At 43.0% G+C, this 71,593-nt stretch overlaps 3 protein-coding genes across 4 annotated transcripts; 1 reads left to right on the top strand and 2 right to left on the bottom strand.

The window, feature by feature from the left end:
* The first annotated feature begins 14,884 nt into the window (after window positions 1-14,884).
* Window positions 14,885-22,344, top strand: SERPINB3 (serpin family B member 3). Its single transcript, XM_024580551.3, has 8 exons — window positions 14,885-14,996; window positions 15,613-15,803; window positions 16,353-16,409; window positions 17,652-17,780; window positions 18,070-18,187; window positions 19,249-19,391; window positions 19,684-19,839; window positions 21,483-22,344. The coding sequence occupies exons 2-8, from the start codon at window positions 15,639-15,641 to the stop codon at window positions 21,885-21,887; spliced, it is 1,173 nt and encodes a 390-aa protein (XP_024436319.2). The 5' UTR covers window positions 14,885-14,996; window positions 15,613-15,638; the 3' UTR covers window positions 21,888-22,344.
* Window positions 22,345-29,402: 7,058 nt separating this feature from the next.
* On the bottom strand, window positions 29,403-44,473 carry LOC112322986 (serpin B13). 2 transcript variants are annotated; one of them, XM_024580692.3, is made up of 8 exons: window positions 44,432-44,473; window positions 42,714-42,946; window positions 42,126-42,182; window positions 34,200-34,328; window positions 33,692-33,809; window positions 32,206-32,348; window positions 31,845-32,000; window positions 29,403-30,181 (listed from the first exon to the last, which is right to left on the bottom strand). In XM_024580692.3, exons 2-8 carry the CDS (start codon window positions 42,876-42,878, stop codon window positions 29,777-29,779), a joined length of 1,173 nt encoding a protein of 390 aa, XP_024436460.2. In that variant the 5' UTR covers window positions 42,879-42,946; window positions 44,432-44,473; the 3' UTR covers window positions 29,403-29,776. The 2 variants fall into 2 exon arrangements, with proteins under 2 accessions (XP_024436460.2, XP_045043864.2); XM_045187929.2 differs by lacking the exon at window positions 44,432-44,473 and adding an exon at window positions 44,275-44,344.
* A 7,419-nt stretch (window positions 44,474-51,892) lies between these two features.
* SERPINB12 (serpin family B member 12) lies at window positions 51,893-70,382 on the bottom strand. The gene is made up of 10 exons (XM_045187886.2): window positions 70,278-70,382; window positions 70,074-70,181; window positions 68,811-68,853; window positions 62,406-62,591; window positions 61,297-61,419; window positions 60,449-60,589; window positions 59,056-59,173; window positions 55,780-55,922; window positions 54,646-54,813; window positions 51,893-53,658 (listed from the first exon to the last, which is right to left on the bottom strand). The coding sequence occupies exons 4-10, from the start codon at window positions 62,574-62,576 to the stop codon at window positions 53,254-53,256; spliced, it is 1,269 nt and encodes a 422-aa protein (XP_045043821.2). The 5' UTR covers window positions 62,577-62,591; window positions 68,811-68,853; window positions 70,074-70,181; window positions 70,278-70,382; the 3' UTR covers window positions 51,893-53,253.
* Window positions 70,383-71,593: the final 1,211 nt, after the last annotated feature.

The following is a 71,593-nucleotide window of genomic DNA, read 5'->3' as shown; positions in this document are numbered from 1 at the left end:
ATAACAAGCAGTTCTAAGGACTAGATAGATGGATGCTTCAAGCCTTGACAGGCCTCAATACTTTAGTCTGCACACTTAAAATACCTCCTCAACCAAGTCAAGAGGAATCCATTACCTGAGACATAAACCAAGAGAGAACTGGTCTTTTTAAAAATCCTGTAAGTCTCATCAAAAGCCACTATTAAGAAACTAGGCAAGCCAGCGTTTGGGGAAAATATTCACAATGCATATACCTGACAAAGTGTGTGTATGTGTAGTACACAAAGAACTACAACCCAAAGCTAGGGTTAAATAAATGGGCAAAATATTTGTACAGGCACCTCACTGAAGATGATTTATAAATGGCCAAGGAACACATAACAAAATGCTCAACATCATTAGTCATCAGAGAAATATAAATCAAAACGCAGACACACCACTTCACACCCACTGGGATGAGTAAATAAGACAGACTGACTACACCAAATGTTGACCAAGACGAGGAGCCACCAGGACCCTCCTACGCGGCTGGTGGGAATGCCAAATGCTACAACCGCTTTGGGGAAAGTGCCAGACTCATAAAAAGTTAAACATGTAGCTACCGGGTAACCTAACAAGTCCTCTCCGAAGTGTTTATCCAAGAGCAATGAAAACATGCCCACAAGAAGCCTTGTACACGAGTGCTGATAGTGGTGTTGAACACAGGAGCTAACCACTGGATGTCCGTCAGGAGGAGAAAGTGGAAACAAACTATGGCGCATCCACACATCGGAACATTACACAGCACCGAAAAGGAGCAAGCCACTGATGCACCTGGCAACACGGGGTCAACCGGAAAAGCACTACACTGAGTCAATGAAGCCAGGCCCTGCCCCCCCGTCCCCCAAAAAAGACCAATAACTGCACAGGCTAGTACATGCAGTAATAAAAATCAAAACAGTGGCTATTCCTCTTGGGGGGAAAAAACTTTCTGGACCACTAGAAATGTTTCACTTCTTAGTAGGGTTATGAGTTACATTGGCCAAAATGGATTAAAGTGACTGATTTGAGCATTTCGCTCTATGTAAAGTATGCATCAACAATAGTGTTTTATTTTAAAATAAACTTTGTATGTGGAGATAATCACAGGTTCATTCACGTGCAGTTATAAGAGGTAAAGCAGAGAGACCCCATGTATCCGTTACCTAGTTCCTCACCATGACAATGCCCTGCAAAGCCATCCTACAATATACAGTATAGAACTACAGTCTCTCTTTCAGCCGCCTTTCTGCCCATGTCTCAGCAAGAGCCCTGGGAGATTGGGTCCAAAATAACATGGAACGTCCATGCAGCCAAACCTTGGTGTCTGTGGAGCCCCATTAAACCCCTCCTCTGATAGCCACAACCCCCAATTTTAGAACAGGTTGATCTGCTCTCTGGGTTTCTCAATCTCTCAAAAATATCCCCAGGCCTCCACCCTAGGCTGGCACCACCCTCTGCATTTCCAGGCTACTTGGAGACCGCATTCCACAGTGTTTGTGTTGGTGGGGTGGGGAGGCAAATGTCAGCTTCCCAAAGGAAGGCTGACTCAGAGAACGCACAGATTGACAGTTAGGAGTTACTGTGCGGCTGCCTTGTTATTGGTAGGTATTCAACCTGTGTACCTAGTAATGCTGAGAGCAGGAAATAGTAAACATAATGTGCTACTATTATCTGAGGTGTGAGTATATCGCTGAGTCTTATTTGGAGAGTTGAAAGAAAAAGTTTTCTAGGGCTAGGATCCCAAAGGGAGCTTCTGGAGTAGGGAGGGAAAGAGGTTCTTTGGGGGGGAGGGGTATTCAAATCACACAGTAAATACAGGGTCACTAAGCAGTTTAATTAATGTACTGCTTGTTAGAGTTACATATAAAATATTGGACCTATCCACTTGGAAAATAAAATAAGATTCAAAACAGAGTACTTGATTGAATAAGTATAAGGATACTAAAAGTTCTATAGCATACCAGACAAGAAAAGAGTATAAGGAGCTCAGTTCAGTGTGGGGGGGATCTAAGTGGAGGAATGAAGGGGTGGGGGTGGAGAAGGAAGCAGCTCTGAGAACTAGAGACAAGGAAAGCAACAGGTGCCCACAAGCTCCAGGAGGATCCTGGGAGGGAGGGACCATGTCCCTAAGGTCCCACTGATTGACATCAAATTACTAGTCCCGTTGTTACTGAAAGGATGGGGGTGGGGGCAGATGAGATACTATTACTGAATGGACCCCCACCTTCTCCCAGCCTCCCCCTGTACTAAGTTTGCCTTGCCTGCCACCAGGGAATTACAGTTCTCAATGAGAGAGATTGGTGAAAAGGAAAGGAATTATTTATTCAAAAGTTATACAGACATAAGAGTAATGACTTAATGTCTTCATTAAAATCCCAAAGTCCCTTAGAATACCCACAAATGCACACAGTCCTTCCTTCCCTTCTTTGCCTAGTCCAGGGTACCATATCTCAGGAAAAGAAATAGAAGTCCGTGGCTCAGGTAGCCCCCGGTTCTTTCCAGTAGTCCATGCTCAGCTGGCAGGCCTCCCTTGGTTCCCAGAACCATCAGCTGTGTTGCCAGGATCTCCAGTTCTTCTCATGGCCCACCAGCAAGAGTCCTTTTACCCCTTTCCTTCCCGCAGCATCTCTCCTGCATTCTTCCAAACTGTTAAGAGAGAACTCTGCATCACTGCTGTATCTTGCTTTCCGGCTTCCTAATCGGCATGGCAAAGGGAGTCCCAAAGTCTCAAGGTTCTCCCTTTCTCACCAAAGCCGTATGATCCCCTCCTAGAATAGCTGCTGCGCCTGGGTTTAAATCGCAGCACCAATGTTCCTCTGCAGCCCCATTTACAACTCCTCCCACAATTGGCTACACCTGCCAGCATTCCCGTATTTTTTTCCAGCTATTTCTGAGCTGCCACACTAAGTCCCAGAAGGCGTGGCCCCGTGGTGTGGAGCCAATCATCTCCAAGCTCTTCTGCAGGTGCTGTAACCAGGGGGAGTTGCCTCCTAGTTACTTCAAGGGTTGAAGTCATTCCCACCACCCTGGCTCAAAGCATGGCCACAGCTATTTGACATATCCATGAAACCAGTTAAAAGTTATAGATATGTTAAAAGACCATGCCAGAGGTTAGCTGCACAGCTGTTGCTATGCAAAACAGCTCTGAATGGCCCTGTTCCATGTGTCCCACCCACCAGTTCAGACTTGTAGGGGTGAGGACATCCTATATAATTTTTAAAAATATTTCCTGGGCACCCTAAGTTCTGGACCCCATTACAAATCCCTATTGGGGCACCCCCTGGCTGCGCCCTGTTACACTCTTTCCTTGGCAATCTTGAGAAAACCCGCTGGGCCTCATTTTTTGCACTTGTACATCAGGCAAGTGGAGCAAGTGATTTTCTGAAGTCCCTTCCCCATCCTGGTATCTCCCCCCACCTCTGAGGCCTGATGCTGCCCCGCCCCACCCAACAGTGGCTGTGGCTCCAATGACCTACCCAGGAGCTCATGCTGCTGTTTGTTTTGCTAAATGCTTAATCTGCTTGTGCATTTTTCCACCCTTTCAGTATAGTTTGTAATTTCATGTATGCTTGCTGGTGATTTTGCTTCTAAGGTCCTTTTTAGTTCCAAGTCAATTTTGCTGTAGCCAAAGGCTCAAGGTTACAGGACTAGCCCACTGCCTCGAAGTAGGAAGACCCTGTGCTCTTTGCCAGGGAAGAGAGCCCATCGAGTATCAAATCCTGAGATGCCATAGCCATCCCCCATACCAAGGTCAGGACTGTCTGCCTGGTTGCCTCACAGGGACAAGGGAACCTACAAGGGATTGTGTCTTTCCAATCACACAGCACAGTAAATAGAGACAAGCTAACAGTCCCTTCAGGTCATGTTTCCTCCACTTACTAAAGATCAAGAGCTTGCAGGCGGTGCACAGAGCTAAGGCTTTGAGGCGCCTTGTGTTTAAAGAGTGGTCCCAGATTGCCTAAGCAGCTGCCCCGAGACTTCACGTTGCTCTCTTGCCAGGTGAGTTTCATCACGTTCTAGGTCTTGGCCTCTCAGGTTATTTACTTACTCTATTTAATGTGTGTTATTGTCAGATATTGCTAATGGGTGGCTGAGCAACATGAAGGTAGAATCTGTCTTGTGTCACTTTTTATCTTTCATAGAACCTGGGGCAAATTGGCACCCAAGAAAGCATACAAAACACTCTTGATTGATTGGTGTCACCTGTAGGAAAACAGCCTAGTTCTCATTGGAAACCACGGAGAAGCACAGGTGATAACCAGGACTTACGATCAATTGGCATCCCAGCCTTAACCTGAGGTCAGCATGAGCTCTCTCTCTACCTGCAACCTTGCTGTGCGCCCCTCGGGCATGCTGGTTAGACCCCAGGGTGTCTGAGTACGAAATCTCATTTCTGAGGGCTCGCTGGTACATTTTTCTGAAGTGCACCATTCAATCATAATAAGAACTACAAGAGTGCGTCTAACCACAACCTTGACCCCTGTACAGAAACACACGTGGGCAAGAAAAAGTCAGTTTCTTTAGGATCTGGAATCCTGTACTACTTTTGGTCATGGTTGAAAATAATTTAATTTAGTAATCTGTAGTTACTGATACATTATTCTTCATTACTTAATTTCTTAGCACACTGGTTGATTTTCAATATGTTCATCTACCCTTGCATTCCTGCAATAACTCTTAATAGGTCATGTACAATCCTCTTAGAACGCTGCAAAACTCAGTTTGCTAGTGTTTTATGAGGACTTTTGTGTCAATTTTATAAGAGGTATTGGTCTGTAGTTTTCTTTTTGTAGTGTCTACCTGGCTTTGATAGCGCGATAATGCTGCCCCCATAGAACGAATTAGGAAATGCTTCTCCTCTTCGATTTCTGCGAAGAGTTTCAGAAGGATGGATGTCAAGCTTTTTACTCTCTGGCAGAATTCACCAGTGAGGCCACGTGGCCCAGGGCTTCTGTGTGTTGGGAGAAAGACCTCACTCCTGTTCGTCATCAGAGGAAGGGGACCCATCTAGGTCCTGTCCGTAGGATGTCAGACTCTCTGCCTGGATCCACCCTCTCTCAATAGCTTTCAGAAGCCAGGCTGTTTGCCCAGTAGGGGTATGACGAGAGGTGGTCAGCCTTGCCCTGTTTTAAAGAGGAAAAGCCAAAAATTTATTCTGTCTCTAGGAAATGTACTATGGAGTCACTGTGTCAGCCATTGCCACACAGGGTCACTAGCGGTGTGGCCTGGAATGTGCTGAACTTGGCGGTGCACAGCACCTGCGAGGCCAGTCTGCGCCCTGCTCAAGAACAGCTCACAACTTCTTAGCAAAGCCTCGCACAGTCTTTGGCTGACTTCTAAAATTTTAGCAGTAATATAAATAGTTAAAAGGATGCAATTTATGAATAATGCAACTTTAAAATAAAACTGTCACATCACTCTTTTAAATGCATCAGTGGAATCTAACCATATGATACCCACTATCATACATGTTAAATTTTTTTCCAGTTTTATTGAAAAATAATTGACACACATCACTGTTTACATTTAAAGCATCCAGGATGACGGTTTGCTTTATAGAGATTGTGAAATGATATCATCCATTTTTAAAGTGCATGGACAATCCCTTTATTTTACATCATTCCTTTTTACATGGAAATTATATTTCCATTCCACTTCCTCCAAAGAATTTTATTCTAGTTAAATATTTTTATATTTAAAATCTCTCACTGATAACTGTTTCATCCTTTTCACCAATGAAAATACGTATATAATTTTAAAATATGAAATGTTTGTATTTCTCATGACCATATTGCTTTAAATATTTAAAAGGTCTCTTTTAGATTGAGTTATTACTACACCTATTGTCAGTATAAATTTGAAAAATATAGTAAATACATTAAAATGTTACCATTATTAAATGGAGACAACTGTACTTGAACAACAATAAAAAATGTAAAAAATAATAATAAAATAAAAGCAAACAAAATTTTACCATTATTACACAAAAGCTAATGTTTTTAGTGGAGCAATATCTCTTAAGCTGAATCATTAAAAATTTTTTCTGTGCTTAAGATAAAAATATGTATTTCTAAATATTCATGGGTTCTTCATCTAACATGAATCTTGGACTTTGTTGATAAAAGATTGAAACAGTAATCATTTTTAGGGATGAATAAAATGAAGAGTAACTTTCATAGGAGTAAATATTCATGATGAAATTTGATGAGATTGATGATTAAATATTCATGATGAAATTTTATGTACTAATTAAAAAATGCATACTAAATCTGAAAGAAATTTCATAGGTTTTATCCAATATATCTTGAAAATATATAACCTGGTAAAATATTCCAATTAGTTTGGTATTCTCTTATATCCACAATAAATATCAGGAATAGCAGAAAAAAATGATCACATGCAAATTCATGGGTAGAAAAATCATAGTTAGTGTTCGGTAGCTCTTGTTGATGTCTTTCTGCACTGGTCTCCAGCAGAACACAATTTCAACAGTAGTCTAAGCTTCCAAGAAGCTGTGCTGTTATTGAAAAGTTGTCTTTACTCCAACCACCACTGCCTTAATCTTTATGTATTCTTATTCAGAACAACACATGCTCAGCTAAAATACTTTCCTTCTGACATTCCATTCTTCAGCTCCAGACTCACTATAAAACAGAAGGAAGCAGGGACCCCTACGACCTAGAATATCTTAAATAACCATTCATTGAGACATTGTCTCTGTTACTCTGGAGCAGGTCACTGTAGTAAGGTTCTAAGTAGGTAAGGTTTGCTTTTCTTTTGTGAAATGTGGGAGAATTGGGAAACCCACTAAAGAGTGGTTAACACAAGACATTTTCAGGCAGATAAAGTTTGCAGAAGAGAACACACGCATTTGAGAATTAGAAACTTCCATCCGCCTTTAGGATTACTCTAATCTGAAGACCACTCTTTAGAAGGGTTAGGGTTAGGGCGAGCCTCTCTGCCCCACATACAGTCAGCTGTGACGATTCCATGACCCACCATCCACTTCAGGGATGTCATTCTCTTTCTCTGTCTCCCTTTCTCTCTCTGTCCTCCTCTCTTCTTCCCTTCTTATTTCCCTCTGTCTTTCCTTTCCCTCCAGCCTCCCTCCTCTCTCCTTCCTCATTGTTTTCTCCCTCACTGCCCTCCCCCTCTCTTTCTCCTTAATCACACACACACACCATCTGACCAAGGAGGCTGGCTCAGAAGTGGCCCATCGCAATCACATCTTGCCTTTGAAACTAGCCCTCCTTCAAGGCCTTGGGATGGGCTACTCTTGTGACATGCCAATTTCCTGTGTTGTCCCTTTTATCTTTGCCCTTGAAACTAGGACCTCTATGAGGCCTCTATGATCTCTTGATTACTGCCACCAGAAGTGATCCTCCCCCCACAAAAAAAAATGGAGAAACCAGAGTGCAGCTCACCCTGAGCTCATTTCATGAGGTCTAGGGTGGATACACACCACAGGAGAAGTGACCTCAGTCACCCTATCCCATTTTGGCTGGCCTTTCAAGGCCACTGAATGTCCCACCTACTGCAAGCTCCATGGCCTGCCCATTTGCTGCCCCAGGATGATTAACAGTCCTAATATCAACCATCTTGCCCCATCACCCTCAATACATAATCATGAAGAAGTACAGTCTGGTGTCCTTGGATTTCCCAGCATCTGGGCTGTTCAGGCTTATTCATGATCACATGGATACAAATATATGGCTTATAGCTGTGGAAAAATAGCTGAATGGTTTCTCCTCAACCAGTTCAAAGTGGTGAGTGTGGCTAATGGGATTGCGAATTACAATGGGTTGAATAGTACCCCTCAAAAGTTCAGAATCTCAGAGTGTGACCCTATTGGAAAACACGGCACAGACATAATCAGGTAAGATAAGGTGACACTGGGTTTGGGTGGGTCCTAGTGCAATGACTGCTGCCCTTCTAAGAAGAGACCCCCAGAAAGGTCATGTAAAAACACTGACAGAGCTTGAACGCACAAGCCAAGGAACACCAGGAACCCCCAGAAGCTGGAAGACGCAAGGAGGGACCCTCTCCTAGAGGCTTCAGAGACAGTGTGGGCCTGAGGATACCTTGATTTTAGATGTCTAGCTTCCAGAAGTGCAAAGGAACAAATTTCATTCCTAGTAAGCTCCAGCTTGGGTACCTTACAATAACCGTACTGTTTTCGAGTGGAGGCTGAGTCCCTTCTTACACTTTCCTGTCTACATTTCTGAATTATGACTACAGAAGGAATCTAGTTCTTCAGCAACTTAGAAAGAATAGTTTTTCAAAAGTAAAGATGAGCATCATAAGAATAATATTGTAAATCAAAATGAATATTGACCAAATATTCAGTTTAATGCCCTGGATTTCAAAAACAGTTCTTTTGTTTAAAGTACAATTAATTCATATGGTTTCTTAACTGATCCTCACAGGGTAGATGAAACATCACTGAGGCAGTTTCAGAATAGGAGTTCGTCGTGCAATAACGGATAATGACTGATACGTGCGGGGGTGGCTTTTATTAGGCTTGGGTCACCGGAAGACTCAGGGAAGTGATGACAACTTCTCCTGAAAGTCTGGGCAATGCAAATTAAGGGCAGGATTATTTCCAGGAACACAGAGGCTGGTTTCAGAGGTAATCTGATGGGAAGTGTGTGGTGATTGAATGGGCTCAGCAGCCTGGCTCAGAGAACCAAGCTTAGCGAATCATCTCTCCCCAGAAGTAAAGGAACCTGGCAAACCTCCCTTGTCAATCAGTCCCTGCTCTGGCACTGTGCCAGAGACCACTCGCTGAGCCCACTACTAAGTCATGGAAAATAACCCAGAGCCCATTGCACAGAGAATGGATTACCGAAGAAGCCTTAACAATATGATGAGCAAACATGAAACCATCTCATAATTCAAAACGAACCTTCAAGAAGCATTCATGAAGTGTGGGCAGCTAACAGTCAGTTATTCTTGGTTACTGCTAGATTTGGTGCATAGAGAAAAATATATCTCCTTCTGTTCCAAAGACACACATACGGAACATTTACAGAGCTCCTTAACAGAGGAGATGCCTCTTGGGGCCCATAGGAGGTCGAGAAGAGTGAAGGATAGAACTGAGAAGCAAAATAAATCCCCAGCACACCCACACCCCTTGTCCTCAGACTTCCTTATCTCTCGGGAACTTTGCGTCTCTGTTGGTATTCCACAGTCAGGGATCAACAATAATTATATTGCCTTTCAGTAAAGAAGCATATTCAAAGAGATAAGGAAATATCAGGGATCCAAAAAACTAAAGGGCAAAAGATGACTTTTTTCACAAAGGTAGAGATTTAACTAGAATACAAATATAAAATAAAGCAAGAATGGATTTCATTTTTTGCCCCCCTCCCCCAAAATGAAACTTTTGAAGTCCCCTAGAATGCCGGAAGCAGGCAGGATAAAGAGGAAAACCATAGAAGGGTAAGGAAGCAATGGAAACCTCAGTGAATATTAGGAGTCACTAGAGGATGTTAGGTAGGTGGGCCCATGGTGGTCCACCATGTGTCAGGAAACAAAATAGTGCACTGAGACAGGGAGAGAAACGCGCTAGACAAAGCAGTGGGGGCACAAGGGAGAGAAGACTGCATCCTGGCTTCCCGGTATGAAATGAGGGAGAGGGAGGCTGCCCTTGAGAAAAAATCAAAGGACATGTCATCCTGGGGAAAACCCACATGCCAGACAGAGCAAGGTGGAAGGACAGTCCTTAGAAATGGGAGAGCCTCCACTGGCATTTCTAGACAACAGAACAGGAATACCGAGATGATTCAGGGAGGGAGTTATAAAAGATCACCAGAGGCAGGTTTGGATTCGGTTGAAAGTATGAAATAGGGTGACTGTCCTCGGTGGTGGTGGAGGGGTGGGGGTGGGGGAGGGGTGGAGGAAGTACGAATCTGTCTCCATCTTCCGTAATATACCTACGTAGGAGACCAATTCCCTATCATCTTTTTACATCTTACTGGAGTCGGTTCTCCTCTGTGAAAATTAAAGTAAAGTTAATTAACCCTGTCCTCACGTTATTCAATATCTACAGCTCTCTCTGTATCTGTAGAGATTCTAGGGAACACAGGAACTGGCAGACATTCTATTATTTGATGCTTGAAGAATCTTCTCCACTCATGGGTAGTCCTGCAGACCAGCACAACCACATTCTTAGTAAAAAGGAAAAAATAAAATGTCCCCTATAATTTACAGCTTAACAATGCTGTCAAATCTTCACGCCCTTCACAACTTTGGGAAATATTTCTTAACCAACCAATAAATATACTAGAAATAGCAGGTTGGTACCTGAAACTGTAATTTCCTCTAGGGTGTTATTAGGTTCCTGGATTCCTGTCTGTGTATATTTCAAAAATACCCAAAGACATAAGTCGGCAAGTATTCACATGCAAAAACTTCCAAGAATTGCTGAGTCTTCTGTGACACTAAGGTCAGGATGTCATAATCTGTCTCTTGCAGGCAGTGGGGTGCAGAAATGGAGCAGTTTTACAAAGGTCCTTTTCTCCCCCTGCCTCCTACCCTCATCCTCTCTGCTTCTGGGACCCTGTTGTTGTAGGTTCATCTTCCCAGGAATTCCTCTCTCTCTCTCTCTCTCTCATTTTTACATTTCTTACTTTATATTTTTTTCAATTACAGCTTACATTCGATATTATTTTGTCTCAGTTTCAGGTGTACAGCATGGCAGTTAGACAGTCAAACACTTTACAAAGTGTTTCCCCTGATCCTTCCAGGACCCGCCCGGCCCCACACATAGTTATTACAATAGGACTGACTATGTTCCCTGCACTGCACTTCACATCCCCATCACTATTCTGTAACTACCAGTCTGTGCTTCTCAGGTCTTCACTTTCTTTACCCAGTTCCCTCAACCTCCTCCCCTCTGGCAGCCATCAGTCTGTCCTCTGTAGCTCTATGAGTCTGTTTCTTTTTTGTTTGTTCGTTTATATTGTTCCTTCGATTCCACATATAAGTGAGATCATATGGTACTTGTCTTTCTCTGAGTGCCTTTTTTCACTTAACGCCCTCAAGGTCCAGCCACACTGTCCCGATGATGACATTCCTGATGTGCTGGGACTAGAGACCCTGCTCTTGGCTGATGCCTGAGGACCCCATGGCAGTAACGAATGTCGGAGGGAGGAAGAGAAATCAGGACCCTCATACACATTCCCATCACGCTCTGGTGGGACTGGAAGGCAGTCTTGTTCTATGATCACACAGATGGCATCTGATAATAATTTTGTAAGTAATTAAAAATGTAAAACCCCAAACTCAGAGTTAATGGAGAACAAATTGGAAGTTGCCAGAGGTGGGGCATAGGAGTGGGCAAAGTGGTAAAGGTAGCCAAAGTATACACTTCCAGTTATAAGAAAAATAAAACTTTGTCGGAATCAGTGTTTCCTAAATGGGTCCCAGAGACGGCTAGCCCAATAAATTAAATTTGTTAAAAAGTGTGAAACGTTTGGAAAGTTCCGCATGCCTTGTCTCCTTCTTGGAAAGGTACAACGAACTTCAGGATGGGAGGGCTCTGAGAAGTCCCATAACAAAAGAGTTTGTTTAACTCTGTATAGCTCAGTGGTTTGACCTCAGAATTATCCCCAACTCTTTTCTCTCTGCCATCTCTTGACATTTCATTAAACAGTTGTGCTGTCTCAAAAAAAAAAAAAAAAAAAAAAAAGAATGAATGAAAGAGAAAGAAGACCTGAGATGTAATGGACAGAATGATGAGTTTAGTCAATAATAATACTACATGATATATTTGAAGGTTGCTAAGAGAGTACACCTTAAAAGTTCTCATTATAAGAAAAATTTATAACACTGTGGTAATGGATGCTAACTAAATTTATTGTGGCAATTGAGGCAGGGGAGTAGGAAGCTGGGAAAATTCCTTGGCAAGGGGAATGGGGAAACTGAGACAGACAGCTAAACAAACTGGTCAGGCAATTCACAGCCAGCTGCAGGTCACCAGGGTGGAAGGTCCAGGAGCTTAGCAAGGGGCAAAACTGGTGTCCGACCTCACCCCCAGGGTAGCCTTTCCTCCCCTAGCATATTGCTGGTCACGTGGTGTAGACCCCCTGACCTTTCATATCAGGGGTCATGTGTTCTGACTCTCCCTTGACCTTTCCTACCTGGAGATAACATCTAGGCCTCAGCTGTTACTTCAGCTGCAGGAGCAGAAAAGCAGCAAAACCAGGCTTGCAATGCTAGGACCAGCGGGGATGACTAGTAACCGCGGGCCCCCCCCCCCCCCCCCCCCCCCCCGCGGCTGACCAATCAGCAGAGACCCTGAAAGGACGCACCTGGGAGAGCTGATGCATATTCTGTTGCGATCTCCCCTGAGACCTGCCCTAAAATCCCCACCTTTGGAAAGCAGATAAAACCCCTTAAGACAAAGAAGCCAGCATTTCACCCTCCTTGGGGCACACCCACTCCAATCTCTCATTAGGGTGAATTTTCCTTCTCTTACTCTAGAGATATACAAAACGGGAGCAGCGGGCAGCTGCAGCTCATCCCGGGCTAATCCCCCTGAACCTGTCTAAGTCCCCCCTTTCTCTGACTTCCCAGGGAAGTAACAGCAGCTCTGCCTTGGCTCAACTCTTTCGTGTAACATTTCTAGAGAGCCAAAACAGCCCCGCCTAGGCTCTCTCCTATTATTTCTTCTATGCTAAGCCCTTCCTTCTCTCACTGTCCCCAGCTTTAAAGAACGTACTCTCAAAATCACCTGGACTTGTGTTGTGAAATCCTTCCTGCACTAAGTCGAGAACCCACACACCACAGCCGGCCCTGCCCATCGGTGACAGCAATCATTTTGCAAAGTACACATAGAGCAAATCTTTGTGTGTGATTACCTAAAACTAATGCAACGTTATATATCAGTTATATCTCAATTTTTAAAAAGAACATAAACAAAGAAATTTGTACACGAGAGCTCCTATCAGCAGTACTCACAATGTCCAAAATGTGGACACAACGAAAATGTCCATTGATTCGTGAGTGGTTAAAAACACTGTGTTATAAACTATATTATGTAGCCATAAAAAGAAAAGAAGCACTAATACATGCTACAATGTGGGTGGACCTTGAAAATATACTAAATGAATGCAGCCCGATCGAAAGGGCCACATATTATGCAATTTATAGAAAATGTCCAGAATAGATGAATTCATAAATTTGGGAGGAAGGGACAGCTGTGTGCGGGGTTTCTGTGACGCGTGATAAAATCATCCTGGAATTAGCTTATGGTGATGCTTGCACAACCTTGTGAAGATACTAAAACACAGTGACTTGTACATTTTCTAAAGGTGAGCCTTATGCCATATGAATGATATTTCGAAAAGTCAGTCCACAGGACAGACATCACTACCCCCATGGTATGTGGACTGGAGGTCAGGAATGGCAGCCTCTGGCCCCGGCCAGGCCTTGGGCACAGTGTGCTCTGGGGAAAAACAATTTCCTTCTTAGTTCCCTTCCCTCTCAAAGTCATTCATTCCTACTAAACTCCAGCTGGACAGAGCTGTGTGGGGAACGGGAGGGTTAGGCACAATTTGATTCTTTCTCTGAGCTCGGAGGGGGTCACCCCACTCCATTCACCACACATTGCCCATGGTTGCCTCTAGATTGAACCCTAAAAGGGGGACTGAAAGCTAGGCCACCTCTCCTGGTAACTATGGGGCCTAAGGGAGAAGTGGGGACTTAGTATTTGACACATGCCTGCGCCCTTCGGATTCTGTGTGAAGACATTTTCTCTATCGTGAGTGCTGAGAAGAGTTTTCTTTATGGAAACACGAGGGAATGCCTCGTTTGAAGCCCCAAGTCTGCCCAACATAGTGCGGGTAGTGGACATGCCATTCCTGAGCCAGGTTACCTGCCTGGATATCTCTCCTGGGCAGTTCACCACCCATAGAAACCTGGGCTTCTGTTCAACGGCTCTGCACCTCAGTTCTATCACCCGTGAAGTGGGTATTACAAAGAGACCTGCTCCATGGGTTATGAAAGGCCTAAGTGGGCAAATACATAACCCAGCTCATACGCATCAACGGTTTTTAATATGATTCTGCCTCTGGGAACACCATGCCCACAAAGAGAATAAGGCTCCAGTGACAACAAAATTAACCACGCCATCCAATGAACAGCTTTTTCTCAGTTTTTTTTGACAGGCAGGTGACTCCATGCTCCAGCCCATGGATCTGAAGCCGGTGTGCTAAAGGGCAGGGTGCCAGAGACGTGTGATGATCCCAGCAGCTGAAACAACTTGTTTTTCTTTCGTGGCTGTGTCAGAAATAGCACACAAAATGGTCCACTTGTATCAATGGTCGTTGTCATTGCGAGCACGCTAACCCTGCGAGGTCACTGAGTCTCCCACTAACCTGGGAGAAGAGGGGAAACCTGGGATGGGATGCGGGGGTCACAGGAAGCTACAGCCTTCAGGGGAAGGCAGAGGATTGCTGCCCTCCACATATTGCTCAACACCTTGTCAGAATTCAAGCTGTTTCCCCGGTTATGCAGAATAACCACCAAGGAAAGAGCTGGCTTGCCCAAGCCCTTTCACAACTTCAACTTGCAAATGTAAGTTTTTGGTTGTTTGGTATTTGAAATGGGCCTGGAAGAATTCACCACCAACAGGAGAAAGGTGTTTTTTTAAGGGTTAGTTCTAGGTGGGTGTAGCTAGGGGAAGGTAAGGAAGATGGGACTTGAACTTTATTCTCATTGGTATCAGCAAGGCACCTGTATGCAAGTCCTATGGTCCAGAGGTGGCCGTGACTGCAGGCCCACGAAAAGGAAGTAGGATAGAACAGTGATCGTGTCTTTACTCATCAAGATTTCGTGCTCATGGGTAAGAGCTGGTCTGGTTGAGAAACCAAGTGTTGGATTATTTGCAATAGCAACTATTCAAAGGCGGGGCAGGAGAGGTGTATATATTCAGGATCTCACCCTTCACCACACACAGACTCCCTGCCCACCTCCTTCCTCCAGGAACACAGGTAAGTGCTCCAGCTGCTCCAGCTGCCCCAGCTTAGCAACATGAATTGTTTGGAAATAATAGCAATTGTGTGTTTTCCATTATGCATGTATTGAAATATTTCATTCTGAATGAGGGGATTTTACTTACTCTGCCAGGGCAAAATGCCAACACCTTCTTCATCTGGATTTGTCCTTGAACAAATTTATTTCCCAGTAAAACAAACTCGCTCTTAGGAGCATTTGTGGAGAGTGGCAACCCCATAGCCTTGAAGGAAAAGGCAGAGAGGTGCCTTGGGACAACTGGCTGGGTGTTGTCCACATGGACTGTGACTTTGTCCACATGGACCGTGACCTCGGCACCTGTTATGAAGCCTTTTCTACACAGACACAGTGCAGCCAATTACAAAGGAAAGATAAAGATGTTCTCTTACTTTCTCATAAAACGCTCAAAGTAATCATTGTGCTAGTCTTCTAATTATGAAATTATTATAGAAGGTGTGAGAAGTAAAAAGAGCAACTTAGGTTGCCAGAATCCTAAAACCCAAATATAAGTAATTTCTTTAAGAAAAATTCATCACACACAGTAACCCTCTGTTTGGTGAAGTCACTCTGTAACAAATCTGCTGCTTTATCCAGGAGCACCGGTTCACACCAACAGCATCATGAAATCCCTCAGTGAAGCAAATACCCGCTTCGCATATGATCTGTTCCAACAGCTGAGAAAATCAGAGAAGAAAAATATCTTCTATTCTCCACTCAGTGTCTCAGCAGCCATATCCATGACTTACTTAGGGGCCCAAGAAAACACTGCATCACAAATTCAGAAGGTATGTGTCAGTTTTCTTTATGCTGACCAGCTGGGGCTGGTCCCTCTGTTGGCTTGTGCACAGAGATGGCCACAGGCCTGGCTGTCCCCATGGGTAGCACAGGAGGAGCAAGTATTCCCATGACTGGCCCAACTGCTTCCTTGTGCCTAGACTTCCTCTGGGAGCTGGGCTAACCCTCTACCATTGCCCAACAACCAGAGGGGAGGCTTAAGTGAAGAATTATGGGTAGAAGGGATGCATTGACTGAAATCCATGGGAAACATCATCACATGTGTCCTCAGCAATGAATGAATATGAATTGGATTCTTTGAAGTGGTTGGTTCTAACCCAGCTTGGTTATGTTTTCTCAAGGAGCAAACGTGTACACTAAAGTTTTCTTTATTCGTTTTTCTTTGTTTAGGTTTGGTTTGGGGGTTTCCTTTTCTTTTTTAGTTCAGAGTTTAGTTTTTGTTTTCTTCCATTCTTTGGGGTTTTTTTCCTATTAATTTCCTCTGATGTAGACAGATCTTTTGAATAAGGTTTTCTTGTCCCACTTCCTGTCTGTTCCAGGCTCTTCACTTGAATGAAGTCACGGAGAACACAAAAGGAGGAGCCGCAACGGTTGATGTGAGTCACCCAGCACTTGGGTCTAGAAGGAGCAAACGCTATCCGAGAGAGTCATTGTTGTTTAAACTGGGAATTTCGCATAAACTGTCAAAAGTCCATTTCTTAGGGGAAATCTTGGGCAAGATAGACTGGACGAGCAGCATTGCTTTGTATTCCATGTGACATATTTATTTATTTCATATTTTTGTTTTCCCGAGGGGAGGTCAGCATTGTGATTAAGAGCATAGGCTCTGCAACCAAAATGCCAGCTTCACATTTCTGCTCTGCTGTTCACACCTGGTGGCTGTTGGCAACGTACAACTGCGCTGAGCCATGAATTTAGGGGCCATAAAAGATCTGCCTCTATTCATGGAAATATATTCAAAACATTGCAATCGTGCCTGAATTACAGGAAACCTTGGTAGAAATGTGTTATTACTATTATAGAATAACAATAATTCTATAATCATAATAACAGTGCTAAAAATAACAATTCCAATTAACTCAAAAATGGGGTTAAGAAAATAAAGGTACATCCGAGTATTTGGGGGAAATGATTCTGTGAGATATATGGCTCATAGCTTTAATAGTTCAAAACTCTAAACTAGCAAGTGGAAGGTTCTGGATTCAGATAAGCCTCGTTTCAAAAATTGGCTCTGTGACATTATATCTCCTTGGAGAAGTGATTTAACTCTCTGTGCTTCTTGTTTTCGGCTGAATTAGACTAAAGACCCAGAGACAGGGACGTTAAAGCCCTTACTAATGCACCAGGCACACACCGTTCCTACTCTTGGGCTATAACCACTATGAATCAAGAGCATAGGCCACATAGGGTCTTAGGCGCTAATACTGCCGAGCAGTGTACTAGGGCTTCATGTCAGAGCATATTAAAATATACAAGGTCAGCATTCTCATACCACTGAGGGCTGTTAGAACTGACATATGGTCCAGTCCTTAAGGAGCTTAAGTTTAGCTGGAAAGCTAAGCTGAACCACTGAACCCATCAAAACACAACCCAATAGTGACATGGTGCTGCCTCTGTAGTTCACGGGAGAAAAGAGCAGTAAGAAAAACTTTCCGAATGATTCAGTGGAGGGATTAGGAAGGATATTTGAGGTACAATACACTGCAAGTCGGAGGATAACACCACCAGTCACCCCTGGGGCTGTCAAACGTTAGCTGCGGCTCAACAGAGGTTAAGTACATGGCTGTAGCACTTCCGTTGGCAGAGAATTCAGCAAGCTCACTTTTTGATGTTTGAAGGTTAAAAAGTCGGGGATCGTGCACCAGCAATTTCAAGAGCTTCTGACTGAACTAAGTAAGTCCTCCAATGCCTATGAGCTACACCTTGCCAACAGGCTCTACGCAGAAAAGAAGTTTACGTTTCTTCAGGTAAGTTTCACGGGTCTGCCACACCTCCCATCTGCATCCTGGATCCTCGGTCCCCAGTGACCAAACTGGGGGCAGTGAGTCCCTTGAGCTTGGCTGACCCACCTGGGACTGTTTACTCAGGATGTGTCTAGACCCCCACCACAGCCCTGTCCCCCACAATGTCCCCGAGCCCGAGTGGGTTTAGGGGTGATTTTACGTACTGTATTTGGTCATGATTGCACATAATTTAATTCAGGGATACACAGTTCCTGATAAATTAATCGCCCCTTTCTTCCTTCCCACATCAAAGGAATACATGGACAGTGTTAACAAATTTTACCTAGCCAGTGCGGAAACTGTTGATTTTGTAAATGCTGCAGAAGAAAGCCGAAAGATGATTAATTCCTGGGTGGAAAGCCAAACGAAAGGTATAGTATGAGAGGGTCACCCATGAAAAGCCACCACTCAGGGTGCATGCACTGCGTGCCTGGCACTATGTGGGGTACCAGGATGGGGGGTTCAGTGAGTTCACAGAGAGGCTGCAGGAGGGCACCGCAGATGGTGGGATGGTCCAAGTTCATATGGAGAGAAACAAGGGGACCCAAGAGAGCACATAGGAGCAGCTACATGGAAACACAGCTAGAGACTGATGGCATCTTTGTGGACCCCAAGTCTCTGCTCAGATCCCATCTTGGGTTCGTATCTATTACTTTAAATCAGAGGCTTAACTTCTGGATTACGATCCTTAAGGGAAAATACTAGAAATGGGGCCCTTGTCCTTTGTTAACTAGAAAACAAACGGCTTTCCTATAAATTCCCTTTTGCCACCTGTCTAGCCCACTTGGCCACCCCCACAGTTTCTTTCCCAACCACAGCAGAAAGCTTGACGAGGTCTCCATCCTACGAACCCTGTCCTCCCTGCCACCTGCAGTCTAGGTTAAACCTGCAGCAATTCAACGTGGGGAAGGAAGAGGACCCCCAGGGGATGGTGGCTGCCTGCCCTGAGCATGTGTTTGAGATCACCAAGCTCATGTCCTTCGTCCTAAAGAACATTCAGGCCCCATTTCTTCTCAGTAGTGAGCCTAAATTTGAAAAAATAGAAAGGCAGGACGGAAGAAAAGAAGAAGAAAATGGGAAGGTGGAAGAAAGAACAGAGAAAGAGAAGGAATAGGGAAGGGAGGGAGGAAATGCCTGTGTTGGAAGTGTAGCTCAAACTAGCTCACCAGTATTCCGTGTGAGAAGACTGAAGGCACCCACGGAGACCCTGAGCACCTTCCAAACCATCAGGTGGGGTGCTGTCTCTTCCATGGGGAAGACTCCACCAGGCTGGGGCCGTGAAGAGAGCTGTACCTCGTGTGGTCTTTGTCCACAGAATCTCTAACGTGGTGACTTGTGTGAATAACTAATGATCACTTGAGCTTTCAAAGCATCTTCCAGATAAACCACATGTACCTTTCATGACAGACCTTTGTTTTTCTTTCTTTTGTAGAAAAAATCCAGGACCTCTTTCCCGAAGACTCTTTTAACAGCACCACCGTTCTGGTTCTAGTGAACGCCATCTATTTCAAAGGGCAGTGGAATGAAAAATTTGACCCAAAATTAACAGAGCAGGGTGAATTTTGGCTGAACAAGGTATTGCCTATTATTTATTTCTAGAATGAAACATAGCTACACATGGAATGTTCCATTTCAACACATAATTGATGAATGTACAACTGCAGGTAGAAAATAGAATTCGACACGGCTGTCTTTTCTTTTTATTTTATTTAGTGAGGAGCACTTAAAGAAACTCATCTCTCCAATTCACAAATGTCCCAGGTTATCTCTTAGAAAAAAGGATAAGTTTGGTATCTCAATAATATGATCTTTTCTTCTTTAACTGACGTCTCCCTTGGCATTTGTTCACTGCACCAACTTCCTGCAGGACACAAGCAAGCCTGTGCAGATGATGAAACAAGAGGGTCACTTTAGCTTCACCGAGCTGGAGGACGTGCCAGCTAAGATCCTGGAGATACCCTACAAAGGCAAAGACCTGAGCATGGTGTTGCTGCTGCCCAATGAAATAGATGGTCTTCAGCAGGTAAACGCCTGTGCCTTTGATTCTTCCTTCTATCGCCTGCTGTCCTAGTAGGACAGCACTTGTGAGGGCTGTGCGTGGAGGCTGCGCTCCCAGCTCGTGGGTGGTGTCCAATGGGGCTCAAGAACTATTACATTGTTTCTTCTCAGCACACAGCCCAAGGAGAACCTGGCATTCTGTCATGTTCCAACATAAAAAAATAAGTGAATAAATATCTTAAGTATCACACTGTGATATGGAGGAAGATAATAGAAAACTTTAACATCACAGATCCTGTTCATATTCGGATGAAACCATGAGTGTTAGTTCAGAAAAATACGGATATACGTACCTTAGCACACACATGGGAGATTTCATAACCATAAGAACCTCTGTTGTATTGCAGCTTATTCATTTGAAGACACAAAAACTTTGTGTATTAAGACTTTGATGTAGGTGACATGTGGAAAATATATGCAAGTTCCCATAAATCAAAGCAAGCAAAGCAAAACACCAGCGGATAGCATTTTGCATCCTGAATCACAGTGGGTTCGTGGACAGTAGTAGACAAGGAGATTTATCTTGATGTTCACTTTTCAATTTAGAAGTAGTCTACCCCTAGGAGGAGCTCAAAGTCATTTGGAGTCTCATTCTTGTGAGGAAAAAAAAAGGGGGGTGGGATTTTTCTCTTAGCCTTGTTATAATGCTTAAAGAGAATGTGTAAAAATATCAAGAACATCTGTCATATTGAGGACATTCCAAAACTGGCCATCTGCAATTACTACAATAGCCAGTGATGCTGCTGAAGTTGCAGTGAACTTGTCACACTCAAAATGTACTATATAGTGTGGGGACACTGGCCACGAGAAGCCCTCAGGGACCGTCATGTGGGGGGGATATATAAACAGCCATAACAATCTTGGGCCTCCCACTCAGCAATCTTCCTCGCCAGTGACATCAGGAACCTCAGTCCTGGGACCCACCCTACACTGACAAGTCCAAACAAGGCAAAAGCTTTGGAATCAAAGTAGCTCAAAATAATGAAAAGTTCAAAACAAGAAACAATGGTGCAGCTTTGCATTGCCAATAGTGTAGCTAAGGACTGGCACATAGTGATGGCTTAAAAAATATTAATTACCTAAAAATATATGTTGACTATCAATCTAATGGTATTATTGTACAACAATTTAAACCTGATTAGAGAAATATATAGCTATATGGAAAATGTTTACAAATAATTCAAGCAACAAAAAAAGAATGAAAGTAAGTTATATGTTATAAATTGTAAAAAAAAAAAAAATGTACAAAAGGACATTAACCAGAAAAGACTATTTAAAATTGAAACATGCAGTGGATAGGCAGTTAAGAAATGGAAATGTATAGTTCATCTTTTACAAAATAATCTTATTTAATGGTCCTGTTGTTTTTTTATATATTTATACATGTATACATATACACATGTATACATATACATATACCTACATACATATATAAAATACAGAAGATTCAGTTTATTAGACACAATATATAGATATCTTACTATGTATTACATAATATGTAACTGAATCTCCTGTACTTCTATTTGCTGTAACATTTCAATCCAATGTTAAACGGTGTTCAGTGTCCACTGAGAATTGAGTCACCTGTTAGGTTTTTCATCGTTACAGCTGGAAGACAAACTCACCGCTGACAAATTAATAGAGTGGATGAGCTCACAGAATAAGAGCATGAGAAATGTGAATTTGCACCTCCCTCGCTTCAAAGTGGAAGAGAGCTACAACCTGGAGGGCGTGATGAGCGCCCTGGGCATGGTGGACGCCTTCAGTCCACTGGATGCCGACTTCTCCGGCATGACAGAAGGCCGGCGGCTCGTGATGTCCAAAATCCGGCACAAGTCCTTTGTGGAGGTGACAGAGGAGGGCACAGAGGCCGCAGCTGCTTCTGGCATCGTAATAAAAAAATTATCAGCACCACTTTATGAAAGTTTCCGTTGCGACCACCCATTCCTGTTCTTCATCAAGCACAACAAGAGTAATAGCATCCTCTTCTTTGGCAGAGTCTCTTCCCCTTAGACCCATTGGCTGCCGCTGTGGCCTCGTGGGCACATGCACAGAGCAAATCCAGCCCCCAAGTTGCAGGGAATGGGAGCTCTTTGGTTTTCCACTCCCACCTTCCCAGCATCATTGGGAATGGGGTGCTTGAAACATAATCTCTCTCTCCCTCTCTCTCTCTCTCTCTCTCTCTCTCTCTCTCTCTCTCTCTTTCTCCCTCTCTCTCCAAATGGCATGTAAATGTACTTTATTTCCCTACAATAATTCTATCTTTGGGACAAAAAGGATATTTCAAGACACTAGCTTCTAAATTTAAAGTAGTATGTCTGTTGTCACAAAAATTGTATCTGCTATTCAAATGTATTAACCTTACACCTACATTTGTTCAAATGCAGGTGATACCTGGGACCCTTGCATGTCTAACCTTCTTTGATTTTATGAAATGCATTATCAATAAAATGATGACCTATTCATGTTATTTGTTGCTTTTTCTTCATCAAAGATGAAAGTCAAGTCTCACAAACTGTCTCATTGTATAAATCAGGGTCCCCAACCCCCGGGCCGCAGACCATTACGGGTTCCTGGCCTGTTAGGAACCTGCCCACAAGCAGATCTTGCCTAAGCTCCTCCTCCTGTCTCCCCTGCTCCCCCACCTCCATCCACAAGCAAAACTTGACAGAGCCCCACCTCTGCCCCACCACCATTCCACAGTGGGGTTAACGAAACTCGCCTGAGCTCTGGCTCCTGTTCCCCATCTCCCATCTTCCAGGAAACTGGTCCACATGTGGTGCAAAAAGGTTGGGGACCACTGGTATAAATGAAAGGACATACATGAAGCGACACTACCCTCTTCTGGGAAAAACCCACATATAATCTTGTCACTCCATCAGAACAGGGCTCCGTCAGAATTACGTGTGCCTTTTACCTACAGCACACACCTGTGATGAATGAATGAATGCCAAGTCATTCCCTTTAAGTCACCCAGGAGCCTCTCATTCCATCTACAGGGATTCATTCTATTTCTATTACAAAAAACATAAAAATCCAAGAATGTATCATCTGCCTCACTCTGTGCCAGTGCAGTATAGGCCATTTAACAATTATTCTGCACCTACTATGTACCATGCTGGATTAGGCAGTGGGTTCTTGATATAGAGTGGAGGGAAGGAAGGAAGGCTGGCTCCCAAAGGCCAGACTAGGGGAACCAAATTCAGCACACAGGCAGGCCAGAATTCAGAAAAAAATGCCATAATGTTGAGGATCAAGACAGAGTTCAAGTTCTGGAACTGTAGCAGCAGTGTGAACGTAACATACACATGTAAGCACCCAACATCAGTCAGGAAATAGCTAGTGGGCAGGCAGAAAGCTAGAACTCCACAAAACTTAAGGATCGCATAAACCAGGCCTGTCACACTCATTTACACCGGGGGCCACATCAGCCTCACGGTTGCCTTCAAAGGGCCAAATGCAAGTTCAACTCCTTAACTGTTAAGGAGTAGTTACATTGCTACAGTCCTAAAATTACGTTCGGCCCTTTGAAGGCAACTGTGAGGCTGATGTGGCCCCCAGTGAAAACAAGTTTGACACCCCTGCCATAAACCATTGCGGGGAGGAGGGGGGTATGAGAGGACTAAATGGTAATGGGGGAAAAATACAATAAATATTAATTCAGAAATAAATAAATAAATGGGGAAAAACCAAAAACATAACATTTTTATTTTATACAGGAAAAAAACCTCAGAAATTCGGGGAAGACATTTTGCAATAGACCCAGAGACCAGGACTCAGTAAAGGTTTTGCCCTTCCAAGTGGCTTCCCAGAGGGCGGGGCCGTCCCAGGGCATAGAAACCCAGGCACAGGCCCTTGTCTTCTAGAGTCTCAACATCCAAGACTGTATCGTCTCTGTCCCTGCTAATTATCACCCTAACGGGTGGAAACCAGGAACACTCATATTCCAAAATAGCACCTAAGATGATTCACATTGCATTTGAGATGAAGAATGCACTTGCTTCCTTCCTAAGAAGGAAGTTTACACTGATATTTCATGCCTAACAATAACTTTAAGGAAAGAAAAGCTTGCATTTTTTTTTTGAGTACTCTGTAAGTTCAATAGTGATCCGACTGAAGTTCACCTTGTGCTAACTTGCACGTGAAAAATGGAGGGTTGTCTGCAGGTTCACCGCCCTGCAGCAGTGTTTATTCCAGGGGCTGCACATCGATGACCTTGAAGGCAATGCCAAGGCAGCTGCTGCAGAGGATGCTGGACTCTGCATGCCAGGACTGATGAAGCCCATCACAGCACTGGGCTCGTTCTTCAGAGCATGCCCCGGATTGCACAAATGGTGGCACTGGGAAGGTCATCCTCGCCATCCCCAAACCGCACCCTCCAAATGTACGTCTGCACAAATAAGGCAGTTAGACCAGTGCTCAGAGGTCCTGGGATCTTCTGCCGATCCCTGGAGGAAGGCGTGGAATGGATGTTCACTTTAGAACCAATTACTCTGCCCACACCTCTTGCAGTGAAAGCTTCTGGGTGTGGCGATGAGATAAAATTTGCCTGGAGAAGCAGAAGGCATAACAAATATAGGATCAAAAGTAAATATTTTCAAAACCCAGGGATTATTCAGAGTGAGTTTAGTGAGTCAGAGCTTTTGAGCACCCTTGCTGGGCTCAATAGACGCACTGTGCGCACTCACCTCCGAACACGGATGTAGAAATCAGTGTAAACCAAACAGTGAGGAAGGACAATGCCTCTCTCACCAGGAATCCCCTAACAGTTTAGAACTGATGAAGTAACAGCTCAGAGCCTAACATGGTGGCTAAGGACAGGGTGGCCACGATTTGGTTTGCGTTAGAGGATGCTACTGTTGCTGTTGGTGACGACGACAGTGATAATGACCGTGGCAACAATATGATGGAGATGGCAAAGAAAATGGCAGCCAACATCCATCAGATGCATACCGTGCTCCAGTTTCTTTAATAAATGTGCATACTATGTACCCTCGCAATAGCTCAATAAAAGAGGAACTCTTGTAAAACCAACGTTGAACACAAAGAAACTGAAGCTCAAGAAGTTGAAACAAACCAAGGCCATACATCTATTTCCAAAGCCCAGATTTATATTCAGTTTGTCCATCCCTAAGTTGGCACACAAGAGGAAGATTTAGAAATGGACAGGAATGAAATTTTGTTGTTGTTGCTAAAGTGGTTGACCATAATTCCCTCTGTATGTCTGGATTAATTATTTTCCATTATAATTAGACAGTGGACCATTTCAAGGAGTAGTCACCAATATAATGTCAGAAGTGATATTAGAGGCCATTTATATAATTTTCTTCATGTAAGCAATAAAAAAACAAAATTCCAAAGGAATTAACTGCCATTCTTGAGATCACAGGTAGGTCAGGGTGGAGCTGGGATAGACGTGCGAGCTTCCTGACTGCACACCTGTCATTCTTTACTTTGCTTCCTTCCCCGCCCAGGCAGATACTTCACATTACTTGTTACCCCTCAGACACTGATCTGTTATCCTCCAAGAGCTCTGACTGCACAGGCCTGGGGGTACCCGTTCCCAGATGCATTTGCCCTTGGCCATCAGCAACAAGCCCAGTACTGATTGCACTGGAGTTCATGCCTCACTGATTATGGGCATTAGACACTTCCACTTTTATATTCTCCATCGATAACTTCATTACATGCTGGTTCCATGTCCCCTCAATAAGCTGGTGGTTAGAACGTTGTCTGTAAGATGCGCAGAAACCTTAAACTACTCAGGTTTTGGAACACTTGCATTTTCAGACATTGATCTAGACACTGAGGATGCAAAGATAACCACAGTGAGCAGTGCAGACAGAAAACACAGATACAACAGGGTTAGAAGTACGAAGGAGCCTCACCAAGCTCTCTGGGAGGACAGTGTTTGGCATGAGAATGGTTCTGTGTATCAGTATCTTTCCTCTTCTCTTTCACAAATACTAATAAGCAAGAAGAAGACAAGATGGTGGAGGAGGAGGAGAGGAGCAAGAGAGGAAGGAGAAAGAGAAGAAGGAGAAAAATATCTCTGTAAGTTCCTTTTTCAATAAATTTAGAAGGTAGGTATAATTCATGGTCTCATAATTCATATAAAGGCTGTGTGGGGTTCAGAGCTAGTCACCCAAATATGTGCTTCTGTGGTGTGCGGATTGTTATGAGCTAAAGGCAGCTATAATTGTGGGCTCAGGAGAAACTTCTGCCCTCTGTTGGCTGCCTAGGAGAATTTGAATTGGGGGCCTTGCCTGCCATGAGATATCATCAGAAACAACTTCTTTTCACCTGTCTGTAGGACAGGACAATTTTCTACTTACTAAGCATCTGTTCTTCTTATCCTGAGATGACCCTTTGAAGCTCCCAACTCCTCGAATCTCGTCCCTAGCTCAGGATGTCTTAGAGCCCCATGTTCCCTTCCTGTCCTGAACCTGTGGGGGGGGGGGGGGGGCGGTCCCTGACCCTCTCGTGTATGCGTGTATGTATTAAATTTGGTTAGTCACTACTCTGTCTCAGGTGTACTTACTTGATGATGAGCCCCGCTGTGAGAACCCTGAGGGCAGAGGAAAGCTTGTCCCTCTCCCACAGCTGAGGCTGCACAGGAAGCCCTGGAGCGAGTGAGAAGAAAAACAAGGGGGTTGACCAGAGAGCTCTGCAGCCGCAGATTTCGGAGGGTCTCATCAAAAACACACTTCTCATAGGAAAGAACCTCCCCCTGAATACCGAAAATAGCACAATTTCTCTGGAAATAACTGGCCTGGGGCTTGGGCACTCGGGACCAGCAGCAGGGAAGCTTGGGCGCACAGAGAACATGAGTCACCCGGGAACCACAGAGACTTCCAGATTCTGCTGTGAGGGAGAAAGCTGGAAGGAGTGTTAATTCTACCACTACAGGAAAAAAAAGAAAGAAAAATCTGGATAACACACAAATTCTTAAGCCCATTATTAAGCTGTGGGTGCAAGACCACCACACAGCCTAAAATCTAAGGAAAGACAGTTGTCTCCAAGAAGAGACAGGACTCCAACACTCACTTGCCTGGAGCAGAACATGGGAGGAAGACAGGGCCCCAGACAACTGCTGATGGCCAAGTGTGGGTAGCAGCGGGGTATACAACCCCTAGAAGCCTTAGACTCAGAGGAATTTAGACCCATAGAGGTCCATGGGTGTTCACAAGAGCCACATTGGGCTGGCTGGTAAGGAAGCCCTTGAGCTCCCTCCCTTGGCATCTGCAGGGAAGTGCCAACAAGTCTTGACCAGACACAAGAACGCCCCTCAGCCAAGCCCAAACCCTAACCACAATAAAAGCCTCCTGGAGCTCTGAGGCCAGGCGCCCTGCCATGCTCTCCCCAGAAAGCCTCATCATGCAACTAATCAATCTCTTCATCCCTCCTTGGTTCATCTATGGTGCCATCAGTCTATCCATTCTATCTCCATGGGATGACCACAACATCCCATTATAGGATGTCGATTTTAATGCAATAAACAGATGATGTATCATAGAAGGTATCCTTGAAATCTATGTAATCATATTAACCAATGTCACCCCAATAAATTTAATTAAAAAATAAAAACTCACTGTAAGTATAAGGACACACTTAGGTTAGAATGAAAGGATAGAAAAAGACATACCATGCCAACACTAGTCACATAAAAGCCTGAGCAGTTATATTGTTAGACAAGTCAAATCTCAGCAAGGACCATAACCAGGGATGGGAAGACATTGACACAGAGATCAGTAGAGGAACAGGGGATTCAGAAACAGACCCACACATACATCTGCCACAAAGTCCCCAGGGTGATTAACTCATCGAGGGAAGACTAGTCCTTTTCAACAAATGATGCTGGAACAACTGAATGACCACAGGAGTCACAATGAGCCCCAAGCCTTGCTTAACAATAATTTATTAAAAATAAGTCATAGGTCTAAATGTAAACATTAATGCCATAAATGTTCTAGAAGAAAGCATAGAAGAAAGGCTTAGCAAACTTGAGATATGCAAAACATTTTCAAATAAGACAGAGAAAACACAGAAACCATAAAAGACAAAATTAATGAATTGGACTCTGTTAAAATTTAAAACTGCTTAATGACACCAAAATTAAATTCATAAAGCTGACACAGAACTTTTATTCAGAATATAACAAAAACAATTACAAGTCAATAATAAGAAAACAATTTAATAAAAGTTGGTGAAAACATTGAATAAACACTTTCCAAAGGAAGATGTGCATACGGACAGCACACACATGAAGACCCTCACCACCGTCAGTCATAAGGGAAATGCACAAATTAAAGCCACAATGAGAGGTTTTACACCACTTCACAACTTCACACCACTCGGGTGGGTGTAACGAAGGCCACCAGCCACACCAGCCCCTGGTGAGGGTGCCGAGCAACTGGAATGCTCCTGGGTTGCTCCAAGAGTGGAACCTGGCACAACAGTGTTGGAGAGCATTTTGGCAGTTCTGTATAAATTTCACCATATCATAGGACCCAGCAACTTCACTCCTAGATGCCTACCCAAGAGAAATGAAAACACGTGTCCACACAAAGATGTAGGCACACAAATATGCATCATAGCATTAGGCATAGTAGCCAAACACTGGAAGCCACACAAATGCCCATCGATGGGTAAATAGATAAACAAAATGTGGCTCAAGTATACAATGGAATACTGTCTGTCAATAGGAAGTGATGAACTACTGATATCCCAACAACATTGACTGGGATATCAGTGTTCAGCCAAAGAAGCTCGACACAAAAGGGAACATAGGATATGAATGCATTTGAATGCAACCCTGGAAATGACAGATCTACCCTGTAGTGACTGAAGGCAGGTCAGCAGTCACATAAGCTGGGGCTGCATGGGGTGGCTGACAGGGAAACAGAACAAGGGAACCTTGGGGGATGATGAAAATGTTCTGTATGTTGGGTATGGTGGCGTTTGCACAGGTGTATACATCTGTCAAAACTCGTCAAGTTCACCCTGGTCTGTGTGGCTCAGCTGGTTGGGCATCGTCCTGCAAACCAAAATGTCAAAGATTCCATTCCCGGTAAGGGCACTGCCTGGGTTGTGGTTTGGTCCCCAGTCAGGGCGTGTGCAGAAGGAAACTGATTCTCAGATGGATGTTTTCCCCCCTCCCTTCCTCCCTGCCTTCTCCTCTCTCTGGAACAATTTTTAAAAAGAAAAAAATTTTAAACTCATCAAGTTCCAGGATTAAAGTGAGTGCATCTTATTTTATGATCACACTGATTTCACGTTATCAAATGCTTATGCAGTTGACAATGAATAACATGCTCTGAGACTAGCGGGTAAAGACATGGGCATCCTCTCTGCCTGGTACATGGCTGCACTTTATTCTGGCTTTTGAGTTTTAATTTATATTTCACCAGTGTGTTTCTAAATTCTCTTTCCTATGTGCAGTTTGCTACACTATTTGCTGAGAAAGAAAAAAAATAACACGAATTGAGTAAATTATTCTTTTATTTTACTTATGTATTAAATGGGCCAAAATATTAGAACTGGAAAGACTCCCAAAATCACTATTCCATAGCCTTTACTGACAAGGCTATTTCTTTCATTAGCGCATAAAACCACAAGTCATTAATTTACTTTCAGAAGAAATCAACAGCATATTACAACGAGCCTTGATTTAACTCACTTTATACATAACACAAACAAAAGGACATTTCACTTTGAAAGAAAATTATAAATACACACACACACACACACACACATACACACAGTGCAATCCCTAAGTCATCAGTTTTGATGGTAATATTGGAATGCAAGCAAGAAAAGCAAAAATTTTGTTTAAAGAATGGGCCGTTTCCATAGTCATATTAGTACTCCCGCACTGGTTTCCTGCCAAGCCAATGACCGGCCTAAGGAGAGGAAAATCTGCCAAAGAAGAGGGCGCTGTTGGACTCGTTGTGCCTGATGAGGAACAGGAACGGGTGGTTGCAGTGGACAGTTTCATAGCTGGGCCCTGAGGAGACCCCATAGCTCACCCCGGTGGCTGCTGTGGCCTCCGTCCCTTCCTCCGTCAGCACCAGAGAGGACCTGTGCAAGAACTTCTGGGCACTCAGCCCTGAGCGTGAGGACATGCCTGAGTAGTCTGCCTGGAGCTCGCTGAAAGCCTCCCCCATCCCCAAGGCAGCCAGCGGCGCCTCCAGGTCATAACTGTCTTCCAGTTCAAACCGGGGCAGGCGCAGATCCACAGGCCTCCGCTCCATCCGCCCCGGCCTCGTCCACTCTTCTAACTCCTCGGGGCTTACTTCATTTATAATCTGTTCAGAAAAAGGTGGGGAGAATGGCACGATTATCAATACAAGTTTGAAAGAGTGAACACGGATTTGCATCAGTCAGAAATCATGAATTTTAGTGACAAAAGGAGAAAGTTCATGTCACGAGACTTGTCCTTCTATAGCAGGCACTTGACGTGAACTTCTCTGTTTAAATTATCTGGGCATATGTGAAAAGTCAATAGCACTTAGAGCATTTTTAAAGGTGAAAAATGGAACTTCTACTACACATTAGTTCATAGTTTACTATTCCCCCAATGTCTTTGTATGCAATATATTATATATTACTTTTAAAGATAATAAAATATGCTTGCATAAATATAAATTAATAAAATTATAATTAATATATTTACATATAAAAATACATATTTACATAGTTGTGATCACAGTGAATGTCCATTTTCCTTATTTTAATGTAAACTTTTTACACAACTGCAGATCCCTCTGAAATATCTTCACACTGATATTTTCATCAAATTGATCAATTTTACCCATTAACCCATTCTTTTACAAGTATCTAGTACATATCACACATTATGATAGATGATAGATTCTGTAGATACAAAAATAATTATCATGATGAATTTCAAACTACATGTCCTAGTATATTTAATGCAGAAATTACTAATTTGACTCAGGCAGGCAATTTTTTCTTCTGAATTATTTCCCTAGGATAATTTTCACAACTGGGGGTTTTGAGTCAGGGGAGGAATACTCTTCAAGTTTTTCTACATACTGCCATTTTGCCGTCCTCAACTATTTTCCGATGTATAATGAAGGCTATTAGCTCTGTTTCACAGCAACAGAAGAGCATCCAGTATTATAATAATATACATGGCAGGTGCTATATTATTATAATACTGAGGCCGTCTGTGTGTGTTATACAGATACAGATAGAGTGTGGTATCTAGTCATTGTAATACCCCTACACATTAACACTGTGAAGCCCATTTCATAGATGGGAAAATATCGAGGTTCAAGAAAGTTAATTAGCTCCGAAGGACATAATGCTACTAAATATTTTAACAGAAAAGTGGGTAGGACTAAATCAAGGGGTGCAAGATTAAGGGTCCTAGGACTTTGCTTGATTACTATGTGTTGACGTGGGTTCATCTTGGTTTTAAAAATATATATACTATTTTTTTCTGGTAAGTGATGTTGATTATGTGGGAGGCTATGTTTGCATGGGACACAGGGTGAATGTGAAATTTCTGTACCTTCCTCTCAATTTTGTCGTGAACTTAAAACTTTTTTAAAATTGAAGGTCTAAAAATTTTCAGAAGGTCTGAATAGCATGCAAAATTTGCTGCATATGTGCACATGTGATATTTTTTTCTGGGAAAAATGGTGTCTAGATAATCAACCATTTCCCAGAATGCAGGGAGATCTTTACCATCCCCATGTGACCTTAAATGTTCATTTTCTTTCATTCCCAAATGTCTTAGTGCTGGTTGTTCTCTGTAAACCTGATGTCATTTATGGCTCCTCTTCAGACATCCTGCACAGAATCGGAAGTAGTTCCACGGGGCACCATCGGAGAGACACCTGCTCCGAATCAGAAGTCCCCTTTCCAGGCTCACCCAGAACAAGCTCTGAGACGCAGAGCCTCCGAAAACGACAGCAAGAATGAGGAGATGCGAGGCTTTACCTTCTCCAGGCCGTCGATGTCATTGGGCAGCAGCACAAACAGGCTTAGTTCGCTGTTTTTATATGGAATGCCCAGAATCTTGGCCTGCAGGTCCTCCAGGAAAGTGAAGCTAAAGGTGTGGCGCTGGGTCATCATCAGCACCGGTTTACTTGTGTCCTGCAACAAGTTAGCAGAGTGCTGAACATCAAAAGGGGCCTAAGATGACCCGGCGTGCTCACCAAATTCATGCGCTCAACCCAAACTGTGCTAATGTTCAGAACCTCCGAGTCAGCATCTGCTGCCCTGCCTGCGCAGTCACGTAAGTCCAACGTCAGAATTTGCATTCCGTGTATAAGCATGTCCCAGGTATAGAGGACCATACCTTATTCAGCCAGAATTCCTCCTCCTTGGTATGTTCTTTCTTAAACTCCCTGTCCCATCGCCCTTTAAAATACACGACGTTGACCAGCACCAGCTTGATGGAGCTGCTCAGAGTGGCGTCTGGAAACAGGTCCTTGACTTTTTCTGCAAACAACAACCACCACCAAATTGGCCCGTCTTGGAAATTACACGTGATATGCATGGTATACATGACATGGGTGGACTTCACTGGTCACTAAAGTGTCAGCCAGCTCCCACCCACAAAGGCTTCACCGAACGGGAGGTCCTCACTGCCCACTGCCTACTTATCCCATGGGATGGTTTGAGGTGTGAGAGTTCAGGAGCTCAGGCTCTGGGATCAGACCGCCTCTGTGAGCATCCAGTTTTGCGTCTTATCCACTGAGGAACCTTGGGCGAGTTATTTCAGCTCTCTGTGCCTCAGTTTCTGCATATGTGGAACAGGGATGAAGCCTGCCCTTAGGGTTGTCAAAAGGAGTAGAAGGTCTAGTGTGTGAACAGCATGTAGATCCCTGTCTGCCTTCCAGGAAGCACTCAGTGAAGGTTAGCTCATTATTTTTACCCACTTCGTTGCGTTACCACCTGAGATTTCCCGATTCTTATTTTACTGGAAAAGGAGCTGATGTTTTTGTCTCTGGCTTCAGCCCATCTCGCACTAAATCCTAAAGAATACTGCCTTAAACTAACTTTTTGATAGACGCTTTTTTTCCTGCTTTTTTTCCATTGCATTTCCTTTGGACTAACTATGAATAAAAATGCATTCTGAAATAACATGTCTTCTGGATAACTAGAATAAAAACTGTAATCTGAAACTCTAACACTAAAGTGTCAGCTATCGCCCTCCGCCAGAGTGTGTTTGCTTACAACCTTTCCTCTCTAGTGTTTCTTGTGTGTTTGGCTCATACTAGGTAGGGAATGGGGAGGGGAGGGTGCAGGGAGGGTTTGTCAAGTTCTCTGCTGTGGATGGGCCTGAGAGTTATCAATCCCACCTGTTGCTCAAACAGAGCTGAGCGCCAGGCAGCCCCAGCTGTAGGTAACAAAAGTAGGTCTTGATGGGAAAGCTGAATGTTTCTCACTTGATAAAGAGAAAGGAAACACTCTATGACATTTCCACTTACGGACACAGCCTCAGAAAGAAAACGTCTGATATAAAGAAAAGGATGTGAACCCAAGACAGACATGAGCCCAATTTTAGGGGCCTCAAGATACTGTGATCCACGCCATGTGTAAATAATTCTCCACCAAGTGTTTCCATGTTCTAGGACCCCCTCTCCAGTTCTCTCCACTATTTGCAGTGCCTTCTCCCACTCCTCATGCCCAGGCTGCCTTTTCAACCCTGAAAAACCTCTACCAAGTCCCCTCCCAAATCTCATCCCCCCTGACACCCCACGCAGTGCCAAGCACAGGGCTTCACTCACAGCAGGCACAAAAGAAGCATTTTTATGATGAACGACCCATCCATACTCTACCATGTGTTTGGCTTTCAACCCAGGAATTAATCTTCTTTCGACTTTCATCTGCTGCATTTATAAAATCAACAGGTTCCAGAGAAGCATGGTAATATTTTTCAACATAATCTAAGTATTTCTTTAGGAGAAACAGGGGAGGAATGGAAAGAGGTTGAATTTCAATTTACCCATTGCTGACATCTCTAAATAAGTTTAGCAGTACACCAAGATCACTAACATGGTAAGCATGGATTTTGAGGATCAGGGCAAATCATTTTGACTATTTCCATGCGCATATTGAGGCAGGTACAGTAGGGTTAAAGCAAAAATCAGAATTCAACTTCCAAGATTAAAAAGGAGCTCTCAGGGGGCCTGGCTGTCTGAAAAACAGGCCATGGGGACACCAAGGGATCCAGGCCAAGCCAGGCAGTCCACATAGGCCACATGCCTCCAGGACCCACAGTCCCAACAGGGCCATTGGCCACTCACAAATACCACTCACCAAGGTGGTGGATATGGCAAAACTTACTTGAAGGAAAAGGTATGTCTTTTCTCCAAATAACCTGTTGGCTATTTTCAGTTCATGATTATTAGTGAGTTTGCTTATTTCACTCAGAAACATTTGGAATTGGTGGTGTATCTCTTCTGTCTTCTCAATCTTCAAAATCAAAACAAAAACTCAGTGAGTTACCTTAGCAAAAGCAAGCCTAGATTCTGCCCCAAGACAACATGGCTACTGGCTCTTTCCCTCAGCTTGGTAGCCTTGAGGACGGCCAGTGAGTTTGGTGTGGCCCCTGATATCAGGTGGCTTTGACACGAATCAGATGATAATGTAAGTGACAAGCAATCCCAGGTCCACACAGAAGCCTGCTCCTCCACCCAGCACCACAGACCTGGCTTTTCTAATTCGGGTTGCATTTTGCCTGCTCCTCCACCCAGCACCACAGACCTGGCTTTTCTAATTCGGGTTGCATTTTTCGTCTCAATGTAATTGCCCACTAAATGTTTCACATGCTTGCTTTTAGCTTCTCACAATACTAAGCACCTGAGGAAAGGAGATAATTCCTTAGAAGGCTTTTATCCACTTTAAGGTTAGCAATACCTATTTGAGACAGTGGATTTTTAAAAAGTGACTGGGGCAACTGTAATAGCATAATCAATATGATAAAAAATATAAATAAAAAAATAACAGGTGACTCCAGAATCTGCAGTACCACAGACAGACACCAGGATTGAGATCCCGAGTAGAAACTCAAACTCCTTCAATTAGATTGCACACACACAAGCCCAGAGAAAGTGCATCCCCAGAAAAGGCTTAAGACATCCCCACCTGGTCCGAGGAAAGCATCCAAGAGGTTTGGGGAAAAGGGGGGTTAAGGAGTGAAATAACCATTCTGCCTCTAGACTTTTCCAGCCCACTGTTTCTCCCTAGATCCTCTAAGGGGGCTGAGCTACCATCCAGGTTTCCCGCCTCTGAGTCGGTCAACCCTGTGATTCACTCTCCAGATCTTCTATCCTGTTGCTGTTTTTTCTCCTGCTTAAAAAGTAGTGATTGCTGACAACCAAGGACCAGTTCCGTTCTGAACGGGTTTCTCCAACAGTTGCAACCAAGTTTTACTAAAGTCCCAATTGGCTCATTCCCCTAAATGTGTAGACAAACCCTAATTGCTTACAGTTCCTCATTCCAAAACTGGACATCGAGGCCAGAATTAAGTTATATAATGATGATTTGAAATGCAATAACATTTTTTAAAAAATTTTTTTAAAAAGACATCTCCAAAATCTCTAGTCAGCCTGATTCTAAAAAGTTTTTCCTGTATGGCTGAGTTTCCAAATGCCAAAATGCCAAAGAAATGACGAAACATGACTCAATCAAAGAAACAAGTTAAATCAACAACGTAAGTGTACATCTCAAATTTCTAGAAATATACAAACAGACCAACACTGAATGATAAAGAAAAGTGAACAGATATAACCAGTAAGAAGACTGAATCCATAATCAAAAACCTCTAATAAAGAAAAGCCCAGAACCAGATAGCTTCATTGGAGAATTTTACCAAATATTTAAAGTCTCCCAAAGACTTGAAGAGGAGGGATCACTGCCAAACTCATTCCATGTGACCAGCATAACCATAACCCCAAAACCAGACAAAGACATAAGAGGAGAAAACTAGGTACCAATACTCGATGGATATTGATTCAAAAATCCTCAAAAAAGTACTAGCAAATCAAATTCAACAGCACATTAAAAGCATTATACATCATAACCAAGTAGGATTTACACCTGGAATGCAAGAATGGTTTAACTCATGGCACTCAATCAGTGTAATACAATACATTAACATTAAAAAACAAAACCCACATGATCATCTCAATTGACAAGTAGAAAAGTCATTTGACAAAATTCAACACCCTTTCATGACAAAAGCACCCAAAAACTAGAAATAGAAGAAATCAACCTCAACATAATGAAAGCCATGTATGTAAAGCCCACAGATAATATCACACTCAATGGTGAAATGAAAGCTTTTCTTCTAAGATCAGGCAAAGATCTTGACTCTCACTACTACTATTTGACATATTCAACATAATACTGGAAGCCCCACCCATAGAAACTAGGGAAGAAAATAAAATAAGAGAAATGCAGTCAAAATGGCAGCATAGGAAGACATGGCTCACCTCTTCACACAACCATATCAAAATTACAACTAAAATATGGAACGGCCATCACTCAGAACCATCAGAAATGAGTTGAATGGGAGTCTGACAACTATTGAATTAAAGAAACCACATCCATCCAGATTGGGAGGAGGGCTGCAGACGCGGAACAGGCTGGTCCCTTGCCCACATGTGATGGGTAAGAATTCAGGAGGGATATCTCAGGAGCAAGGAGTACCAGCCATACATCAGGCCCCCCAGCTCAGGATTCCAGTGCCAGGAAGGTAAGCCCCCACAACTTCTGGGTGCAAAAACCATCAGGGATTGAGTCTGTAGAAGAAACTACTGGAATTCCAAGCAGTTCATCATAAAGAACCCACACACGGACTCACCTACTCAGACTCACTCCCGCTGAGCTCCAGCACTGGGGTAGCAGCTTGAAAGGCAGCAGTGGTACACAGGGAGAAACTGAAGTGTCTGGCATCAAGGTGAGCAGAGGCCATTGTCCCTTTTCTAAACCCTCCCCCACAGAGACAGCAAGCTAGTGCCATATGTGAAACTCTACCAATCTGGCTAACACTGTTTGACCAGTCTTGGAGATCCGCAGAGAATCCGCCTCACCCAACTTACAGGCCCATCCAAGCTGCTTTTCTATATGCATGGCTGGTCCTGGTGCTTATTTCACAACTTCCTAAATCCTATCAAACAAGCAACAGCTGGCCTCAGTGAGTACCAGGCCCAGCACTAGCAGCAGCCAGATTAGCCTTTGCCTGGGAATCTCCAAGCCCAGCCCAAGTAGCAGCCATCTCAAATTGCTTTATAGCTCAGGCAAGCTGGCCCCAGGCAAAACACAGGTAGGGGCTGACCCTGGCCCATACCACCTGGAAAACCCCAGGGCCAACGCACCCAGTGGACAGCCACAGACCACTTCAGAGCACCACCACCCTGCCCCTGCACAGCTGATTCTCCACAGAGGGCGGAGGTTGGTGGTCAGTGGTCACAGCCAGTCCTTGCAGCTAACTAGTCTGGGTAAATCCCTCCCATTGCTCTGCCAACAGCAACAAAGGCTCATCTACAAGAGGAGGGTATACTCAGTCCACATAAATGGTGCACCTCAAGTACCCAGCTTGGGTGATAGAGGAGGCTGTGTCACTGGACCCTACAGGACACCTACTACATTAGGGCACACTACCAAGACACAGAGTCAAAGCAGCTCTACCTAATACATAAAAACAAACACAGGGAGGCTGCCAAAACAAGGAGACAAAGAAACATGGCCCAAATGAAAGAACAGATCAAAACTCCAGAAAAAGAGCTAAATGAAATGGAGATAAGCAATCTCTCAGATGCAGAGTTCAAAACCTGGTTATAAGGATGTTCAAGGAACTTAGTGAGGACCTCAGCAGCATAAAAAAGATCCAGTCAGAAACAAAGAATTCACTTACAACAGTAGAGTGGATGAAGCCAAGAATCAAATCAATGATTTGGAACACAAGGAAGCAAAAAACAACCAATCAGAACAAGAAGAAGAAAAAAGAATCCAAAAAAATGAAGATAGTATAAAGCAGCCTTTGGGACAACTTCCAGAGATCCAGCATTCCCATGACAGAGGTGCCAGAAGGAGAAGAGAAAGAGCAAGAAATTGGAAATCTATTTGAAAAAATAATGACAGGAAACTTCCCCTGATTTGGTGAAGGAAACAGACATGCAAGTCCAGGAAACACAGAGTCCCAAACAAGATGGATGCAAAGAGGCCCACTCCAAGATACATCATAATTAAAACGCCAAAGTTTAAAGATGAAGAGAGAACCGTAAAAGCAGCAAGAGAAAAGACGTTAGTTACCTAGATGGGAGTTCCCATAAGACTGTCAGCTGATTTCTGAAAAGAAACGTTATAGACTAGAAGGGATTGGCAAAAAAATATTCAAAGTCATGAAAAGCAGGGACCTACAGCCAAGATTGCTCTACCCAGTAAAGCAGTCATTTAGAATGGAAGGGCAGATAAAGTGCTTCCCAGAAAAGAAAAAACCAAAGGAGTTCATCATCACCAAACCATTATTATATGAAATGTTAAAGGGACTTATTTAAGAAAAAGATCAAAACTGTGAACAACAAAATGGCAAAAATACATATCTATCAACAATTGACTCTAAAAACACAAACTAAGCAAACAAGAACAGAGACAGAATCATGGATACAGAGAGCATTTTAATGGTTGCCAGATGGGAGGCAGGAGGGGGAGAATGGGTGAAGAGGTGAGGGGATTAAGAAGTACAAATAGGTAGTTACATAATAGCCATGAGGATGTAAAGTACTGTATAGGATATGGAGTAGCCAAAGAACTTATACGCATGACCCATGGACATGAACAATAGTGGGGGGATTGCCTGAGGGAGTGGGGGATTCTGGGTGGAGGGGGAAATTGGGGGAAAAGTCAGGACAACTGTAATAGCATAATCAATTAAATATAATTTTAAAAAAGAGAAATGCAAATCAAAGATAAAAGAAGTAAAATAATGTCTATTCACAGATGACATGATCTTATGTGTAAAGCCTTAAAGATTCCACAAAAATATGTTACTAATAATAAATTAATTCAGCAAAGTTGCAGAATACACAATCTACATTCAAAATCAGTCACATCACTATACATTAACAATGACCAATCCAAAGAAGAAAATAATCCCATTTACTAAAGTATCAAAAAGGATAAAATATTTATATATGACTTAACTAAAGAGGTGAAAGATTTGTATGCTGAAAATTATTTTAAAATTGCTTTAAAAAATTAAAGATACAAATAAATGGAAAGATATCCCACACTAAACATTGGAGGATGTCCTGTAGTTAACATATTTGTACTACCCAAAGTGGTGTACAGATGCAGCACAATCCCTATCAAAATCCCAATGGCACTTTTAAAAGAAATAGGGGGAAAAATCCTAAAATTCATATGAAATCTCTAGGGACCCCAAGTAGCCAGAGCAATGTGGCAAATGAAGAACAAAGTTGGAGGTCTCACACTTCCTGATTACAAAACATACTACAAAGCATTAATAAGCAAAATGATGTGGTACTGGCATAAAGGAAGCTATATGGACCAATGGAAATAATACATAGCCCAGAAATAAACCCTTACTTAAATGACCAATTAATTTTCAACAAGGGTGCCAAGACTACACAATGAGATAAAAAACAATCTATTCAACAAATGGTGCTTGGAAAATCTAATATCCACATGCAAAAGAATGAAGTTGGACCTTTACCTTACCCCATGTACAAAAAAAATACTCAGAATAGGTTAAAGACCTAAAATAAGACCTACAACTATAAAACTATTCGAAGAAGACAAGGGGAAAACTTTAGGAGACTGGGTTTGATAACGATTTCTTAAGTATGACATCAAAAGCACAGGCAACAATAGCAAAGATAAACAAATGGAATTATATCAAATAAAAATCTGCTCAGATTTTTATACAATCAACAGAGTGAAAAGGCAAGCTGCATAATGAAAGAAGATACTTGTAAATCATAAATTTAATAAATTTAATATTAACATATCTGAAATATATAAGGAACTTCTACAACTCAACAACAACAAAAATAACCCAAAGAAAAAAAATGGACAAAAAATTTGAATAAACAATGGTCCAAAGAAAACATACAAAGAGCCAACAGCATATGAAAAGATGCCCAACATCACTAATCATAAGCATGAAAATCTCAAAACCACAATGAGATATCACCTCACACCCATTAGGATAGCCACTATCAAAAGAACAAGAAATAACAAGTGTTTAATGAGAATGTAGAGAAGTTAGAACCCTTGTGCACTGTTAGTGTGAATTTAAAATAATGTGGCTGTTTTAGAAAACAGTATGGAGGTTTCTCAAAATTTAAAAATAGAATTAACATATGGTCCAGCAATCATATTTCTGGGAATATATCCAAAAGAATTCAAAGCAACATCTCAAAGGGATATTTGTGCATCTACGTTAATTGTAGTATCATTCACAACAGCTAAGCTCTGGAAGCAACCCAAATGACCATCAACAAATGAATGGATAAAGAAAACGTGGTCTATACATACCAAGGAATATTACGTAGCCTTTGAAAAGAAGGAAATGCTGTTACATGTGCCAACTCGGATGAATCTCAATGACGTGATGGTAAACAAAACAAGCTAGTCACACACACACACACACACACACAAGACAAATACTTCATGAGCTTCCACTCATGAAGTATCTAAAGTAGCCACAATTCTAGAAACAGACATTGTCAATCAATCACCAGGCCTTGGCAGTTTTACGTCCAAATTCTGAACAGAATATTAGATGTGTTTCTGAATTTATACAAGCTCTTCCAGAGAATAAAAAAGAGGAACCATTTCCCACCTTGGTCTAGTGATACCTTGAGAGCAAAAAAAAAAAAAAAAACAGACAGGACAAAGCACAATATCACAGATTGATCATGTTTGAAATATAAATTTTTAAAAACCACAAATGCAAAAATGACTTAATGTTAGAAACTCTTAATGTAATTCACTCTGTTAACAGAGGGAAAAAACACTGATCTCCACTAGATACAGAAAAATACATACATATTTTATCGGTATGGAAGGATGGATGGATGAAAATGGATGGCTGAGGATTATAGGGCTGGTGGGTCTCCAGGCCCACTGTCTCTGTACCACTGTATGAAACAGGCCTGTATCCACTGCTGAGAGGAAAAGATGTCGGTATCATCCTTTCAGCAAATGTCGGGTGACATTTAATAAAGTGGAACATGCCTACACCCTACTTCCCAGTTATATACTACAGGCCAGCGCTGTCTCACAGAAATAAAATGTGAGCCACAAACGCGAGCCACACATACTATCTTCCAATTTCTACTACCTATGTTTTCTTTATTTTCTTTCAAAAAAAAGTGCTCTCAAACAACTGTGCTTGTTGACTGAGTGGACAGCCAAGCCCTATCTGACCCAACTCTGCTGACAAAACCTAGAAGGAAGCCTTCCTCTCCACATGCATACCTGAGGACCCCAGAGAACCTGGTCGTGTGGGATGGTGGGATGAACAGCCCGTGTGGCTGGGTGACTTGGCCCCTGGCTTTATGAGGGTCTGAGACTGGGCTGTGATGACTGTCAGGGCAGATGTGCCCTTCCTGAGAGCTCTGACCACCTCCAAATGCCAGCCCCGATCTATGAACTTGGACTCTCTCCCACGTGTGCATGCTCTGCCCTTTGAGTGACAAACGTTTCATCCCCAGAGCTGGAAGAGGCCCCAGGAAGTCATTAGTCCTGTGCTAATTTTTTTTTTAATAAAACATCAGAGCAGAGGTAAGGGGCTTAAAATAAAAACACAATGTAGTAACAATACCACTTACTATTATCACGACCACCACTGGGTAAGTCACCAGCATGTTGCAGATACTCTACTGGACACATTCCGGAGGCCCAAAGAAGATGAGTAACTTGCCCAACGCAGCACAGCTGTTAACTCACTGGGCCAGGATTTGAACCCCCAATCTATTTAACTCCAAACCCATCCACTCTGCTGTAGGGACTTTTCAGTCTGTTAGCCTTTCCAGCATCCATCACAGTGGTTAGCATGCATTGAAGTTAAGGTCTCTTCTCAATACTCGGGGTTTATTATCATTGTACAACCCTAGTAATATTATGTCACTGGTGTGATTATTACTGCTTAAAAAAAAGTATTACCTCTTCGACACATTTCCCCAGGGACCCCACATCTACAAAGCAACCTTAGTGAAGGTGACCAGACATGTCTCGTACCTCTTTTTCTTCAGCTTTGATTCTTGAGTTTTCTGTGTCTTGTTCAGAGAAAAGCAGCTGGAAGGGACAGAAAATATGATGGGGGGGGTCAGAGCAGAGAAAACCTCACACAGCATCAGTCGGGGGAAAGTGGATGTTTGCTAAAGACACCTCAGGGGCACACAGGTCACATCTGTCTCCTTGCAAAATCATGAAAAGCTCTGGCTGTCTTCAGAGGAGCCTCGTTGGCTCGGCCATGCCTGTATTCATCTTTGATGTGTCATTTATACCCTCCTGGGGGTTATGCAACTTGTCCCAGTAGGTATGGTTCTTCACACTCTGTCTTTAATTACGAGGTTGATGGCTTTGGACAGGGCCACACGCCCAGCCCTCACCCAAAGGAATCTCAAGCACCAGGGAGCAGACAGCATGGTGGAATTTGGAGAGGGAAGAGGACTTTACTGATAGACCTGCAACTGCTCCATGTTCACACGCTCCCTTTGTCTCCTGGCCCACAGGTCAAGAGGAGCACGATTTTGAGTTGATTCAAGAAGGCTCACCCCAGAAAACAGATTGTGCCCAAAAAGCCAGGCAGCCCACCCTACTCACCTTCTGCAGCTGGGCAGCGGTGGCCCCTCGGGCCCCCAGGAGGAGCATACCGATGGCGGTGGAGATGCTCACCGGGGAAAAGAAGACGTTTCCCTTGTTTACTTTGTTCAGCTCTTTGAAAAGGTGAAGCCCAAACCTAGTGGTCGCTGCGCCTAGCGACTCCATGATGATTCCAGCGAAATCCAGAACAGCAGGGACAATCAAATCTCATACAAAATAACACCAAATGTGAACTGTAATTGAAGAATACCATTTTAAAAAGAGAGAGAAAAAGAAAGAAAAAGAAAAACCAAAGGAGCACTTTTCACTTGTCTGAATTGCTTTAGGTCCAGGGAACCCTTCCTGATTCTCTCCCTCTTACTGCGCTGGGCCAGAAAAGAAGGGTTGCAGAGTATTTCAACAAACAAATCAAGTTCAGACACTGAGCTAGGCCTGGATTTGAGCTGCGGCATTCCCAGAGAGTATTTCAGATGGCACCCCCGCTGACCACGAGAGTGGCCATGAACCCTTTGGGAGGTGCTGGATGAGTTGACGGCATTGGTCACAGATGATTTCAAGGCTGCACGCCTACCCCCAAACTCACTACGTTGTGTACGTTAAACAGGTAAGCTTTGTACATGTCAATTATACTGCAGTAAAGTGTTTTCTTGGGAAAAAAAAAAAAAAGAGGGATTTCTACCCTCTGGGTGAAAGGTCCCTGCAGCTTGTTTCTCCCCCCTTCACTTGGCCTTCACTTGGCCTTCACTTGGCTTTCACTTGGCCAGAGCCAAGCCTCAGCCTGGTACCATCCACCGCTTCTCAGCTCTCATGTCCTCTACGGGCAAGGTCACTGCCTTACGCAGTTTGCTTCTCTTGTTTGCTCTCAGAACCTGCCTGCACCTGCCTGCCCACCACCCTCTCCCTGAGGCACACTCCCCAGGCAGGCTCAGGGCTTGCCCTCTGCATCCGGCTTGTCCAGGTGCTGGACCTGCTGCCAGGCAAGGGGAAGGTGGAGGGTGCAGCCAAGAGCGTCTGCAGCTCTGATACTTTCAATGGACTCAAAATCCTGTGCGGAGGGCAGTGGGATAAATAGTTCTCTGAGGCCCCAGCCCCTGACTGCATGAACACTGGACTGTGGGCTCGTTTTCCTCAGCGGCAGTGATATGTCTCTAGCCGCAGATTATTAAGTAGAGTGAAAGGGTTTCCTTTTTTATATAAAATTTTATATATTGTTTCAGGTTTGTACAGTGAGTTCACATTACTTTTGTTATCTCATCAAAAACAAATTTTAAGAACAATTAATATTTACCAAAAATAAACAAAATACATTTTCTATTTTCTTCACCTCTAGCTAGATATGTTACAATTAGTTAATAATGGCCTTAAGAAAAAATTTTAAAACAAGAATGAGATTAAGGCAGAATAAATTTTTTGACAGCCTACATACTTTAGGGAGTCTTTTCGATCAAGAGCCCACCCCCACTAAGGCATCCAACACCTGCTGTTAAAACTTGCATTTCCCCCTGGGTTTCCTGGCACGGGTTCCTTGCAGGTAAACCCAGAAATACAATGAATTACTTACTGGCAAACAACATGAAGAAGATACAGTATCATGGCAGTATGGACACGAATTAAATGGAACCACCCCACGGAAAGTTATACCCAATAGAAGTTCTTCTTTCAAATCAGCATTCTCAAAACACAAAATGCCTTTGGTTGGAGCGGAAGAAAGAACGTACCTGGCTCTTGGACAGACGGAGGCAGCTCAGCGTGGCCCTAGGACGCATGTGTAAAATGAGTAATTGAGTTCTATAATTTATCTCCGGCTCGCTGCCTCTCCCTAGTCATTATCATTTTTGCATTTCCAGTGAAACAACCTCTGGTTTCTCAATGATGATTTCCCTCATAAATCCCTCACGCAAGTTTTACAACAAAATTAAGGATGGAATTTCCTCTTTCGTTCGTACGTGGCCATGAAGTTATGCCCTCGAAATTGTCAGCTATTGTACGGGGAGCTGTAGCTCAAACAGTATACGCATTAGACAGAGAGGAAGAGAGTTGCAACTTCTAACTTCTCCAAAGTCCCTTAGAAATTCCTTGGGGGATTCGAGTATAAAGAAATCTAAATTAAGCAGAAAACAAAATAAGAGTAAATGCAGGAGCTCAGCCCAGGACCACCGACAGCATTAGAATGACCAAGTTATCATATTTTGCTGTATATAAAAAAAAATTTTGCCCAAATTTTTGAAGGAAATATAAGGACACGTATGGTACATGGGTAGTACTAATTCCATATCTATATAAATGTTTTTAATTTTTTATTTATGCTTATGCATTAAAAGTGTAGCTCTGGAAAGCAATAGCAATATGTGTATGCAAAATAATAACCTAGAATATGGTCATTGATTTTGTTTCTAAAATAAATAAATAATTGAATTAAAAAATTAAAATGGAAGATTTTTTCCCTGAAAATTTGGACAAAAAAATGTGGGTGTGCATTGTACACAGCAAAATATGGCAAATAACATATGACCCAAGCTGGGGGAAGACCTTGAGAGGTCCTTTATCATAATGATATCGGGGATCCTCTGAGGAAAACAAGTTCTCCACCTTGGGTGCACATTAAAATTTCCTGGGGAACTTAAAAAAAGAAAAAAAATGCCCACTCCCCTCCCACACAAAACTGAGTCAGAGTCTCTGGGATGGGAACCTGCCGTCAGAATTTTTAGTAGCCCAGGTTTGGAGCCACTGGTTCATGGCCACGTGAAGCGCTCAATTAAGGCATACTCATTTACCACGGATGTACAGAGCTACGTCCTGACAAGCCCAGTCTCTGTAATTACGTTAACTCTGTAGTTGTATTATGCGGGGGATGCCAAGCCCAAAAAAGAAAATGAAAGAAAACTATCTTGCTAGAAAAGTGGTGAGAAAAAGTCACGAGGAAAGTTTGAGCAGGCAGCTACACACACACACACACACACACACACACACCAGCTCTGGTTCTCAAGAAGCCTGTTCATTAATTATGAAATCTCCCATTTTAATTCATTCGGTAACATTGAGAGTCTTCTATGTACCAGACATTGGGCTAAGCGTTAGTGATTCATAAACATCCGACAAGCTCACTGATTTCAGGAAAACTACACTACTAAAACAAACCTCAACAAGAAATTCCACCTCCCAATTCTAGTTTTTCCTGCCAATCTTAAGGCACCCCTACAGGCTCTGCTGGCTCATTAAAAGACGCAGCACTTGGACACGGGTATAGAGACAAGCACTGAATCCTAGAAGACCATCTCCGCTCTTCCTTCCCTCTGAATGTCTGCCTGAGGAAGCAGCTCAGCTCGGTGATGCAGCTTCCAAGAGCTAACTGTATCAATCTCAACACACACAGTCTGCTTTAAAAAAATGAAGAAGCATTTTAATCTCTGCTCTTTAAGCAAACTCACAGCAGTATTAATTACTTCTGCTCTCTAATTGTCACTGAGAAATATACAAACTGAGGAGGGTTTGGAAAGAATTAGCATTTAGTTATGGAGTTAACCCTGGATGCTAATGAAATTTAAAAACAATCAGACAAAAACTCCAAGACACAGACAACAGTGTGGGGGTCACCAGAGGGAAAGGGGGTGGGGGTAGTAAAGGGAAAAGGGGGTCAAACATGTGGTGATGGAAGAAGATTTGACTCTGGGTGGTGGGCACACAATGCAATATACAGATCAGGTATCATAGAAATGTACACTTGGAACCTATATAATTTTTTAAATCAATGCCTCCCAATAAATAAATTGTTTTAAAAAGAAAAGAGATGGCATGAAATCCTTCAGCTGGCAATAATGCTCTGGGTTTTAATATCCCTATCAGTTTGCCTTCTAATTCCTTTCTCTGGAACCCTAGACTCCCTGTCCCATCACGCAGGTATGTTCATATGCCCTCGGCCTCTGTCTAAAGCATTTTCTCTCCTGTCAGCTCTCACAGGGATGCCTGACACCACCATGTCCCACAAAGTCTCCACTAGGGACAGCCACTCAGATCTTGAGATCAGGAAACAAGGTGCCCATTTGAAGTCTCTCTGCTGCTCTTGTTTCTCCCAAGCCATTCTCCCTTCAGTCCCTTCCAATGTCCCCTTCACAGGTTTACAACATCTCACTGTGCCACACTTCCCCCAAGCACAGTTCCCCACCCTGTGCTTGGCACAGGGTCTTCCTGTCTCCCTAACCATGACCACCCCTCTGGACATCTTCACAGCCCAGGTCAGTGGCATCTCCCCCTCCCTGACCCTTGCCCGTCTCCTCTAAGGGCCCACATGCACGACCAAGCTCTGCGGGTCACCATCACCAGGGACAGCTGCTGATGGGGCAAACTTCTGGACACCAAAATATTCCCATCTGCTTACAGATTTCTCATCTTTGTTCTTTCTAAACCTAATTTTCAAAGGTCATCACAACCTCCAATCTTTGGACCCCTCCCCCTTCTTCCATTTTTCTCCTCCTTCTTCTATTTTATCTGTGCCTTCTGGTATCAAAACTGTCCCAAAGGTAGAAAATATGTTAATGATTAGAAACTATAAAAATAGTTTCTATGCTTATGAGTGAGGACAGAAAATAATGAAGCTCAATCAGAGGACTAAGGAGTTCCCCACCGCACCCCACATTTGGTACAACTTCTGCGTGTCTGTTACTGATACCAGCTTGTAACATTTTTTGTCGGCAAGCCTATAATGTTGTAGTGGACACTGCTGGGGTCCCACCCAGATACCCTTAACCAGAGTGTTTCTATCACCCTGACTGATTTAGCTGATAATTTACAGCTGCCCTCTCTCCGTAGAATGACTCTCAGCCAAGTGGGAACCACCTACCAGGGAAGTACACAGCACCCCACCCCCTCTAGGGCACACCTCAGGAGTGACTCACTGGTGCAAGGGTATTTATTCAAAGACAGGACAGTCCCCTTGCATCAAAACAGGACCCACTTTGTAAATGTAATTTGACATCCAGAGCTCCCCCCACAGGATCAGATGGAAACTAATCTCTAGCTGAGCCCCCGTGACTGATTAATGTTTCCCCGACCTCGTCCTGCTTCCTAAAAGACACACCCCTCCCTTCCCCTCCCAAAATACCTGAACAAGAATCCCCGTCTTCAGCTCTGCTGTGTCAGGTTAGGGTAGCTGACCTAACCCCTTCACTGGCTGTGCTCTCCAGAAATGCCTTGACACTTCTTGCACATATTCATTCTTTTCTAGAAAAATTTTTGAATCAGTTTATCAAGGCCTATGAAACAACCTCTGGGGTTTCAGTTGGGACTCTTTAGAATTGACACATTGATGGGGGAAAGTTGTCATCTTTTCATACTGAGCCAGGAACGTGTTCATCTTACAAGCCCTTCAATAGCATTTACAGGTAGAAAGAAATGGAGAGGCTTCCCTTTTGCTGAAAAATCAAAACAAGCAGCCCACTATCACTGCCTCCTTTCAAATTGAAGCAGAGACCTGAGTAAGTGCAATAAGGTAATTGATTAATTAATTCATTAGTTAAAACTTTCAAGAATCAAAATGAAAAAAAAATTATCATTCACAAAGGAATCAACACATACATTATGAGAATTAAAAAGTAAGTTTACCAAGACTGATGAATACAAGGTCAATATAAAAAAGTCAAATATTTTTTATATACTAGCAACATACATCTAGGAAATGGAAATTTTTAAAATGAAAGATGAGCAAGTCCCCACCTAGAAAAAGACTGAACATAGTACAGAGAAATTAAGAAGACCTGAGCAAATGGAGATATTTTATTTGTGGTTTGGAAGATTCAATGTTGTAAAGATGTCAGTTCCCTCAAAATTGTTCACTACGAGTTTAGTGAAATCCCAGGAGGTTTTGTTTTGTTTTTCAAAGAATTGACCAGCTGATTCCAAATTTATATGAAATAGCAGAGAGCCTAGAACAAGCAAAACACTCATGGAGATGGAGGAAGAGCTCCTGCCGATAGTAAGACTTGTCATTAAATGACTAAGAGTCACGTGGGCTGTCATTACATGACTAAGTGTGGTTTTGGCAAGTGAGAGGCTGGAGCACACATCTGCACCCACGTGCACGCTGGCCTGCTTGGAGAAGCGTTTCTGCAGAGCGGTGGGGAAAGGTGGTGTTTCCCATCCATCGCGCTGAGTCAGCTGGGAGCCCGGGCAGGTAGGAATAAACCCTGACTACTGCCGCAGACCACACACAAAACGGCAACTCTCAATGAGCTGCAGAGCTAAACGAAACACGTGCAGGTGTTGACACTAATAGTAAGGATTTCTACTCATTACCATGGCTGCCATCACACGTGAGTATAGATTGTGTGGATACGCTTGTTAGTTTCATAGTTTTCCCCCTCAGAATCGCAAATATTGCTCTCCGTCTTCTTGTCTGCTCACAGTGAAGTCTAAACCCAGGCTGATTCTCGTTCCATTTCAGAGAGTCTATCTGTTTTCATCACAAAGCATCCCGAACACCTTCTTTTTTCCGTGATCTATAACTTGCCCCAGTGGGGAAGCGTAGGATTTTAATGAGCCCTCTCCGTCTTCACGACTTTTTTTCAATTCTGGACAATTTTCTTTTCTTATATCTTTAAGTACTTCCTCCCCGCTCCTCAGAACTCTCTTCCTGAAATCATCCTTGATAAACGTGGGAATGTCTTAAACTACTCGGCATAGCTCTGAACATTTTTAGGTACATTTATCTTTTTTTCTGTGTTTGGTCAAATTCCATGATTCATCTTCCAGTGGACTTTTTAGCTGTGTTCATTCTGCTACTCAGTCACTTACCAACTTTTTGTAACAACTGTTTATTTCTAAGAACTCTAAATAAATATTTCATAATTCCTTATTCTTACATGTTTTAGTGTCTCTTATTTGACCTATTAACTCTGTTGAGGCCGCCTCCTTTCTTTGAAGTGTTTCCTTCACACACTTGGTAGTCCAGGTTCCACACTTCTGTCTTTGAGATGCCTGGTTAGACTGTCTCTGAATGCTGTTTTGTGGTTACCTCCACCTGCAGGGACAATTTAGGAGTGGGAGGACCCGCTGTGCTTCCAGGCGAGGGTACCAGTGGCTTATAACCACTAAGTGGGAACTTGGCTCCACTTGGTAATGGCAGTCACCTGGGGCCCTGCTAGGCCTCTGTGACTCAGGCAGGCACACCTACTGCTCCTGCCTGGGGGAAAAGACCTCTGTCGCTGCCGCCTAGCATCAGTTAGGGAGAGGAAGACACACACCTTACTGACCTAGCTACTCCTGCTGACATGCTGCCCGAACCTGTCCATGGGATGGTTACCTGCCTCATACCTCCCCCTGCTTCCTGGATTTTCCACCTGCAAACTGAAAGAACCCCTGCACTCCCAACTCTACTGGCCACCTAAAACTTTATCTTGAGGGACCCTTATACAGTTTATCCTTTATAAGTAAATTTTCTTTTTTACTCGAAGTTCACAGGTGCAAAATAAAGAAATGGATGTAAATGACTTCTTGTATTCTTGATTTCTACTTGGAAGGATAGACAAAGCCGTGGTTAGTAATCCACATTACAATGTCCAGTCCAACAGCCTGGTTCAAGTCCTTGTTCAACAATTTGCCACCTGAGAGATCTCACACAAATGGCTTCATCTCTCTGCACCTCAGTTTCCTCATCTGTTAAATGTGACTAATAACAATAATTTACCTCTCTGAATGATGGAGAGCATTAAATGGGCTGATATATATCAAGGTCTTCGATCAATACCAGTTCACAATAAGTATAATAAGTAAGCAATAAATATTAGGCATTATGTTCCAATTCAGCGATTTCAAAGCTGCAATCTTATTCTGGATACTGAAACTCACCCCATACCTGGACCCAACGTAAAAAAAGGAAAAAATCCCTCCTAATGAGAAGTGTCCCTGCTGCCAACAATTTTGGGACACCATTTAAATTCAAATTAAGAATTTCCCTTCTTCCTTTGATTGTCAGTTGAAGTCATCTTTTCTCTGACAGAATTTCTTTACTGATTTTTTGGAATCTTTGGCTGCATTGGATTGTGCTCAAAGCAGCAAGAATTTAATTCCAGTTCCTACAATCTTTATAGCACGGTGCTAGGTGGGGGGATTAAACATATTACACTCACACATGCAAAACTATATCGGAGAAGGGCTTTCTGTCGCATTTACAAATTGACTCAGTGGGAAATTGTTTAATCACATATTTTCCCCTCAAACTTGTACCCTAGGTTTCATTTTCATCAGAAATTTAACACAAATGTCTGAGGCCCATCTGATTGTTTATTCTTTATAAGTACATTTTCTTTTTTGCTCAAATGCTAATAGAATTGTTTTCACAACCTTTTTTTTTAATTTTTAAAGGTTCTGAGGAAGTCCATCTTTGCCTATTTTTCTTGGAAATCATTGTAATGAGGTGACTATCCAAGTTCACAAAGTTTTTTTCAATTCTATCTTTGATTATTGATTTCATGCCAATTAATCTGCTTCCTTTCTCAGAAACACCATCATTCCTGGGTGTACTTTCTGCTCTCTCTCTGTATCTACCAATACCCCTCCTATTATTCCCTACCCATTCTAAGAGAGACACACACACCCTATTCATCACTAAATTTTCCAGTGCATCAGTTTTGCTTCTTTCTTGCCTTTAAAATCTATTTAAATTCTGCTGTTGCAGTTTTAGTTCCCTCCCGGTCTTCTTATACTTCATTCCGTTCTCTCACATCTCACCACAGTTTATCTTCATGGAGTCCCCTTCCAATTCCATAGCTGTCCTGCCTTCTTTCTGTGCCTCTTAAATCCTATTGATCTTCTAATTCTTGCCATAAATCTTTTTCTGAAGTCTCATTTTTTGCCTGTACCATGATATATCCCTTCCTTATTTGACACTATTTTTTTCATAACGCTGTAGCTTTTGCCCGCTTTCTCACCTTGGGTATGGATTGATGTAGTTAGAACGTATGTGTACCAATGGAACGTCAGCCGGTTTCTATCAGCCCCACTGTTATGCATTTATTTGGTTGCTTCTTAAATCCTTCTCTCCCACCTCTAGCTAAAACACTGTTTGGATGCATGTTATGAATAACATTATTTAGAAGGGAAATGATGTATTAGAATATGAGAATATTTAAATTAAATATTAAGGATAGAGAATACATTGGTGAAAGGTGCACATATATGGGGTAAGTTTTGTGTAATTTTTATTGAGTAAAAGAAAAGAGCAAGACAGTGGCTTGGGGAAGACAAGAATGCAGCGTGAGCAACGTGGATGAAGTTGGCATTCAGCTGTGGAACAAAGGAATCCACTGAGACAACTACACTCTCCCTCCACCTGCCACCCCAGGTACAGGCCTGTGCCACAGGCTAATGACACTGTAATAAAGAGAAGTACACAGCATCGGGGAAGAAACCACACATGTTCTGGGCAGCTCCAGGAAAAACTGGCGGGAGGGGGTGGAGTTTGAAGGGGAGATATGCAGTAGATTATGTATGGAATCATAGGGAGGACTTGGGGTGAAATAAAACAGAAGGTCCAGAGCCTGGAATTAAAGAGCTGGCTAGTCGGCATAATGAATCAACTGTTTTGACATCTCCTTTGCTGTGCTTGTCCTGCAACATTGCTGGACAGAGGAAACTGAGCTAAACGTGGAGGCATTCTCTCCCCGGAGTTTCATGCTCTGGTTGGTTTTCTAGCAGTTACAGCAGCGCCTCTGCCTGTCTTATTGAAGGGTCAGTCTTGCGGGTGGGAAAAAATCGAAGAATCAAGAGCTCCCAATCTAGTGTAGCTCTGCTGGACGGTTACAGTGTGTTTCTCCACGTGTGGCCTGACTCTGATGCTCCAAACAAGGAAAGTAGACCAATATACAAACCCAAACATGGCCAAATTCATAGGAAATATTCTCTGTGCAAAATGGATGCTGGTTGGTACAGTTTTACACCTTTGAGCTCTTGCTGAAATCCACCCCCAAGCCCTGCTTCCTCCCAAGTGAGAAGCCCCTTACAGGACATCTTTCAGGCAGTAGAAGATAGAAGAGGAGGATGCATCTTGCCCAGTGATGCACCACAGTTTTAACTGCCGTAGAAACAGAGCCAAGTTTCCAAAGCACATTCCATTTAAACATTCTCTCTTGCCACCCATGTTAAAGTGGTTTCTGAATTTGCCATGTCCTGGAAGGGGTCTAATGATTTGAACTTTCAGGGTTCCCTCATGAGGAGGTAGGTAACTTAAAGACAGTATCATTCTCAATGATGTTGACCTTCAGGTCACAGAGGGTAAACTTTTTTTACATGCTTGAAAGCTCAGGGTGGTGAGAGGTGAGGGAGGGAGCAAGGGCCCTTCGATGCTAATGGACTTAGATGAAAACCAGCTACAGGGTGAGAAAAAGAGCGGGAAAAGCCCAGGCCAGTGGCTGGAGGAAGGGAGCATGGTGCTGTGACGAAATTCCACCGGCTTTAGATAGTAGCGAAAGCGCAAATGGCCACGTCGGGCCAGGGGCACATTGCATGGCCATGTTCTTCCAGCTCCCCGGTACTAGACGGTGTGCTCCTTTCAAGGGGAGCAGACCCTGCCGTAGAAGAGAATGGTTTGGGTTTTGTTGTGTCTGATGAAAAAGAGAAAAGGGTGATTGGCATTAAAGGTCTCCCAGGATGGTGCGGACATTACGTTGCCAACGGCCCCACTGGCTCCGACGGCCTGGGTACCATTTTCATCCACCTCCACGAAGGTTTTATGGACAACCTTGGACAGGTACAACCTGGGATTTGGAGAGATTCCAGTAAGATCAGCCTTCTTTTCATCGAAGACATCCGTGATGCCCATGTCTTGGAGAATAGAATTGAGATCATAGCTGTCTTCCAGGGTGAACTGGGGAAAGGAGACAGCTACTCTTTTTTCTGACATATTTTCTGAACTGCTCCAGGCCACTATTTTTTCATAGGTGATATTCCTTTCAAGCTGCAAGAGGAACAAAATATATTGAGGGTCAGATTATGAGCCTGCAAAGAAAGCCCCAATTACTTCTCAGGGCCTGAGAGTACATCAACAGTCGGTAACAACCTTCAAGTTCTCTTCCTACACCTCAGCATACTCTGATTTCATTTAAACCTCCCCCCAGCAAACCTCTTTTCTCTATAGGAGTTGCAGGACAAGTTGAGTTGCAGTGTTCCTTGGGGTCTGACAGACTAGTGTTCAAAGCCCAGCAAAGCTCAGCTGATTAAGCTGAGTGAGCATGACCAAGCCTTGACATTGGAAATTCAATCTCTTCTATAAAACAGAGATAAGGCCATTAGACTCTTCAAGGATTAAACAAAATAACGCAGTTAAAGTACTTAACCTAGTGCAGGCACATAGTAAATTTTGAATAATGGTTATTACTGTAATTACTATCCAGTGTTTCTCTCTCACTTTCTCCCTCCCTCTGTCTCTGTCTCTTCAGCCCACAGGACATGCAGCTGAGCTTCTGCAGCCTTTGTTAATTCCCATATCCCAAGCAACCTATTCCAGTATCAGAACCTCCATTGCTCTCAAGGCACAAGCACCCCAAAGCAGGATTCAGCTACAGAGTCTTTAACTGAGCTACAGCAAAACAGTCTGCAAAGAGGCCAGCAGTCAGGATATTCAGGGAGAAGGAAAAGCTATTTCATCTGTAGCAATTCTCAAGTTACTCCCCATCCAGATTCCATGATCTAGAAAAAAATATGGTTACAGAGCACAGCGAGATTAGAGTGGGAAGCTCTGGCCTCCACATTTGGCATTTGTTCTTTTCTAGCAAATGAGGAGTAAATATGACAAGGAAGTCATCGGATTCAAAGTCTTATATAGTCTTTGCTGAGCTCCGACTGCCCGGGCATCACCCTGCCTCAGGAGGGTAGGTGGTAGATGGTGCTCTCTCTGAAGACCTGTAACGAGACACGTTAGAGAGACAGGAAAACGAAGGTTTACCTCCCGCAGCCCCTCCAGGTTATCCGCAGAGTGAGATGGCAGGAGGATGAACATGCTGAGCTTGCCCTGGATGTATTGCATTTCAAGGATCTGTGCCCTCACCTCCTCGATGAAGCCCACTCTAAATACACCCTTTTGGTTCATCATCTTCACAGTCTTCTCTTCGCTCTGCAGCAAACAAGGAAGAAAGTCACAGGACTGCCAGGATAAGCTCACAAACTCACCCGGTCCCCGTCCTCCCTGAAAACAAAGGTCCCTTAAGATGTGGCCTTCACCAGACATTCTGAGCCACACTAGTGACCCAGCCTTATAAATCATGTGCCCACTGGTCAGCTGGCCCTTACTTTGCCAACACTTCCTCTTCCTGTGGTTTTAATGGGTTTCTCAGCTCCCAAGACCATTTGTTGGTAGATTGTCCGGGCACCTACCCACAGCCTAGCTGCCAGAGGCAAGCCCTGCAGCTCTCTCTCTGTCTTTTATTCCTCAGCCACCCTGACCTCGTGGCCTCATATGACTCCTGTCCCCACTGGACTGAATCACCGCCCTACAGGGCCAATAGGACCCTTGGTTAAATGATGATCGTCTACACAGTAAATGTCAACACCTGTCCCACAGACTTCCATCCCAGGAAAGGGCAGCCCCAGACTTCTTAAACCGCATAATAACCTCGCAGTGTGGGGGGGACCGTCAGTGTACAGATGAGAATGTGGAGCCCTTGAGAATGGCATAGCTGCCAAGTGCTACCCTGGGATCTGACGCCTCCCTTTCCGTCCATTCTGCAGCCTGGCGGCTTAGAACATGGGTCTTTTCAGGCCAACACAGATGTGAATCCTAATGCATGGGTTTGGCTAGGTAACTTCACCTTTGCAGTTTCTCCCCTCAGCTCCTTAGTAGGAGTAATAATAATAACATCCATTTTCATAATGTGATTTTAAGGAACAAATGAAATAACAAACAGAAAATGCTCAATAAACTTCAGACACTGATTTTTGTTAATAGCAAAAGTGTTCTTGTTATAAATGGAAGCTGCAGCCCAGAGGCCTAAGTCTTAGATTTGCGTGTACATACAGCAAACCGTTCTCAGTGGAAACTGAGGGGGGACCATTTAGGAAGCCACGTGCTCTGATGTAGTACCTCATTCAGAGAGAAAGGTGCGTCAACTGTGTTTTCACTTTCAAAGTATTTCTCCCACTTGGCCTTGAAGTATACCGCGTTCACCAGCACAAGCACAGTTGAGTTGTTAATGGTGTCCTTGCTGAAGAGGTCCTTGATTTTACCTGAGAAATTTTTTTTTCCAGAGAATACCTTGAATATGAGTTGCACCAAAAGTATTTATGTAGACAGATATACTTTTTAAGCAGCTTAACATCCCCATAGCTAGAGAGTGTCTCATTCAAGAACTAACCCTAGAAAAACAAACCACTCAGAGTCCTGGGTGGGGTAGGAGTGGAGGTTAGGTTGGGAGCTGAGGAGAGGGAGGGAAACACTTCAGAGGCCAGTTGCTGAGGGACTTTCTCCCTATCACTGTGAGTGGAGCATGGCTTCAGATGTCGTCTGCCCTGATTTATCCTTCAGAGTAGAGATCTTGCCACCTAATTACATTATAACATCCTGGAGAGAAAGGGTTATTGTGTAAACTTTCTGTCTCACACACTCATCACAGCAGCATATACATGCTTACATATAAACAAAAATGCATCTAAATGTACGAGGCAATGATATAAAACCTATGTTATAAGGACTTTCCCATGCCCTCTCTCATTCCATCTGACATCAATCATGAGAAATAGATATTGTTATCTCTTCTCTATAGGAGAAGAAACTACAGCCCATGAGAGATGAGGCCACACAGCCACAAAGCAGGAAAGCTGGCTGAGACCCGTCCCAGAACCATCCTTCCGACTCTTGGCTCAGCTCTGGGCTCCTTCCACAGTAACACAGCCCTAAGGCAGACTGGGAGAGCCCATGGCTAGCTGGCATAGTTCATTTTCAGCACATACCCTTTTCTGCCTCACAACACCGAGTCACCAATGCCATGACTTGAATGCATGCCTAGGCCTTAAGATGAGAAGACCCTTCCACCTCAAGAAGATTTCCACTTAAATCTCATAACAATACCTTATTTCATCATCATCGACTCTGGGAAAGTTAGCTAAGAAGAAACTAAATATTCGTACCTTAGCGTAAAGTCTTTTAGTGAACCAGCTTTCCTCTTGGCAACTGAGTGCAACCCTGAAGGTATGGGAGTTTTTGTGGCATGGGGAAGAAGTGAGGAAAAATAATTTTGGCGTTTGGGTGTCTCCCCCAAGGAAAGGCCAGGCAGGGGGAGCCCAGCCCGAAGCCAGTGTTAGCAAGACAGGAGATAGGGCATATCCTCATGTAGGAAAATCTTTGCTTGAAAAAGTACATTAAAACGTTTGACCTCTGTTGTAAGGAGACATGAATGGCATGTCAGAAAGGTGATTTCTTTATTTGAGCTCATAGACTCTGCTTTTCATTTTAGATTTTATTTTGGTTTTTTTTATTTTTGATGCCATCTGATGCCGAACCAAGTGAGCCACATTGGTCAGAGCTGCTTTTCATTTGAAAGAATTAAGATTTCATGTTAAAATGTTATAGGTCATTCCTGGTGACTTTTAGACTCTCATTAAACAATCCATCCTCTATTCAAGCATTTGGTAAAATCCTTCTGGTCTACCGCTTAGTATCTCTCACATCCCTCCACCTCTCACCATTGCCACGACCACCACGTGGTCCAAGCCACCAGCACCTCCCTCCAGGTCTTCTGCAGTGACGCTCTCACTCTGCCATTAGCACCTACATCCATCCACTCCTGTCCACCTGCTACCTGTCCTCCAGTCTACAATCAGAGACATCTTTTAAAAGACATGCTCCCTGTCTTCAACCTCCTCTGGCTTCCTTCTGTTCTTCATTCACCGTGTAAATCTGAAAACTTTTATACTTGCATGGGTTCTCACTAAGGCAATGTGACTTTATGCATTAATTATAAGTAAATAGAAGACACTGAAATAGATATTGTAGATTTAAAGCTCCCTATACCTCAATTAAAGAATAGTTTTTAAATGTGCTAAATTATTTTTGTTATATTTTTGTTGTATGCTTATAAGTCCAAGAGATGGGGTCCCAAGTATTTCTAATATGACAGTCAAATTCCAATGCCAGTGGATATTTTAGAGGAAAGATGAGTTTTTATTCTGTGGGCAAGTGAATGTTCAGTGCTGAAAACCCTGGTGTGGTTCAAAAAATGGGAGTGGTCAGTCTCAAAAGGACCTACTAAACTCTAACGAGAGCATGCACAGCATCAGAAATATTGAAACTGGAAACAGAACCTATGAAAAGGAGCTATCTAGAACGTGAACTTGTGGTTCCATTTACTAAAGAAAATACGAATTATGGAATTTTATGGAAGTGAGACATCTCACTCCATCATTTTACAGACGTGGCTCCTGAGAACCAGAAAGCTCATCAACACCAAGATCATTTAACCTATTTAGCCATCAGCCCCAGTTTCCTGCAGTTTCTGTTTTGTTTTTAATGCAAACATCACAGCAGTGAAGAACTCCACACTCCTCCAAATTACGCTCAGAGGCAAGAGATAGGTAATGTATACAGATTGATATATTCCAATGTAGCCCAACTTATGTGCTTTTTGGAACAGCCACGTAAGTGAGTTACACTGAAGAAATCACTAGAAAGAGGACGATGAAGAGTGGAGGGTAGAGAAGAGCAATGCTCAGAGGGGTCATGGCTGAGGCTTTTGGTAGCCAGGCAAGTGTATTTGATGAACTGGGCTGCAAACAAGCAAGGCAAGGAGGCTGATTTTGTTTAATTGTGACATGTGACGGGGGGGGGGGGGGGGGAGGAGGGGTGTTGCTCGTGTTCACACAGTCCATTTAGAGACTTCCATCATGCTGGGATCTGGATAAAGTTGGAAGGGGAGTTTCATATTTAAAAATAATTGCATTTATGGTGAACTCAAATTTTTACCACTCATTGCTCTTGGTAAATGCCCCTTCACTCAGAACACCTGTGTTTCTTTCTAGTGAACTGCTGATAAGAATAAGGCTTTTATTGTTTCCACGTCCCTCTGAATAACTACATTCTCCTCACAATCTCGTTACTGGCCCTTTAAAAGAAATGAATGTAGTTAACATCCTGCTGGGCATTGTGCTTGTTTGAAAGGCACATCGCCCATACAACCATGGAGCAGAGAGTGACAATCAGTAACTATCGTGCCTAAGCATTGCGACTGTTTGAAACATGCGCAAGAAGCGCTGGACACACACAGGGGCGTCTGGTCCCTGAAGACGGGGGATCTGAAAGCGGGCCTGACCTGTCCGCTGTGAGATGGGAAGGCAGGCCAGCGACAGTGCATTTGGGCTTTCTTACCTTGGGACTGAGACTCCACCCAGAAGTTAATCTCCTGTCTGGATTTTTCCGTGTCTTTCCGGAAGTCAACACTTTCGATGGTCGTGTGATAAAATTGAATCACACCATCTGAGTACTCCTGTCAAATCGGAATAAATGGAAAAGGTGGGACGGAATCCTACAATTACGCTAACAGTTGGCAGTCGAGCAGTTCACCCCAGATGCACGTTAGTCTCTATCTGCCCCCAGTCCAGTTAGCCAGAGCCTCTGCGGTTGCTATGGTGCCAGCTGAGCATACAGAATGCTCATTTATGGGCCAGTCCAGTTGCAATGGCACTCGGCCTTCCTGCCAGGCGTCCTTGTGTTTGGACATTCCATTTGTGGAGACATCGCAAGACGCAGATCAAGTAACTTGATGACTTAGCTGTAAATTGTTTCTATTTTAAAAAATTAAAACTGCTTAATGGTTACAGAGTTTCTGATTGAGGGGACAAAAAAGTTTTAGAAATCGGGTGATGATGACTCAGCGCTGTGAATGTAATTAATGCCACTGAATTGTATATTTAAAAATAATTAAAGTAGATATTTTTATGTTATAGATATTATACAATTTTGTCAAAAACTAAAAATGTGGTATACCCAAACCGTTGATGTATACATTTTTATTAAGTGAATTGTATGATATGTGCATGTATATCTCAGTAAAGCCAGCTTTAAAAGAACAGTGTGTAAAAGTCTCATTTTCATTGTAAGGAAACTAGTTCTGTTGGTCAAAGTGGGCTACCCCTTCCCTTACTAGGCCAGCCCTAACCAGCTGCCGTGCATTTATCATTGGCCACACCCCTCCAGTTTACTGCCATGGATGTGGCTCCTTCTAGTGGTGACAGAGGAGACTGAAGCCTGGATTCAGATGAAGCTTGCTCTGGGGACACAGCAGTGTAGCCACAGAGACAAGAAATGTGCCCTTTTAGCTCCAAATCCAGTCTCCTTCTGCTACACTATCCCACTTCTTAAGGGATTGCCATTTCTCCAGCAGGGGAGGGTGGCCTGTTGGTAGAACCAAAGGTGATTTCAGGGAAGAGCCTTGGAAGGTGGGGGTGAGGATGGGACAACAGGAAGGAGAGCTACCAAGTCCATCTACCAGGCCCCCTGACTGGGAAAGAGGTCCCAGCAGAGAACAGCATTACCAAACCCACACACACTCTGAAGGCCATGAGTCACGTGACCCTTTTTCCACTCACAAGAAGCCTCCTAGGCTGTTCCAGTTGAAAACTGGGAGGAGGGCCCAGCAGGTGTGGACCTCCCACCAGTCCACCATGCATATCCTGTCGAAGAGGTTTGTGTTCCGGATGGCGTGTGATTTTTACGCAGTACCTTCCCAGAGAGCTTGAAATGGCATTCTTGCCCAACTCACCGGACAGATTGGAAATTCCTGCTCTCCATAAAGCCTGTTCGCAATACTCAGGGTGTAATCAGCTTTGATTCTATCTAATCTGGAGAGAAGCTGCCCAAAGCAGTAACTGAGACGTGTACTTTCATCCTCAGAAGACCCCACCTAACAAAAGAAGACACAAAATGTGATCTTAATCAGCTAAAAGCAAGTTGTCATTTGGCTTTGTTACCATGTGGGGGAGCGAGACAAGAAGAGAAGGAGAAAGAGAGCAGAAAGGTCCCGGAGGTGGGAGGTCCTCCATGAAAACTGCATCTGCGGGGCTCTGCAAGGCTCCTTATGCTTCAGGTCTGTGCACCCCATTTTTATCCACATTCAAAAGATACAAGAAAGAGACCATCTTCTCTCCACCTTCCTCTTCAACTTTTTAAGTTTGAGGGATTGATAACCTGGAGAATATCATTCCTGCCCCTGGTATGAGACAACCAATAAAAGTTGCGTGTGTCAGTGCAGATTTCAGCAAGAAATAAAACAGGCAAAAGTGGAGGGGAGACAGTTAGAATCCCACAGCTGATGCCCACCACCCCCTGCCTTTCATCCTCAGCCAGGCCTGAAAAAGCAGGTGCTTAATGGGGCTTTGAGCTAAGCTTCTTATTCCTGAACAAAAGATACTAGACCCTACTCTTTAGGAAAGTAGCGTACAACCCAGAACAAACGAGACGCACTAACAGAAAGGAACTGCGGGCCACATGGGGTTATTGCTGTTGCCGGAGCAGTCGATGACAGTCAGGAACTAAGCACCCATCGGCACCGACAGGACAGCCAGTGAGAGCAGCCCATGAGGGCCAGGGCAGGAGCCGACAGTGACTCACCTGCGGAGCGGCTCCTTTCGACCCTTCCTGCGAGCTGTGGGCCAGCACCTCCCGCTCTTCGTCTCTCAGACAGGGGCCCCCCGCTTTGCCTTCACTCTGGGAAAATTCGTTGAAGTGCAGGACCTGCGTGACAATGGCACAGGGTCTCTAAGACAACATGAACAGCGCGAAGTCCGGAGAGCTCCAGGAACGTTTTTATGATGTGACAATGACTGTGATCCAGGAGTCAAACAAAACAATCAGCAACAGTTTAAAGGAAAGTGGCTATTTCTTCTGACTTGGGTTGTGAGGTTTCCACCACTGGGCGCCGCCCCCACCCCCTTGCGACATGTAACCGCCACTGTGACCAAACTGAAAGGCTGCCCGCCGTCCCTGAGCCGCGTGTGGCTACTGAGCCAGTCCAAATTCACTTTGGAAATACATGTCGGATTTTGAAGACTTAATAGAAAAAAAAAAAGAATGTGAAACATCTCATTTAAATTTTAATCGAATACATGTTGATATGATAATATTTGGAGGTACTGAGTTAAATAAACTGGATTATTAAAATTAGTCTCACCAATTTCTTTTTACTTTTCTAATATGGCTACTAAAGATTTTTAAATCACACACAGGTGGTTCAAATACCACACATCTGACGATGCTGGTTTGCTGCTTCACATCTATCAAGTGAGGACAGGTGGAGATTCATTATCCAGGGCCTCGTAGCCAGGTGGGAGGCCAGCGGTGCACCTACCCCCAATCAGGGGTAGGTTTTCTCCAAGTGCCTGGAGAAAAATAGGTCTCAAACCTGACCTGGAGGATGCCAATCACACTCTAAAGCTAAGCTTGGCTAAAGGAATGACATACCAAAATTAAAGTAAATCAGGAAAGTAGAATAACCCTAAACACATGCTGCCTTAATCCGAGAAGACACTCCTCTGTATTAGAGACAGCGGCTGTGTTCAGAGATAACCCCTGTGCTATGTGCTAGATCCCGGGAAGTGTAAGTCCAACCTCAGGAGCCTGTAGTTTAAGGGGCAGTTGCTCTTGTCGCTTTCACCCATTCATTCTACACACAGGGATTAGGGTCAACTTTCAGAGTGGACCCCGGGTTACCGCATCCACACCTGGTCAATCTGATGTGCGCTGTCACTTCTGGCCCCCAGACGGACCATGCCAAGGGCAGCTGAGAGGCTCAGAGGACAGAAGAAGATGTTTTTAGAACCACTGTTTTTGCTTATCTCTTGAAAAAAGTCAAAGCAAAATTTGGAGTTTGCTGCAATGAGACAATCCATCATGAAACTGATGACAGTCTAGAACAAATAACGAGAGAGTGAGAGAGAAAATGATGATCAGAGGAAAACAGGTAAATAGACAGTTCTTATTTTAAATACCCAAGCTACAACCCATACAGTTATTCAGTATGCTATTAAAAACTAGCAAACCGGGCCTTTGTTATCCTGGCATATCGATATTGATTTTGATGATGATGCAGAGAGGAATCTATTTCCATCAGTGGTGTGAATTACTTTGCTCAGGCTGCCCTAACAAATGACCATAGTCCAGGTGGCTTAACCAACACAAATTTCTTCTCCCTCAGTTACGGAGGCCAGGTGTTCAAAACCAAGGTGTCGGCGGGATTGGTTCCTTCTGGAGGCTCCCGGGGAAAATGTTTCATGCCTCTCTGCCAGGCATTCCTGGGCTTGTAGAGGCATCATCTTTGCTTCCATCTTTGCATGTGTTTTTCCTCTGTCTTCTGCGTGTGCGCCCAACTACCCCTTTTCCTGTGAGGACATTTGGGTTAACACCCACTCTAATCCAGTAGTGGGACCTCATCTTAACTCAATTGCATCTGCCAAGATCCTATTTCCAAATAGGATCACATTCACCATTACTAGGGATTAGGACTTAAACACATCTATTGGGGGTTAAAGCTCTGCCCAGTTCATGGGAGAACTTCCTTTATTCAGGTGAAATAAAATCACAGGATACCACGGTCAAGTTACAACCAAGAAAACATCAATCCATCTCCTCCTTCTGCTGGTTCTACTTAAGAAATGTGTCTGTGCTCTCCCTGAATGTTCTGTGACAGAATGTATGACCTCCAAATTGTCACAGGTCTTGTCCTTTGTTAATATTCTCACTTTTTAATTCATATAGGACTTGAGGCACTTGGAACCTATAGGACTTGAGGCACTTGAGTCAGTCCTTGACATTGTCCAAGAGATAACAGATTTTGAAAGGCGCTCAGGGACTGGAAGTCATTAGGTTTAGCCCCTTCTCATAACAGTGTGGAACCATAGCTGCTATAGAACCAAAGTAAGGGGATGACTTTCCCAGAACAGCCCTTGCCCCAGCCCCTGCCCCGAAAATCGATTCCAGAGGTGTCGACACAATCTTATGTAGATCTCACTTTGAACCTATCCCTCTCAAATAAAACGTCTTTTCTTTTGTCTTTTTGCTTTTGGATATTGTATATTTCCAAGATGGAAATGTAGGCCTCTTATTTGTGTTTTTACCAGCAGACAGATGGCACAGAGCAAGCATTAAAAAATAGTTACTGCTTTGAACTGAATGGTATATATTGGTTTCAACATCTTCCCACTTTAATAGATGTTTTTAGTCTTTCAAACGTGATTCAAAAACACAACCTTAGGTAATTTTAAAAACATGCCACATATGTCTTTACATCTACACTGGAAAACATCCTTCAAACAAAGAAATCTCTGTTGGGCTATGTCTAAAGGCTGATTGCTGATATAGGCTCTCCCTTAATAGGCTACAACTTGAAAACTTGTACACAATGGGCCTCAGTAATCATTATTTTTAAACAGACTTGAAATAACCTTTTAAAATAGTAAGGTCCCTCAGAAATCTGTTTAGCTCAAGGGATCAATAAAACCCAATTATAAATGACTTTGTAATAATAGTGACCATTTAATCTGAGCCTACAATGTTCCTGCCACCTCACAAATGTCTCCAGTTTTCAAACAATCCTATAAGTCAGAAATTACCATTATTTTACATCCAACCATGGAGTGGCGTAGCTGGAGTGCAAATCAGTCAGTTCAGTCTGATCTCCAGGCCACCGTCTCTCCTCCTACGGCACGCTGCCATCCTGGACAGCCACACTGTGCCTAGAGTGCCACACCCTACGTGACTCTCATTCACAGTGCCCAACATCACCTCCTACTGGCCGCAGCTACAGAGGGAGATGCTGAGGAATAATTTCATTCAGAAAAAAAAGAAGTAAAAACTCACTTCGATAGCAATAAAAATTTATATTTTTGCCTGTAATACTTCCAAGTGATTTATCATTTAACTTCTAAAAAAGTAAAAGGAGGATTTTGATTCTCAAGTGTAAATTTATTGTACCAATGGCCAAATACAAGGAATGAGGTCTGCCACCTGTACAATAAATTTGAATTTTGCTCTCAATATTGACAAATCCTCTGCCTTTGTTTTTGCATGGGCCTTCTCATCTTGCTGTCATAGAGTATATATTCATGTATATGCTCATTTGTCTGTACATGAAAGACAATGTTCATTTTCCTATTCCCCTTACCACTCTGTCTATAAGGTGATTGTTTTGATATTTCTATTGTTCCTTCCCAAACATAATTTTTTTGATGGTAGATTTCATGATTTTTATTCATCTTTGCAATCCATTAGTAAATATAAACAGTAGCACACAAGAGCATTAATAAATATTTATGGATTTGTTTGCTATCATCTGCCCCTTTTGTTGTAAATAATTCTAATATTTGAAATAGTAGATGATAATTCCTATTTCATATTAACTTTATACATTCTGCAGGCAGCCATAATGAACAGAGCTGTTACACAGTGGAATCAACTTTGGACTAATTTTCTACTCTATTAGAAATAATGTAGTTACTAAAATATGGTTTCCTTTATTGGGTCAATGTAAAAGTTTAGACTAAATAGATTTTCTAACAACCCAAACTATTCTAAGAGTAATTGTTCTCTTCAATATAGTAAGGAAAAAATTATATCCCAAAAATATTTCATGCCTTACAATTTCCATAATTTTTACAAAGCTACTATGAATAAGCTGTGAATAAACTTTTAACTTCACACTAGTAGACACTATGCTGCTGGGTACAACTAACTAAATGATAAACAATATCTAAAAACAGAGAAATGCTCGTGAAAGAGGCAAGCAAAGCATTTCCATCTTATGTTGCCAAAGAGACATGTAAACTCGTATTATTAAAATACAGATATTCTAAGTATTATACCATTTCATATTTCAGAAATTAGTAGAAACATACAATCTTCCAGCTATGTAAAGACTTTAAAAACTTTTTCAAACATCCACATTTTTAAGAAATCAATCAGACACCTCTGACATCTGACCAGGTGTTGTGGGCTAAGGCAGGTGACAGATACTACTGTCGAATTTACAAAAAAAAAAAAAATTGCCGCAGTTACAAAAAATTCAAAACATCGTAAAACAAATCGCTCATTTTCCAAAGGCATTTGACTAAATAAAAACAGCACACTTTTGCTTTCAATCCAGTCTACTTTGGGTTTCTATTATTTAAAATAATTTTCCAACACAGTGTTCATCGGTAAGAATGATATCAGGCAATGCTAGCATTTACCTTCCTGCCTTCAGAGGTGCTGTGAACAGCTGGCCAGGTAAGTTCCCATCCACACCCTGTCAGGAATGGGAATATATGAGCTCTGCCCCTCCCACAATGGCCCTGTTCCAGCTGCCATGTTAGAAGTCAGGGTCAAATTACTATTGATTGATTAAAGGGGAAAAAGCGGAAAAGAAAAGGAATGTGTGGCATATAGGTTTTTAAACAAATACACTCTATGCTTTTGACTAAACTAAATATTTGACTTACTATACTTATATTTTCTTTGCTCTTTCCAATTGGATGTCTTTATAGGCCCTCATAATAACATTGAACTACACCTTTCCTCCCAAACCACCCCCCCCACTACATAAAGGGAAGCAGAGAACAATTTTGCTTCATGTGCCCATTGCCTTGGACATTCTCTTACACCTGAATTTCTACGTTATCCTAAACTTTTTAAACTGATTGCCTCAGGTTTATAAAATGAGCTTTTTAATAAGCTAAATTGGCTAAAAATAAGCCAATTTCAAAATTGTGGGTTTGTTTTCCTGCAGCAGGCTTGGTGTGAGGGTAGGGATTACTATTCAATTTATTGACTAGAATAGCTGAATGTCAATCAGAAGATAGCAATTATCAAAACAAACAGAGACAGGGGTTAGGGAATTTCTAGAAGAGAACTAAATTGCCAGGAACTAGAAAACTAATGAATTCTGTACCGATGCCTCCAGAAAATCTGCTCAAGTTAGCTTTCAGTGCCGTGACCTGCTCATCTATGTATCCTACTTATTTCCTCAAAAGATTTTTAGAGCCCTAAACATCCCCACTGTCTTCCTTCTTTGTTTATCCTTCCTTCCCCACTCCTGCCCTCCTTCCTTCCTTCCTTCCTTCTTTTCTTCCTTCCTCTTTTCCTCTCCTTCTTTCTTATTGGGCTTCTGTTACAGATTTCATGGGACAAATGTATTCCACAACTGGAAAAATTAAGTTTTCAAACTAATCCAAATAAGTTCTGAGATTCCTTTTAGTTCTAACGTTCTATGATCTTGATTTTTGGATGATGCTAAACAAGGTTGTGAGTGGGTAGGCACAAGAGGCGATGGGACGAGCGTTAGAAAGAATAAAAACATTAGGAAATGATGGGAATCAACATGACTTAGGGACAAAATGAGGATTCCTTCTCAGCCTGGCTCCCTTTTCGACCCCTTTCTCTCCTTTTCTAACCCATCGGACAACAATACCATCTCAGCTCCAACCCCTCAAATATCGTCAAGTTGGACATAGGGAAATTCAAAAGAAAACTTTTTGAAGTGGGATATTGTCCTTATAGAGAACATAATCCACTTAAATATAGTCTATTATATGTTCACTTATATGGAGAATATAAGCTATTTATGCAGCTAGTGTAGAAATGAATCAAGTAAAACCCATTTTTATAACGATATCGACCAGTGGAAACCAGTAACCGGACATCAAGGGGGTCTTCAATTCCCAATGGTGAACACAGAAAATAAATAGGCTGTTATTTTCTGCACCTCACTTCGTCATTTGAAAAATGCTTGTGGGGGGTTTTCCCTACCAAATTCTAAAAACCATCCTTTTTCGGTTGTATCTGGCCATTGCTCATGATTTACAAGGGGTTGGAAATTTCCCACATGTGAGTCAACCAAGACTTCATGCTGCCCAGTCAATAAGCACTCCATCCAGCACCCGCTTCAGAAAGGGCACCAAGCACATTTGCAACAGGAGGGATTTGGGGCCACCTCCCTGGATTTCTGGCTGTCATGTTTGTTTGTTCTTGACACACTGGCTGGTGACATTCACATTGCCTTGGGCTTCTGGATACCTGAGCAGATGCAAAGCTTGTTTGGATATCTCTAATCTAGGATTGCATCTGTTCAGCCTCCCAAATAATTCAACAAGGATCTGACAACGTGCGGCTGTGAAGTCTGGTGTGGTGTGATTGTCCAATCAGTAGTGATGAAATCCACCGCCACGTGGAGCTAAATATTAAAGTCACTTGACAAGTCACTAAAGAGGGCATGAGAATTCATGGAGCACCTGCTGCGTGTCAAGCAGCAGTTGTTGGGACTTTGCGCACATAACCTCGTCTGAGTGACTGGAGAACATCATTCTCTCTAGCACCAGGGACTTAAAGCACCAGAGAATCACAGCAGAGTTGGAAGGAAGTTTGGAGGTCACCAACCTGACAGTGCCCTTCAAGGCATGCTAAAAAGTTTTTCTGTGTCAACAGGTTGTAAAAATAGGGTTTCACCAAGTGCAGAGTTGGCTGGCTCTGCCTAGGTGTGTTAGAACTCAGCATGAGAATGAGCTAATCATTTAACCCTTTAGTAACCAGCCTTTATTTTATAGGAACTAGAAATTCAGGGATGCCAGAACATGCTGCCAAACTATGCGATTAAAGTTCTCTTGTAAATAGGCTCTTTTCATCCAATTTTACATCACAATACTGAGGACACCAGTTGATGTTGATGGGGAAAACATCGGCAGAGAGACTTTTGTTCTAATGAAAAATGTATCTTTTATCTAAAGTACACAGTTGAACTGACATTCACCACTTTATCCTCCAAACTTAGAAGCCTGGGTAACAACATATAAAATCCAAAAAGGGAAAAAATTCCATTAAAATAACAAAAAGCAACAATAATAAAGACTAAAACACAATAAACTTGTTTTAAAGCTTGCAATCACCCTTAAGATAACAATTACCCTTCCCATAAAAATTCTCAGTTCTCTCACATCCCAAACTGAAGCCTCCAGGCTTCAGTTGCCAACTGCCTACCCCAGTGTGACCGAGACACAGGGACCCAAGACAGGCAGACCTATGAGGTGGCAGGAGAACACAGGGCTGAAAAAGCACTACCTTTGCAATCAGAGGACCTGGATCCTGGTATGAATCTTACTAACCTGACACCTGGAACAAATTCCTCTTGAACTTCAATTTTCTCACCTATAAAAAAGAAGATAGGAATAATAATATGGCTTTGCATGCTCTAATGTGTTACACAAATGTTAGTGTTATTATTATAATTACATAGAATTATTACTGCATAAATGTGTTTTCATTTCTTAGACAAGTCAATTTTTTCTATCATTGTAATCAGGGCTTCCTCCTGGAAATCGGGGTTTGTAAATGATAGCCTGCAGGCCGAATCTAGACCGATGTGTGTTCTCGTGAATGAAGTTGTATTGACACACCGCCATGCCCATTCATTGACTTCTGTCTTGGGCTGCTTTTACTCTACAACGGCAGCGTCTGGGAGGTTGTGAAGGGATGATATGGCCTGCAAAACCAGAAATATGTACTGCCTGGTCCTTGAGTGAGAAGTCTGCTGACCCTTGCTTAAAATAAACAATAATATTTTAAATTTATTTTTTCAATACAGTTGACACAGCGTATTACTTTGGGGTGTACAGCATAGTGATCAGGCATTTATATACCTTACAAAGTGATCGCCCCCACAAGTCTAGCACCCATCTGACACCACACACAGTTATTACAATATTATTGACCATATTCCCTAGGCTGTACTTTATACATCCCATGACTCTCTTATAGCTGGATATTTATACTTCTTAATCCCTGTCACCTTTACTGAAGAGTTCGCTTACCCTTGCTTCAAATGGTAAGACAACACTACTTAAAGTCGATGAAGTAGACATATAACCCTTAGACCCTTATAACCCTTACGCCCTTAGACACATAACTTTTGTCATAAGACAAATGTTAAAATACACTTAATAAATTTAAAAAACATGCATTTTGGTTTGATCTCAACCCCAGATAAAACTCTAAGCCCCTTGAGCTCTGCAGGGAAATAATAGTCCTGACATTCATTTGGTGACTGTTGAACACCTACTATGTGCCAGGCACTGGCTATGCAGTGAACCACAGTGGGATTGTGCTTGCATTCAGGCCCTTCCGCAGCTGTTATCTTGCTCAGTCCCTCCAATAAGCCAGGGAGGGACACGTTATTATCCCCATCTGACAACGGAGAAAACTCCACTCGGACAGTCCAGCCGCTCAGAATCACGACGCGAAAGAGCTGCAGGACGACAGCATCCCAGCTCCCACGCGTGCAGAGCTGCAACACCGAGGGCTTCACACCAGCACAGCGGCCTCCAAAGGCACCTCCACCCCCTACAGCCTGTCCACCTCCCAGCACATACCTGGAAGCCGATGAGGACTGTCCCCAGCCACAGACTGTGCTCTGCTGAGGTCAATTCAATATCACGCAGAGCAGGCAACAGCCGAGTCTCGCATGCAGCCTGTGGAAACTGGTAAAAATAGGGGTTGAACGAGGAATTCTGTGATTTTTAAATGATGACCGTGAGTCAGAAAATTAATCTATAAGGTGGCGGGGAGCGGCATACATTTATGGTCACTAACTGGTACGTGTGAAGTTAATTATCTCTACGTCTGCAGTACCTCCCTTTTAGACAAGAGCACTGGAGCACAGCCTCCCTTTACGTGCTGCCCCACAGCCTGCTTGTAAAGCAGGTCAGAGGAAGCCTTTATAAAGGGCTGCTAGAAAGGCCCTACTTCCTATCTCTGTTCCTGATCCCCCTAAACCATTTACTGATCCCCGTCAGCACCATGAAACCCCATGAGTCACAGTTTGTAAGTGAAACGCACAAAACCCAAGAGGAGTTATTTTCATAGCATGTCCCAATCCACTCCCAGCAAATGGATGGAGCGCTGACGAACTCTACGGTCTGAGCCAAGTGTGAAGCAAAATGCAGCTAAGGGAGAATTAAGAAAGAATCCGGTATTGCCAACTATTGTCTCTGAGCTGCTGTTGCTGGCTTGCTCAATCACCACCACAAGTCCATGGCTTCCAGGGCACTTCCCTCGGCATCCTCACCAGTTACTCATCTTTCTTCTGGCTTCTCAGGCACAACCTAACAAACAAGCAAATTGTCTCCCCTCTTCCCCTATCTCCCTGGTTCCTTCTCTTTATCTCTGTCTTCCCACCTGTTTCCCCATTTCCCCACCTCTCTCTCTCTCTCTCTCTCTCTCTCTCTGTCTCTCTCTCTCTCGGCTATTTCCGAGGAATTCGTTCACCTGCAAAACTCACAAAATTTGCCTTATTGTAGAACAGCATTGGCTGCTTTTCAAAACATGCTTCATATTTTGTTGTTAAGGAAAATAACACATCCTTGGAGGATTTTTGAGGCATTTGGAGGCCATTTCGTTCATTTTGCAGCCTTGAATTTTTCAGAGTTTCTTCCTCTTTCTGTAATTTCAGGACAGCTCACTAGATGTCCTGTGGAAACTGCTACCTGGGCCACAACTGAGTGAGGACCATGATTTGAGGAGCACAGGCCACCTGTCATTCTATCAGAAGTGAAGATTGTAACCCCCTAAGAAAAAAAACGGACAGTTCTGTGGAACGTAACACTTGTGAACTCCTAATCTATAAACCAGAGAATCAGAAAAGCTAAAGGAACTTCAAGCAGCATATAACTTGCAGGAGTGAAATTAATCTTCCATAAGTCAGATTTAACCCACAGAATAATAGTATAACCAAGAATTAACTGTAAAAGCAATAAAGATTTGAATAGGGAGATGGTTAGAAATTTGGGGTAGTAGGCTATTTTAAATAATGTCATGTCATTTGAGAAAATTAAAACTATTTAGTAACAAATAGAGATAATTACAAGCCTATCAAAATTCACAATTTTCTCTT

Source organism: Desmodus rotundus, chromosome 10 (genome assembly GCF_022682495.2).
Source record: "Desmodus rotundus isolate HL8 chromosome 10, HLdesRot8A.1, whole genome shotgun sequence".
NCBI lineage: Eukaryota > Metazoa > Chordata > Mammalia > Chiroptera > Phyllostomidae > Desmodus > Desmodus rotundus.
The sequence above is the reverse complement of the archived record's forward strand: the minus strand, read 5'-3'. Positions and strand labels throughout refer to the sequence as shown.

Bases quoted from the DNA above. Each gene is read 5' to 3' on its own strand.
- LOC112322986 (XM_024580692.3), bottom strand. From the start codon at position 42,878: ATGGAGTCGCTAGGCGCAGCGACCACTAGGTTTGGGCTTCACCTTTTC. The intron at 33,810-34,199 runs GTAAGTTTTGCC...TTTCTCCTAAAG, and splicing joins AGACATACCTTTTCCTTCAA to AAATACTTAGATTATGTTGA. The intron at 30,182-31,844 runs GTAAAGCCTCGC...TTTTCTGAACAG, and splicing joins ACATCGACGGCCTGGAGAAG to ATTATAAATGAAGTAAGCCC.
- SERPINB3 (XM_024580551.3), top strand. From the start codon at position 15,639: ATGAAATCCCTCAGTGAAGCAAATACCCGCTTCGCATATGATCTGTTC. The intron at 17,781-18,069 runs GTAAGTTTCACG...CCCACATCAAAG, and splicing joins AGAAGTTTACGTTTCTTCAG to GAATACATGGACAGTGTTAA. The intron at 18,188-19,248 runs GTATAGTATGAG...TTTCTTTTGTAG, and splicing joins GGTGGAAAGCCAAACGAAAG to AAAAAATCCAGGACCTCTTT.
- SERPINB12 (XM_045187886.2), bottom strand. From the start codon at position 62,576: ATGATGGATTGTCTCATTGCAGCAAACTCCAAATTTTGCTTTGACTTT. The intron at 61,420-62,405 runs GTGTGGATGCGG...ATTGTCACGCAG, and splicing joins GCGCACATCAGATTGACCAG to GTCCTGCACTTCAACGAATT. The intron at 54,814-55,779 runs GTACTACATCAG...TGTTTGCTGCAG, and splicing joins CACCTTTCTCTCTGAATGAG to AGCGAAGAGAAGACTGTGAA.